This window comes from Camellia sinensis, chromosome 2 (assembly GCF_055761805.1).
Source record: "Camellia sinensis isolate YWXY chromosome 2, ASM5576180v1, whole genome shotgun sequence".
Lineage (NCBI taxonomy): Eukaryota > Viridiplantae > Streptophyta > Magnoliopsida > Ericales > Theaceae > Camellia > Camellia sinensis.
The window spans coordinates 230,607,239-230,679,327 of record NC_138962.1 but is presented as its reverse complement, the minus strand read 5'-3'; the positions used below and the strand labels follow the sequence as shown (position 1 = coordinate 230,679,327).

General features: G+C 39.6%; 3 protein-coding genes across 8 annotated transcripts; 1 reads left to right on the top strand and 2 right to left on the bottom strand.

Moving 5' to 3' along the window:
* Positions 1-43,101: 43,101 nt before the first annotated feature.
* LOC114311917 (cathecol O-methyltransferase 1) lies at positions 43,102-45,444 on the top strand. The gene is given in 6 exon segments (XM_082913477.1): positions 43,102-43,246; positions 43,282-43,377; positions 44,314-44,486; positions 44,488-44,620; positions 44,948-45,011; positions 45,138-45,444. Coding segments are annotated over 6 exon segments (918 nt in total).
* A 721-nt stretch (positions 45,445-46,165) lies between these two features.
* PSI-P (photosystem I P subunit) lies at positions 46,166-50,537 on the bottom strand. The gene is made up of 6 exons (XM_028258077.2): positions 50,117-50,537; positions 49,492-49,598; positions 47,132-47,218; positions 46,807-46,869; positions 46,623-46,660; positions 46,166-46,487 (listed from the first exon to the last, which is right to left on the bottom strand). Exons 1-6 carry the CDS (start codon positions 50,295-50,297, stop codon positions 46,430-46,432), a joined length of 534 nt encoding a protein of 177 aa, XP_028113878.1. The 5' UTR covers positions 50,298-50,537; the 3' UTR covers positions 46,166-46,429.
* Positions 50,538-51,857: 1,320 nt separating this feature from the next.
* Positions 51,858-57,064, bottom strand: LOC114311915 (metal tolerance protein A1). Of its 6 annotated transcripts, none has more exons than XM_028258081.2 (3): positions 56,647-57,064; positions 53,942-54,057; positions 51,858-53,269 (listed from the first exon to the last, which is right to left on the bottom strand). In XM_028258081.2, exons 2-3 carry the CDS (start codon positions 53,960-53,962, stop codon positions 52,052-52,054), a joined length of 1,239 nt encoding a protein of 412 aa, XP_028113882.2. In that variant the 5' UTR covers positions 53,963-54,057; positions 56,647-57,064; the 3' UTR covers positions 51,858-52,051. The 6 variants fall into 6 exon arrangements, with proteins under 6 accessions (XP_028113882.2, XP_028113881.2, XP_028113880.2 ...); XM_028258080.2 differs by having other exon boundaries at positions 56,599-56,903; XM_028258079.2 differs by having other exon boundaries at positions 53,942-54,082; positions 56,599-56,880.
* Between the last annotated feature and the right edge of the window lie 15,025 nt (positions 57,065-72,089).

Below are 72,089 nucleotides of genomic sequence, written 5' to 3'. Positions count from 1 at the left end.
ATTGTTTTGGGAGAATTCCTGTTTTGTCTTCGATGACTTACATAAGGAATATCCTAAAACGATTCTAGATGCAAAATTGCAAACCCATTGACTTACCTATTGGTAAAAGCCAGAGCCTTAGCTATTGAGTGAATCCTCAGATTGTTTTTGAAAGAAACAGATGACCTATATTCCTTGATCTTTTCTTTGTTGTGGGAGCCTAAAGGACGCTATGTGAGCATATTCGGCATGATAAGTGTTATCTTTGGTAAATGGTCAACTGAGTTGTTTAAACATTGACCATGCTCATTAGATTGTGGATAATATGTTTTACTAGTAGCATATTAATTTGCTCCTTGTAAGATTCAATGCGCTAGTTGGGCGCATCTGCGCTAGTTGGGCGCATTAAGAATGAACGCAAATTGGTCACCAAAAATATCTTTAGAGAGGTTATTGCACAAGAGGTAGTGATCTTAAATCACTTCATGTGAGGCGCACATGGTGGATTCCGTTGTATATACTTATCGCAAGAGGTGCTGATAAGGCTTATGTTTGGGATCTAGAATAGTGATCTTAAATCACTTCATGTGAGGCGCACATGGTGGATTCCGTTGTATATACTTATCGCAAGAGGTGCTGATAAGGCTTATGTTTGGAATCTAGAATAGTGATCCTGAATCACTTCATGTGAGGTACACATGGTGGATTCCGTTGTATATACTTATTGCAAGAGGTGCTGATAACGCTTAGGTTTGGAATCTATAATTGCGCAAGCTGTGGTCATTTTTTTTAAATCGATCACTTATTTTGAGATGATGGGATGTTGACACTATTATGGTTTGTGTCATAATGATTAGCAGATGATGATGTCAGCAGGCAAGATTGGCTCACTCACACGAGCAATCGCCCTTGGCGCTTAGGAGCAAGCAAGGTTGAGACTAGTGGTTTATTTTTATTTGGAGCCAAGAGAGGCTTAAATAATCCACTATACATGTTGCCTTGGTTACAACCAAGATGAGGTCGTGTTAAGGACCATACATGGATGTTAGTACCCACTTTCGATGTTGTGCCTGTTATGATTAGCCAGATGCGAGATCTCATTTGGTGCCTGGAAGGCGAGCAAATAGAGAATTCGGGTTAGGCGCTAGAAAGCAACTAGACTAATATCTGTATGGTGTATCGAGTATGACGTCACTCTTTATGGAAGAGTTACACCACCGTAACATGTATTCATGCTACATGTGCTTGGCGATCGAGTAATGAGGTGAGAGAATGGATCCCTGTTTCCTCACCGTGTGAGTCTTACATGTCATTATTGATATGACTTTCATTTATGTACCCTTTTGTGACTTTTGACTATGTCATAAGGTAAGGGGTTGATGTTCTGCTACTTTGGTATGTTGCCTGCGGTCATGTATGATTCGACCTTAAGGGACATCACTGGGAAAGCGGTCAATCCTAAACTAAATGGCATGAGGGCAAAGGGAAGATCATCTAGTATTACACCACCGTTGTATATTCACTGCCGGCAACTCACATCGCTCTGTATGAAAAGCGAATTGAGTGTGAATATATTGCAAGAATTGAGAGGGTCAAACATGCTCGTTTTGAGGGATTAGAGATGTTTTTTGGACCGGTGTAATTAGATGAGTCTGGGGCATATGAGACACAATCTCTGTTCTTTTTGGGTTCATGTCTCTATACTGACTCATATTGAGTTTCTAGTATAGAGCTCCCACATGCAGGTGTTCTCAGCGGTTGCACGGTGCATTGGCTAGTATGAGATTGTTCATTTTGGGGGAGATTGAGATAGAGATGTGGCAGTGTCATGCCAACTCATGTGCGAGTGGGAGATGTTAGTAATGGGCGCCCATGTGGCATGACCATTTGAATTTGAATTTGAACCTTATCCAAATAGGTTTTGAAATTGAATTCAAACCTATTTAGGATAACCACTCAGGATACAGATATTATCTCCATTAACTGATATGGATAGATAATAATAACACATTATATATCTGGTATATGGGTTATGGGTGATTAAGAGAGAAACAACGTATGATCTGAGTTTTACCCATATACTGACTCTCTCCCAAAAACAACGATCAAGTCATTTGCACTATGATTTGTGTGGGTGATATTCATTCTGTAATATCACTTCACTGCTGGGTTGGTTTATCAGATTCTGGAAGCACGTGATTTACCCATGAGGTTCTATCATCTAAAGGTATGATCTAAATATTTTATCCGCTGCATTTTTTATACTTTGATTTACATCAAGGATATCATTAACTCTGTCTTCTTCAGAAATACCTTTCCGAATGACAAGACGTCAATTTCCAGTTCGATTGGCATACGCCTTGACCATTGATAAATCTCAAGGACAATCTGTGAAATTTGTTGGGATTGATTTGCGCACACCTGTTTTTAATCATAGGCAACTATACATGGCATTATCTAGATGCGCATCTTTCGATCGTATAAGTATCCTCCTCCTTAAGGATGATCTAGATTCCACTACAAATATTGTTTATCCTAAAGTTTTGTTATAGTGATCTGTTTGGATCAAATCACTTTTTACCTAAGGGTACAATTTAATAAATATTTTATTTATATTGATTTTTTTTATTATTATTTAACTGGCTATATGGACTTTATAAGATTGGGCTATAAAATCTCTGGAGCTGAAAAGGATAAGTATAGTTAGATTGCTTTGATGGCAATGTGCCGAGGTAATTTATGTCTCAAAGTTTTTTGATATGTATATTTCATACTATTATACTAATTTTTTCATTTTCATAAATTACTAGATTGTCGTGCTTCAACCTTATTGGGGATATACATACAAGTTAATATGAAGACTTTTTGGAAATTGATGAGGCGTTCATAAGAATTGTGGGAAAGAACAAATTTGAAGACAATTTTAAACACATATTTTTGTAAAGTATACACATTTTGTAAAGCAGACGATAGCTACGGCCCATTTTTTGTAAAGTTTTCCACCAATGTGGACTTTATTGCATTTCCAAAATTTTTGTAAAGCCTTTTATTCTTGAGAACTATATAGCTAAGTTTGGTTTAATGCATTTGATGTAATGTTTGTTTGGTTTATAGTGACAAATCTTATTTTATTTTTTTACCTCCAATTAATTTAATGGTTTTATTTTTGTCTAAAGATGCACGTGTCAATTTGGGACATCTCTGTATGAGTGTTTTTAGGTGTGTTTGTATTTTGTTTAGTTAAGGTCTCCTTTGTACCAAAATAAATTATTCGAAATGTTGTTTGTTTTCATGCATAATTGTTGATTTCTCATCTAGAACATGTTTATTTGCTAGAACAGGTTTCATGCTCCTTTGTACCAATGAAATGTATCTAAGTTCAGTTGCTTCTTATGTTCCTTTTGAAAATTTAGTATTGTTTGATATTATTCTGCTTTTGAAACTCCAAACCTTTTGTTTTCCTTTTATACTTATAAATGCACAATCTATAGATTGTGCTACGGCGGATTTGAGCAATACATTTTTGGTACCTATTAATAGTTGGAGCTATTTGATGTTTCTTTAAACTATTTTTTGTTTTTGTTGCAATATCTATTTGTAGCATTTCATTACACCATATTAACCCATTAAATGTGTAACGCCCTCAAAAATAAACCCATCATAGCATACATTCACGATAAATGAAAGAGTTTTCATATTACAATCATCAGAGTATTCTTACAAAAGGTATTACATGTTGACAATAAAAGTAAACGCCCTATAGGTTTACAACTTTCCAAGTCAACACTTGGTTACAAAAAGGAGAGTACTAACTCTACAAAAATAAGTCCTTGGCTTGATATACATGTAATACAACAAAAACAACAAAAAGGAGCCTACAGCCTCAAGCCTCCCAAGCTACGTCCTTGGAGGTGGCATAACACCTATACTTGAAAAATGATGTCCCATATAGGGTGAGCCAACGCCCAGTAGAGATATGCTAAACATAATATGAGCAATAGCTAAAACATTAGCACTTGATAAATGTTTAACTCATATAAACCAACATACAGTACAATCCAGTTCCATAATCCTTAACTTAACAAAACTCAACTTATAAACGTGGCTCAGAACCTAACCAAACAACTTAAGTGAGACTACATCTCATGCCAACAATACTACAAACTGCCATTTTATGGAAATTGCGTCCGCGGGATTCGGTACCCATGTATTTTTATTCTCTTATGGCCATTTTACGGATATTTCATCCGCGGGACTCGGCACCCATGTATAGATATTTTCGGATTGCAATTTTACGAAAATTGCGTCCGCGGGATTCGGCACCCATGTGTAATTATTTTCAAATGGAAATTTTACGAAAATTTCATCCGCGGGATTTGGCACCCATGTATTCAAATACACAACTTGATTAGTTTCAATTCACCTAATCATCATGCAATGTCTACAACAATCAAGACTATCCTCCACCGATAGCCCAAAACAGTTATTTCTAAACAGATAATAAATGCCTCAACAGATATATAATTGACATTTTCAAAAGTGAGCGATTTATAAATCCAACTCCACCATCCTATCTCATAATGAGCTAATTTCATTATTCCCAACTCAATTTCATAATTCCATAACAAATGTCATTAATTACACTAATGACCCAAATATACCCAAATATGGCATTTTCCCCCTTAAGCTCAATATTGACCCAAAGGCCCAAATATTATCAACAACACCAATATTCTCATCTCTAGGCTCAAATACACATGTATAGGCTCAAAATACAAAAACCCTCTTTTATACATTTTGAAACCCTAACACCCAAAATCACCCAAACTCAACATTACATCAAAGTGACCAATAGTTTATGTCAAAGACCATAGAAATGAGTAGTTATCCCTACCTCAAATTCGGAGCTCAAAGGAAGAAGATGTAGAAATCTTGAAGTGCTCCAAATCAAGAACTTTTCGGATCAAAAGATAGCCCACAACAAACTCCACACTTTTTACAAAGGGACTAAGATAGGAGATCACTCTAACTAGATCAATACCTAGAGAGAAGTTGGGTTTCTAGTAAGAGGAGCTTTCCAATGGAGTTTTTCGAAAAGTAAGAGAGAGAAAAGATGTTGAAAAGTGATTCAAAATGACACAGTTGTGATCTGATATACGTATGACTGGCTCGAGCGAAGAATAGGACGCTCGAGCATCAAGCACAAAAACTGGACCAGCTCGAGCATGAAGAGTACCCGCTCGAGCGCCAAGAAACAACTGCAAAACACACCTGCTCGAGCGTAAAGGGAAAGTCGCTCGAGCGTAGATTTCCCCCTTCCAGTACTTTTACAGACAATGAACTACCCGCTTGAGCGCCAAGATACCCGCTCGAGCGTGACCCACTCGAGCATAAGAAAATCCGCTCGAGTGTGAAAAACACACCTACAGAAGTTTTGCAAAGGCACGAAATGCTGAGAGTGTGTAAACCCCGCTCGAGCGCAAGAAGACCCGCTCAAACGGACAACTAAAAATCAAACTCCGCTCGAGCGCAAAGGGACCTGCTCGAGCGTACCACCAAAATTCTGGGCAACAAGAAATGGGACTAAAGCTCAACCAACCTGTTCGAAACAAGCCCAATACATCCTAAAACTCAAACACACGGAATTAAAGGATAACAACAAGATATACAACCACCAACTCCATGGAACCTAAGTCCGAAATACAACAATCAAAGGAAGAGAAACCGGGATCGCTATAACCTCCCCCCCTTAAAGAATTTCATCCCCGAAATTAAGTACAAGTTTTTCAAAAACATGTTTTCTCATTTACCAGCAATACTACCATACAAAATTCAACAACTTGACCCATTACCGGTCATTCCATCTCTATTCAAGAGGCAAACTTCCATATAATCTCCAACATGCATTATCAACATGTATCTCAAAATATATTCAATGCCAAAATTATATTTGCATTTCTAAAACAGAGTTAACATATGCAATGTTAAAATAAACTTCCATTACAAGGCAAGTTCCACAATATTTTCATAAACCAAAACATTCACAATGTTTTACAACTTAAGACACAATTGATGCTCTTAAAGTTTATCAATATTACAAAATTCCCAATACATGATTATGTATTGACAAACAAGTCCAGATATTTCTCACGGACCTCCAACTCACGTTCCCAAGTGGCTTCCTCCACTCCGTGATGTTTCCACAAAACCTTTACCAAGGGAATAGTCTTGCCTCGCAAGACTTGCTCCTACCTATCCAAGACCCGAACCGGTCTCTTCTCATACGAGGCATCCTCATCCACCTCTAAGTTGGTCCAATCTAACACGTGCGATGGATCCAGCTTGTACTTCCGAAGCATACTAACATGAAACACGTCATGTACTCTGGATAACTGCAGCAGCAAGGCCAAACGATAAGCAACCTCCCCAATCCTCTCAAGGATCTCAAAGGGACCGATAAACCGAGGGGATAACTTTCCACTCTTCCAAAACCTCATCAAACCCCGTCTAGGTGATATTTTCAAAAAAACATGATCACTCATCTCAAATGCCAAAGGCCTCCTCCTACGGTCGGCATAACTCTTTTGGCGACTCTGGGCTGTAACAAGCCTCCTACGGATAAGTTCAACTTTCTCTGTCGTTTCCCTCACCAACTCCGGGCCTAACAAAGGTGCATCACCCACCTTGGCCCAACAAACTGGAGACCTACACGGTCGGCCGTACAAAGCCTCAAACGGTGCCATACTGATACTTGACTGAAAACTGTTGTTGTAGGCAAACTCCACCAAGGGCAAGTGCCTCTCCCACGTCCCACTAAAGTCAAGGACACAACCTCGAAGCATATCCTCAAGGATCTAAATAGTATGCTCGTACTGCCCGTCAGTCTGAGGATGATAAGTCGCGCTAAAGGTCAATCTAGTACCTAAGGCACTCTGCAAACTCTGCCACAACCTAGCAGTAAAACGAGGATCTCTATTAGAGATGATCAACACTGGGACCCTGTGCAACCTCACTATGTCCCGAATATACAAGTCGGCAAGATGATCTATCGAATCTCTCACGCGCATAGGAATAAAGTACGCTGACTTAGTCAACCGGTCTACAACCACCCAAATTGCATCACTACCCCGCTGAGTCCTCGGAAGACCTACCACGAAGTCCATAGTGACATGCTCCCACTTCCACTAGACAATAGGCAGGGGTTGCAACAAACCTGCTGGCCTCTGATGTTCGGCCTTCACTTGCTGACAAGTAAGGCACTTAGACACAAAAACTGCCATATCCTTCTTCATACCCCGCCACCAAAACTGACAACCCAAATCACGATACATCTTGGTGCCTCCCGGATGTACCGCAAGGCATGAATGGTGAAACTCTCGGAGTACCTCCTCTCAGCAAGACTCCAGCACAAGCAGACGGTCTCGGTATCTCACCCTCAGGTCGGGATACACAGTCAAACCCTTCTCAGCCTTCCCACTGGAGATCTTCTCTCAGGGGGATTTTACCTCAAGGTCACCTCCATGTGCCTCTAACACTCGAGTCACAAGTGTAGGCTGTGCAACAACCGAAAACAAGGTCATAGCCTCAACGGATTCGTCCAAAAGCAAATCGAACTTGCCAAGTGCACCTAACATCTCCCACTCCCGGATGGCTATACAAGCAACATCACTAATGGATTTCCTACTAAGGGCATTGGCCACAACATTGGCCTTTCTCGGGTGATAGTGCAACTTGAATTAATAGTCCTCAATGAACTCCATCCACCTCCTCTGCCTCAAATTCAAGTCCCTCTGTGTAAACAGGTACTTCAAACTCTTATGATCTGAGAACACCTCGAATTTCTCACCATAAAGGTAGTGCCTCCAAATCTTCAAGGCAAAAATTACTGCTGCTAGTTCTAGGTCGTGAGTAGGATAATTCCTCTCGCGAATCTTCAACTGACGTGAGCCATAGGCTACCACTTTCCCTTCTTGCATCAAGACACAACTCAAACCCTCTCGTGAGGCATCACAATAAACAGCATAACCCAAACCTCTCTCCGGAATAATCAAGACCGGAGTAGTGGTCAATCTAACCTTCAGCTCTTGGAACGACTTTTCACAAGTCTCACTCCATACGAACTTGACCCCTTTCCGCATCAATCTAGTCAACGGTGAAGCTAGCCTGGAGAAATCCTTCACAAACCGGCGATAATACCCAGCTAATCCCAATAAACAGTGGATCTCAAAAACACTCTTAGGTTGTGCCCAATCTTGCACTGCATCAATCTTGGATGTATCAACAGACACCCCTTCCCTGGAAACCACATGGCCTAGGAACTTGACCTCTCCTAGCCAGAACTCACACTTCCCAAATTTGGCATACAGCCTATGGGCTCTAAGCAACTCGAGCACCACTCTCAAGTGTTCCTCATGCTCCTCCTCCGAAGGCGAATAAATCAGAATGTCGTCCACGAAAATGACTACAAAACGATCTAAGAATTCCCAGAATATCCGGTTCATCAAATCCATAAACACTGTCGGTGCATTGGTGAGCCCAAAAGGCATCACCAGAAACTCATAGTGGCCATACCATGTACGGAATGCAGTTTTTGGAATATTCTCCTCCCTGACCCTCAACTGATGGTAACCCGATCTCAAGTCTATCTTGGAGAAACAACGGGACCTTTTTAACTGGTCAAACAAGTCATCTATACGGGGCATAGGGTACTTATTCTTAACCGTAGCTCGATTCAACTTCCGGTAGTCGATACAAAGTCTCAAGGCACCATCTTTCTTTTTAGCAAAGAGGGCTACTGCTTCCCACGGTGAAACACTAGGGTGAACAAAACCCTTATCTAGCAACTCCTAGAGTTGAATCTTCAACTCACTCAACTCGGCTAGGGCAAAACGGTAAGGTGCCATAGAAATCGGCATTGTGCCCGACACTAAATCAATAGAGAACTCTATCTCTTAATGTGGTGGCAAACTAACAAGATCCTCGGGAAAAACATTTGAATACTTGCAAACCACTCTCGGCAACCCAACCCCGGTCTCATCACACTCACCACTCAAAAGGCTAGCGAGAAAACCATTAAGCTCATTCCGCCCTCGCAGATCATACACCGGTGGCAACACACTACCAACCCGATCCCCCAAGAAATGGAAACACTCCCCGCTCACGGTACAAACTGTGACCCTCTGGCGGTATCAATCAATAACTGCCCGGTATGATGATAACTAGTCCATACCCAAAATAACATCAAAGCCCGACATGGGCATAACTACAAAAGGAAATGGAAGTCGGCGGTCGGCGACCTCTATGTCACAACCTCTACATCCGTGTTTCAAAATCAATTCGCCTCTAACAGGCGATATAACACAAGCAGGAGATGCTAGTTGTGCCAACTCCAATCCCAAAACAGATGCGAATGCAGCAGTTATAAAGGAATGAGATGCACCCGTATCGATCAACACATTGGCAACCAAGTTGCAAAACAAAAAGGTACCTCTCACAACAGATGGAGCCGATACAAGATCCTGCGCGGTAACAGCATACACACGCCTTGTAGGCCCCTGATCTACCTGCTCGCCCCTTAGTGCAAAAGATTGGTGCACAGACTGAGACAATGAAGCCCCCTGATTGGCCCTTGAGGCCTGAACAGACTGTGCTGGCTGCGAACTCTGCGTCTGTCTCAAACCAGACGCACCGGGTGTACCACCCAACTGTGGACAGAACCTCTTTAGATGTCCTGCCTGACCACATTGGTAACAAGAGGACGACCGGCCTCTGCTCTGAGTCTGGCTCTGAGGTCGAGCTGAAGATGAAGCTGCTCCCTGACCTCCTTTCCTCTGTGGGCAAGCTGGAGACTTGTGGCCCAGCTGACCACACTTGAAATAGGTAAAGTCTCCCTAGCTGCCTCTCCCAGAACCCAAACCCGGTACTAGAAAGGTAGATCTCGCTAAAGCACTTTGGGACTGCTGAGGGTTAGAACCCCTCTGCCTCCTACCATCCCTCTAGCCATCCTGACTCCTCTTGGAGCCCCCCATCCTCTCCTCCTCCTCCATCATAGACTCCATATGGGTCGCGGCATCCACAAGACACCCATATTCCCGGATCATGGATCTCCCAACCCTCATCTTGAGGCCATGCCTCAACTTCCTCTCGAACTTAATACAACGGCGTTCCTTAGACGTCACGAGCTCAGGTGCGAACCTGGACAAACTGGTAAAGGCGGCCTCAAACTCGGCCACTGACAAACCTAGCTGCTTGAGTTGGCAGAACTGATCCCTCAGTTTCTCCTTGACAGTTGGGGCTAAGTACTTCTCCTGGAAAGCATCTACAAAAGCCTCCCAAGTGCCACCAATATGATCCCTCGTGAACTTCCACCATTGACCCACATCCCCCTTAAGCTAGAAAGATGCCAAGGTCACCTTTAATACCCCGTCTTCGATGCCAATCATCTCAAATGTCTTGGTCATCTGCTCCAACCACTCGTCCGCCTTAAGTGGCTCCTTTGGATCCCCGACAAACTTATCCAGATTAGACTGGAAGAACTCCCTCTTCAAAAAGGAAGGCCCTGCATCAACAACCTGGGCCTGAACTAGATTCTCAACTCTGAGAATGCCCATGGATTCCCTCAAAGCATCAGCTATCCCACGGGCTAAGGCGCCTATAGCCTGCTGACCTGCTGGCTCGGCCACATTGGCCTGACCAACACCCTCCTGTTGCATCGGAATATCATCCGTTAAAGGCATCTCCTACCTACCACGCCTACCACGTCTACCTCCACGTCCTCGTCCTCGTCCTCGTCCTGACATCCTAATAAAGGTAACGAAGAACATTAGCACATTCACAAATGTGCCGAAGCTATAACACTCGCGTCCTATTGTAATGGACAACTGTAATTCACTCCACGTAAGCACATAATCACATAAGCACCTACGAATTTCATTTCTAGATAATGATAGTCCCGAGGCATTACTAGAGTTCCGGTTAGAAACAGCATTGATCAAGTACTTTTCCAACAAGACTCACAGAAACCCAAGGATCCAATCAACATCCTAGAAACAAAATCTCATACCCAAATAGTCACATAAACATGTTATCACATAAGCATATAACACAACCTCTAAGTCTCTAACAAGCGAGATGAACCCATTGTGGTACTAACCACTTCCCGCGTACCCAAAGTATTCGAACACGGTACGCTCTGATACCAAGTTGTAACGCCCTCAAAAATAAACCCATCATAGCATACATTCACGATAAATGAAAGAGTTTTCATATTACAATCATCAGAGTATTCTTACAAAAGGTATTACATGTTGACAATAAAAGTAAACGCCCTATAGGCTTACAACTTTCCAAGTCAGCACTTGGTTACAAAAAAGGAGAGTACTAACTCTACACAAATAAGCCCTTGGCTTGATATACATGTAATACAACAAAAACAACAAAAAGGAGTCTACAGCCTCAAGCCTCCCAAGCTACGTCCTTGGAGGTGGCATAACACCTGTACTTGAAAAATGATGTCCCATATAGGGTGAGCCAACGCCCAGTAGAGATATGCTAAACATAATATGAGCAATAACTAAAACATTAGCACTTGATAAATGTTTAACTCATATAAACCAACATACAGTACAATCCAGTTCCATAATCCTTAACTTAACAAAACTCAACTTATAAACATGGCTCAGAACCTAGCCAAACAACTTAAGTGAGACTACATCTCATGCCAACAATACTACAAACTACCATTTTACAGAAATTGTGTCCGCGAGATTCGGCACCCATGTATTTTTATTCTCTTATGACCATGTTACGGATATTTCATCCACGGGACTTGGCACCCATGTATAGATATTTTCGGATTGCCATTTTACGAAAATTGCGTCTGCGGGATTCGGCACCCATGTGTAATTATTTTCAAATGGCCATTTTACAAAAATTTCATCCTCGGGATTCGGAACCCATGTATTCAAATACACAACTTGATTAGTTTTAATTCACCTAATCATCATGTAATGCCCACAACAATCAAGACTATTCCCCACCGATAGCCCAAAACAGTTATTTCTAAACAGATAATAAATGCCTCAACAGATATATAATTGACATTTTCAAAAGTGAGCGATTTATAAATCCAACTCCACCATTCTATCTCATAATGAGCCAATTTCATTATTCCCAACTCAATTTCATAATTCCATAACAAATGTCATTAATTACACTAATGACCCAAATATACCCAAATATGGCATTTTTCCACTTAAGCTCAATATTGACCCAAAGGCCCAAATATTATCAACAACACCAATATTCTCATCTCTAGGCTCAAATACACATGTATAGGCTCAAAATCCAAAACCTCTCTTTTATACATTTTGAAACCCTAATACCCAAACTCAACATTACATCAAAGTGACCAATAGTTTATGTCAAAGACCATAGAAATGAGTAGTTATCCCTACCTCAAATTTGGAGCTCGAAGGAAGAAGATGTAGAAATCTCGAAGTGCTCCAAATCAAGAAATTTTCAATCAAAAGATAGCCCACAACAAACTCCACACTTTTTATAAAGGGACTAAGGTGGGAGATCACTCTAACTAGATCAATACCTAGAGAGAAGTTGGGTTTCTAGTGAGAGGAGCTCTCCAATAGAGTTTTTCGAAAAGTAAAAGAGAGAAAGGATGTTGAAAAGTGATTCAAAATGACACAGTTGTGATCTGATATACGTATGACCCGCTCGAGCGGAGAATAGGACGCTCGAGCGTCAAGCACAAAAACTGGACCCGCTTGAGCGTGAAGAGTACCCGCTCGAGCGCCAAGAAACAACTGCAAAACACACCCGCTCGAGCGCAAAGGGAAAGCCGTTCGAGCGTAGATTTCCCCCTTCTAGTACTTTTACAGACAATGAACTACCAGCTCGAGCACCAAGATACCCGCTCGAGCGTTAAAAAATCCGCTCAAGCATGAAAAACACACTTGCAGAAGTTTTGCATAGGCACAAAATGCTGAGAGTGTGTAAACCCCGCTCGAGCGCAAGAAGACCCGCTCGAGCAGGCAACCAAAAATCAAACTCTGCTCGAGCGCAAAGGGACCCGCTCATGCGTACCACCAAAATTATGGGCAACAAGGAATGGGACTAGAGCTCAACCAACCTATTCAAAACACGCCCAATACATCCTAAAACTCAAACACACGGAATTAAAGGATAACAACAAGATATACAACCACCAACTCCACGGAACCTAAGTCTAAAATACAACAATCAAAGGAAGATAAACTAGGATCGCTATAAAATGTATCCTAATTCTTTAATAGGATATTTGGCTTCCTTTGGGAATGAAATTGTTCAATTTTTTAAGATTTAATATTTCCATTTATAAATTACTGAAAATGATACGATGAAAACAAATCCATTTATTTCCTATTGCATAACATTTGTTTAGGGTGCACTGTAATATGTCATATGTTTGCTTGCTCTATTTATTACTTCCATTTTTTATTTTGATTTTTATTTATTTATTATTTTTTTAGTTTAATAAGGGAGCTCTGTTTTTAGTTAGTTTTCTTTTTTTGTTTCTATTTTTGTGTTTTTTTGTTTTTGAGAGGCGGAGGGGGCGGGGGCAAATTTGCTTGGGTTTACTCACAATGTTTATAAAAGAGATCATGCTTTAATTACACCTGAAAGTCTTGTGTTCAGCCCTTTACTTGATTGGTATATTCAATTACGACTCTATGTTTTGACATGTGTCTTGGATATTGTTGACTTGCTTAAATGGATTTGATATAACATGATGACTTGGTTAAATGGATTGATATAAATGGATTAAATGGAATGATTATTTTATCAGGATGTCTTTCTTTTATTTTATCAAGCAAAAGTTAACACAACATAATCATAGTATATTGTCTTTGTTGCTCGATTGTTTTTTCTTCTTGGGATTGATTATTTTAAAAATATGGTTTAATTGGCAAGGGAAAACATATGTGCTCATTTTTTGTCAAGCGCTTAGAAGAAGGTACTAAAACTAGAGGAGAAAAACATGTTAATATCAGGAGAGCTGGACTATGTTAAGATTGTAGGAGGTAAACATGTTAAGATCAGGTGAGTTGGACTATGTTAAAACTAGAGGAGGAAAACATGTTAACATCATTTTTATTTTAGGTATTGATACTAGCAACAGTTGATGGCTACTGGATGACTTTAAAATCTTTTTACTTTGGCTATTTTTTAAAGCCACAATTTATATTCTAAAGTTATCTATAGTTGATGTAATTGATGATTTTCACATTAATTTGACAAACTAGATAAGTTGCACGAATTATTTTTTTTACAAAATTAATTTCATTGTTTGAGCGATTTTTCATAAGCGGTTTTACGGAAAATGTATTGCTACATTGTTGGGATGCTATGGCATAGAGTTGATTTCTTCTTGATGATATGATGCATTAATTTTTCAATTTACAGTTGACTGCAAAATTCACTATTTTAGGATGCGATTTGTGTGTTTTCTTATATAAATTATCATTTTTTGTTACAAAAAATTCAATGTTGGGGCTCCCTCCACGATGTAGAGAGGTGAAAATGCTTTCTTCAGATTGATTGAAAAATTATTCTTCGAGATTTGATTTCTATATCGTAATATGTGAACAATTTCTAAAGACTACTATTTGTCAGAATGTACTTTGCATTTGGGCTAATCTATGTTGTCTATTTTATGTTATTTCAATCAAATATTTGTGGTTCGAGGTACTATGACACTCATCAATGTATCATGTGTTAGCCACAAAATAATAGTAAGAGTGCTGACTTTTTTTTTTATCAGGTGTTAGCAAAATTGTTGAAAGTTCTTTAAGAAGAACCAAAACATGCTACAGACTCTACAAATTTTAACATGATACGTATTTATTACAATTACATTTTGATCCCAATATTATTTACACAGTGCCTTTAGGCACGGCTATACACTAGTGTATATATAAATATATATAACGTGGTGTGCGTAGTGGGTGAAATCACCACAGCATCGAAAGGTTTTTATTATAATATAATATTAAAATGTATTATTTATAATAATTTATGTACAAACATTTAAAATGTATAGAAATATATATTTTATATAAAATTATAAAATAATACAAATAAATAAACTAATAAAATGTATGTTAGTGGGCCAAATGTGTAATATTTAGGCCCTAATCATGGAGTTACTGACAAGAAAAAGTGCAATTCTATTTACAAAACAAAACCAAGGGAACTTCTATTTTCACACATCAAATCTTCTCTGTGCACATCATTTCTCAAAGCACACATTTAATGAATTTGAAATCTCAATTTTTACTGAATACACAACTTATTATGCCAAAAATGCTCTCATCTCCTTTCTTTTTCACACCACTATTACCACCAGTCTCTGTTATCTCTAGTTATCCCCAACCACCACCTCTGGTTGCCATTTCTCTTTACCATCACAGTCCGATCTCTACCAACAACTGATAACAATGCCGACTGCCATTACTAACAGAGAGGGAGATCTAGAAAATCTAAATGTAGGGTTTGAAGAGAAGAAGAAGAAGAAGAAGAAGAAGAAAAAAAAAAAAAAAAAGAAGAATAGATGATAGAATAGGTTAGTTATGACAATTACAGTGACTGCGAATGTTGAGATGGGATAAGGAAGATGATACGAGGGGTACTGAAATGTAAGGGAAAGCACGATCGTAATCACAATAGAAGGCCGCAAGATCAGGATGGCAACTGAGAATGGCACAATCCCAACGGTGATAAGCAGTGGAAGTTGGGAAAAAAGAGCTATAGAAAGTCGCCAGAAAATAAGGAAGACCAGGGAGGAGAAATGGCAGTTTGATGGCGTCATTGACAGCAGTGGTGTTGGGGATAGGATGGCAGGGTTGTTGCTTGCAGTGGATGTGGTGGTTGATAGAGGTGGCAAGAGATAATGAAAGCTATGGAGAGGTGACTACCAGAAGCGAGGGGCTAGGGAGGGGGCAGCAACGATGATGACTTAGGGTTTCGGTTGGAAAGATAAGGGTATTTTGGTATTTTTACTTTAGAACAAAAATGTAATATAAAAAGATTTATTAAGTGTGTGTAATGAGAAAATGTAGTTTGTGGAAATAAAATTTCCCCAAAACCAACACATTATATCCTTAAATTTTTACTCTTTTTTTTTATTACATTTTAATCCTTAATTAAAATTACCAAAATGCACCCAAATCTAAAAAACTGAAACCCTTAGTTTTCTCTTTTCACTCAACCATTCTGTTTCCACTAGAGTACTGTCCACATTTGTCCGCCGCCATCAATCTTTCCCTTCTCATCAGCTCTTCACTAACACCTCCAACCTCTTATTCCCTTCCATCAACTCTTCCCTCAACTTCTTCTTCTTTTTCTTCCTCAAAACCCCCAATCTGAAGGTGGAAATTGTAAAAAATGAAGAGGTCACAATGGTAGTAGGTTGGGACGGTAGTAACAGCAATGACAAGGTAGGTGGATTGCGATCACGATGGTGGCTCATAGAGGTAAGAGTTGTGATGGTAATGGGTTGGTTGTCATGGGGGGCTGCGATGACAGCACCGAGAGAGGGATTGCGACAACGTGGTAGAAAGAAAAAGAAGAAGAGAAGATATCATGTCAGAAATAGTGATGATTGCGGTGGTTAAAAGTTGCAGAGTGGTCAGAGGTAGAAAAAAAGTAAGGTTTTGGCTACCAAAGGTGGTGAAAATGGCAACCAATGACAACAATGGTAGAAAAAAGAACAGAAAAATGGAGGAGGAAAAGAGAGAGAGAGAGAGAGAGAGAGAGAGAGAGAGAGAGAGATAAAAATGGGTGTATAAGGAGAGAAGATAGGGTTAAAGATGGGATAAATTTGGTATATTGAAAAGTGTAAAGAGAAAAAGTAAAATTTGATTGATTGAGAAAATGAGTGTAAGAATATCAAATTATGGTGTAAGTAGAATTACCCCAAGAGAAAACAATGATGTTTTGAAGATAAGGAGTAATGTCAATATAATTTCATAAAGAATATTGCTATTTAAACTCAAAAGTTCAACCCACTTTTAAAATCCAATGATGTGGAAATTAATTAGAATATTTAAGACAATTTTCTCTCATATATCATCTACTTATTAGCTAATCATCTCTTTTACACATCATTAGATCTAAAAAAATGGATATAAAGTGGACTTATATATTATTTTCATTTCAAAATATAAAAAAAAAATGACAGCATAATTTTTGCTACATAGCCTTCGTTTGGCATGGGGCTACCAGGCTAAAATAGTCACAAAAAGACAACATAGACTAAAAAGTTAATAAGACAAAATGTCATATCCAAACCATATTTCATTTTTTCTCTCACAAAAGCCAAAAAGCCTAACCCAAACGAAGCTTTTTAACCCCAGGCTAAAATAGCCAAAAAGCCAACCAACTTTCCAAATATGTTATTTTATTTTAGATTAAAACTACACAAAAATACCAATGTCCCATCATTATCTTTCGATCACGATATAGCACAGTATAGTAGATGAATGAAGATGTACAAATTCGGTCCAGTTCCTCCCTTCCCCAAATCTGTTAGAGAGATAGAGGAAGGGAGAGAGACAGGATATTAGCAGCTAGCTAGCAGGTATAGCTAGGAAGTAGTGAGTAATGGAATATAATAATGATGAAGAAGAGCAACAATGCTTGTATGCAATGCAACTAGCAAATTGAGCCTCATTGAGTTGTAATCTGGGATTTATACCATGTTAGTACAAGTGTATTTGAAGTTTGAGCTATTGCATGCAAGAAATGTTGGATGGAATGTCAAGTTGAAGCTCAAGAACATAGTTGGAAAACCCAGAAAATTTGATGTCCGCTCAAGCGGGGAAACCGCCGCTCGAGCTTGAATTTCGTGCTCCCAGTATTTTTGCAGACTTGGATGTCCGCTCGAGCGGGGAAGTTCACGCTCAAGCAGAGAGCCATGTAGAGAGGCCTTCCGCTCAAGCGCCAGAATGCACACTCGAGCGTAAATTTGACATAGCCAGTACTTTTGCAGGCCTCTTAGGTCCGCTCGAGCGGGGAAGTCCACGCTCGAGTGGGGACCCTATTTTTTGATATTTTGTTTATGCGTTCTGTGTTTCGTTTTCCGTCCTCTTTCACTTGTAAGCACTCTTAGGCATGCATTAAGCATTGTAAATGAGTTAAAGAGATAAGAATGAAGCCTACAGAGGAATATGTGAATTAAGGAACGGATTGAATCGTTTGTGACCCGTATGTGCTATGTGTAGACACCCCATTTTTGACCGTCCTTAAGACTTGGACGGCACCGTTTGAACACTCGGTGATCATCTATGTTCGTGTTCGTTTTGAGTTCCCAGAGGCCTCGGCCGCGCGCCGTGTCTCAGGATCTCTTAACTTGCCTGTTCTGTGCTTGGTTTTGCACCAAGGACTTGTGTTTTGTGCTTCTGAGGGTGGGAAGAGGCTTGTTAGCCATCCCTGAAACCCACCGGCCGTGGTATGCTGCCACTGGCCTTGTTTTTCTTCTACCGACCAAATGTTTGGTCAATCGGCATTCTCTTAGGTGTATCAGCCTTTTCTTGTGGTTGGCCGACCATTTATTTGGCCGATTGACTCCTGTTCTGGCGATACCTCCTTTTCGCCTTTTTCAGGCATGGTGCATGCCAGTTGTGCCAACTAGAGTGCACGGACTTGTCCTCCATGGAGGATTTGCCCCTTTTTCACCCTTTTGTTCTAAGCTTCTTGGAGAAGCTTGGACCTTTGAGTTAGCTTCTCTTAGAAGCTTGACCTCCTTGTCCCTTTTGCCTTAGCTTCTTTAAGAAGCTTAGGCCTTTGTCTTCCTCTATAAAAGGAAGCCTTCCTTCTCCTTTGAAGAGGTTCAGCAAATCAGATATATATAGTATATATACACCACTCTCTCTCTATATCTCCCTCTCTCTCTTCATTTGTGTGTGTTAGAGGGCCTAAAAGGCTGTTTTGTTCTTAGTTTTGCACTAAAACACCTACTATTACACCATACTTCGGTTTTGGAGGTGTTGAGAGTTTGTTCTTGGAGTTTTAAGTTGGTTTTGATCAGAAAAAGAGGGCTGGACTTGCTGTTGTTGAAGTGTTCTTCAAGGGTAAACATTATTGCTTTATATTCCCCAATATTGCACTAGCTTTTAACCTACTTTGCATGTTGTTTTGAGCTTTGTGTATAACTGATAAAAACTCTGCTTTTTCATGCTTAAGATGTTTCATTAAGGTCTCATTTGTGTTTGGGGTCGACCTCCCCCTCTTAGGACTTGTTTGTCCCTTTTTGTGCTTTCTTTGGTTGAGCTTTGAATACTTTTGTTCATTGGCCTTCTCACCACTAAAATCCAGAGGATTTTTAGTGGTGAAGAAGAGGTTTTGAGGTCTTGCATAGAGGAGGGACACCCCTCTCCCTTTGTGTCTCATTTGTTCATGTTTTTGGCTCATAAAGGTAGCATGCATGCTTAGTTGTTCTTAGCTTCTTTTCAGAGGTTTTTGGGTGTTATTTATTCATATTATGCCTCTGTTTTTGGTCGGATTCATGGTCCATTACATGTATCACACACTTGCTTAGTAATCCCCTTTATTGTCATAACATATGCCATGCATTTGCCCCTCCATGCTTGCATATTCTAGCTTAACTTCATGAAGCTTTTGGTCATATTTCATCATGCTTGAGGTCTGTTGGGTGCTGATTTGATCATATTTGCCATGTTTGGTATAGCCTCTTTACATTTTGGCTTGTGAACCTTGAGTGTGTGAGTCATTAGCATGCTTTAGTTGGGTTGTTTCAGTGATTTGGAATCACTTCTCATGCTATTTCAGTCCATAATCCATGCTTGTATGCTTGCATTCATCGTCCCTTTCATGCCTTAAAGAGTTGTTCTTTTATGCCTTGAAATGGGTCATAGTGCATGCCTTTTGTTTAAGTCATTTGGGCTACCACATTAGTGGGTTTTGGAGTGTATTTTGATGCATTGAAACTCTGTTTTTGTTTGCATAATCTGTGCCATGTTGGGTTGGGGTAGGTGTACAGTAATGCTCCCTTTTGTGGCCTTAAATCCCCCTTTGTTTTGCACCCATTTCTTAGCATGTTATGACCATGATCTATGCATGCTTTAGTCTTGTTTTGGAGTGCCTTAGGACCGATTTAGGTCATTTTGGTCCTTTGGGGTTTGGTTGACATAGCTATGGTTTGGACCCCTTTGTTGGTTTCAAGTTTTGGTCATTGTTGCATGCCTTGCTTGCATAACATGGTTGATTTGGCATCATCCCCTATGCATTTTCAGAGTTTAACATGTTGGTCTAATGTCCATGTTTGCCATCTTTTGAGTGTTCTCGAAAATTACCTTTTGTGCCTTAGCTTTAGGCCCATTGGTGTGTATGTTTGCATGAGCATTTGTCCATCATTTGCATCATCTTTGGCCACTGTTTTGGGGCACGGCTGAGGCCTCCCATTTCAGTTTAAGTCCACCATTGCATGTTTTGACATGTTGCATTACTTTGGTTTCATGCTTGCATTGTACCATCTTTGCGCGTTTGCATGTTGTTTAGCTAGTTGCATTTCATATCCTAGCTTGCATGATAGGTTGCATTGCATTGTATCTCGCATGTTTGGCACATTGCATTTTGGCATGCCTTCTTAACTTAGCTTCATGTTGCGTATTTGACCCATGTTGCATACTTGAGCCACATTGCATGCATGCATTACATTTTGCTTGGTTTGGGATGTCAAACCAAGCATGAGGGATGAGGGGCGTTCGTACTCAAAGTGACGTAATGCGCCTCAATCCTCGGTCGCCGATGTCCTTGATCTCAACATGATAGGGCATAAAGCATTCATTTGTTTTGTTGCATGCATTTACATTGATTTTCAAACTCGGTGCCTTTGGCCATCATGCATCGAAATGCTTGATTGGTGGCCCGAGTACTGAGGGCCACACTCCCTTGAGTCCGTAGCATGATTGGGAGAGTGGCCATGCACACATTGCTTTGAAAATTACATGCCACGCACTGTCTGTCCTCTGCTACTGTCAAAACAGGGCTCTGCAGGAAGAAATGGCCTGTCGACCACTTTTGGTGCCGACCGACCATCAGTGTCCAGCCAGTGGTTCAATGTTTGGTCGATAATCGTATTCCCATGGCCGGTGGATTTGAATTGTGGCCGGTGGCACTCCACAATACTCAGGAGCAAGCTCAAATCAGTTCTGGAAACCTACATAATTTTCAGAGAAGCAAGGCAGTGCAAACAGAGGCAGCTTTTGACATGGCAGTGAGTTTCCGAACAAGACGAGTCAAGCATGCATCATTCACGTATTTCGAGGCAGAGTTGCGGCGGTCTCCCCAGTTTCATATTTAGACTTTTTTTTGTAATTAATTTTTTTTAATTAATTAGAAGCTTTGTAATATTTAATTAGCTAGAGTAGTTAATTATTTATTTAATTTGTATTATTCTTTTGGTCCCTCCGAGCGAGGGCGAATGTGTAGTAAGTGTGGATGTGTGTGTCCATGTCTTCCAACACCCACTTCTTTCTCCCTTTTACTTACCTACTTTTGATGGTTAGTACTAGGGCATGTATAATTTAGCATACCTTATGTTGTGCATGCATGCATTCATTCATCAGTATTGCATGCACCGGGCTCGGCTCATCATACTAACTGCATTGTATTTCAATTCCAAGTTGAATACGTGTTACTTGTTGCATTTCACATGCCATCCTAGGATTAGCGGAGCCTATTCTAGATTGCATTTTGCCTGTGATGTATTAGCCATTTAACATGGACTTGGATCATATGTTTGATTGCTAACATGTTTTCTGTTTTGGCTTGGAGTACTCGGTAAGCAATTATGTTTTAGCATCCTTGCTTGAGTGTAAGTGTTAACATGACAGCATGCTTACCATGTGGCTATATGCTTATGTGCTATATCTGCCTGAATGCCTGTGGGTGAAGGTTGGATTGTTTGAGTTGGAACAACTCGTCGAAATCCATGTTTTAGCCTGCTTGCGGGTAGCAAACTTCAAACCGATTTCCAAACAAACGGATATACGATACTTTGTTCCAAATTAGGCGATCTAGTCTATACTTTTGTGTTGTGTGCATCACATAGTAAGATTAGCTAATTAATCGGAATAAGAACGCATAATGTTTTCAAAAATAAATATCATGGTTAGTAGAGGCCGATCTTTGATCGGGCGAGAGGGGGTGCTCATAGCTGACCTTCCCCAATCGTACCCAAGTTCCCGAGCCGAGGCAACTTTGGTGATGACGGACACATGGCCCTAGGCAAACGAGTCAGGGTTTCCTAAATTTCCCCATAAAAAATATTTAGGTGGCGACTCTGTATCTGGCAAAGCAGTCCATGTTTGGCACTTCTTTCTAAAAATCTATTTTCTCAAAACGATTTGCCAGATTTGGACTCTTTGGTTCAGATTTAGAACCGTGACAATTTGAGTCCTAAACTGTAGTGAGCTCAAACGAACGAAACGGGATTCCCTCCCGGGGCGTTCGGGGGACGTCTACAGCTTCTGGTGACTCCGCTAGGGAGTTAGAGAACTTGACTCAGACTCGTGATATCTTGTTTTGACTACACTTATGTGTTTCTTTGCATTGCATTTGCATTGGTGCGCCTAGAACACCGTGTTTGCCATCTGCTATTCCTGAGCGGTTAGCCTGAGGCTGCGTGCCATAAGGTTGATTGGTTACGGGCTCTGCCACGATGGGAACACAAACCCCGGTTTCACCGGGGCACCCCTTTTGACCATTCGACCTAGTGCATATTCGGAATCCATAATGACCATTCCAAACTAGGATAGGTTGCTTACCCGATGTTAGGTTGTTTGAAACCACTGCGTGCATAGTGAAACCCTAGCTCCTGACAAAATAGGATAGGGAAACCCTACCCCAACATAGGGGTGTTTTGGCTCTCACTTATCTGCTATATGCTTTAGAGTTGGCCTCTACAAGAATGCATGTATCAGCCTACAAATTTGGGTATCAGGCCTGCGGGCACCAGTTTAGTATTTTGGGAATCAGTTATCTGCAGGTATCAGATTCAGTTTTTGGGGGGGGCAGTGATTTGGGGATAAATAATCAGTGTTGGAGGAACAGTGTATTCAGCTTATCAACCGTGTGTTGTGATGTCCAAACTGTGTGTTGTGTGTTTATTTTAAGCCGTTATGCTGTCCGTTTGTCTGGTTATTTATTTCTTTATTATTGCTTTATTTATCTTTTTGCTAGGGTAGTTTAGCACGATTACTTTTGACCCAGTAGATATTCCCCAAGCACTCTGGACTAAAGGTCGCCGACTCAATCGATCTGAGGATCTGGTCGACGAACAACCATGTTTTATTCCTTACTCTCGATTATCAGACGGAGGTCGAGAAGACGCAGTGTATCGGTACCAAGATTGCCAGATCAGTGGTCTTTGAACAATCGGGTTGAGATTTCCGAATCTACTACAGAGGCAGATACACCGGCAGTTCAGATAAATCAGGACAGTATGTCAAGGATAGAAGACATGGTGCGCCAGCTCCAGGAGAGCATGAAAGCCATGCAGGAGGACGCTGTCCACCAAGCGGAATTTGCCAAATAGCAGGCTGCAATCATGGCCCAATAGGCAGAGCTAATCACCTGGTTGCAACAGCAAACTGGGGCATCGGCCTCACACCAGGCTCCTCTCCCAACAAGAGTCCCAATACCAGAGGAGACGGCGAATGTTCAGAATGCCCAAGAGGATACAGACATCCCAACGGGGCCGGCTCCACCCCCGAATCTACCTCAACTATCCGAGGCACCCACGCCTATCAATCAACCGGACTCCCCCTTTAAGTTCGAGGTGGACCCTACAGCATTGAAGTTGAGCAAGCTTGAAAAGCTGTTCAAGAAATCCCAAGGAGTCAAGACCATCCCTAATATTGAAGATGGGTATACCGACGCAGCCGTGACGCTGCCAGACTGATTCAAGATGCCACACATTGACCATTTTGATGGATCCAGGGATCCCATGGTACATCTACAGTTGTTTTCAGATATCTTAAGGCCGATGGGCCTTACCAGATTACAAAAGATGTCTTTGTTCGGCCTGACCCTATCGGGTGTGGCGGCCATCTGGTACGCAAAATTAGAAGATGATGTCAAGAGAAACTGGGATGAGATGTCCGAGGCGTTCATTGCACAGTACTCTTATAACACACAAATCGAGATTACGACCCGTGATCTTGAGACGACAAGGCAGAAGCCTAATGAGAGCTTTTCAGAGTTCATAACCAGATGGAGGGCCAAGGCCTCCATGATGACCCTAAGGCCCACCGATAAAGATCAAATTCGGATGATTGTGCGCAATCTCCACCCTAAGCTGATGCAGAAAATGATCGTGCTCCCCTTCCCTACCTTTTTAGATCTGCATGAGATGGGAGTACAGATTGAAGATGCCTTGAAGCAAGGCTTAATTGACAATGATAGAGAACAACCCAGGAGAACTTTCAACCGTAACACCAATGCAGACCCGGGTGGCGCTGCAACCATAAGAGCCTCAGAAGTGAGCATGGTCACCACCAACCCCCCTCCGAGAACCATGGTAGCTACGCCATTCTCCGGTGCGTCCGGAAATAACACAAAAACAACCAAATACCAACCCAAAAACCAAAGAACCTTCGCCCCACTATATATGCCCATGTCCAAAGCTCTGGGGGTTTTAATTAGAAAAGGACACTTGAAGCCCCTAGAGCCGCGGCCATTACCGGAAAAGTTTCCCCTTACCCACAACCCAGCCAAATATAGCGCATTTCACCAGCAGTACGGTCATGACACCGACTAATGCTTCCGATTACGCCATGAGATTCACGATCTCATTGATAATGGGGTGATTGTGCCTCCAGAAAAGCCCAACGTCACAACCAACCCTCTCCCACCATACAACCAAGCTCCACCTCCCAAACGCATCAACTTTATCCAAACCGGGGTCACATCATACGACCCCAGCATCTATATCACCCTGTCTCACCTACCCAAGCCGGAGGTGTTCCTTCCAGACTGCACTAACTTATGCATGTTGGACGTCTCCAGAACCTAGCCTGAACCAATGGTGGTGACTGTCGAAGACAAAACAGGGGAGATTTCAGTGGAGAATGGGATTATTGAGTCAGAATCTGAGGAATTTGGGAGTTTTACTGAGGAGGCATACAGTCCGAGTGACTACATTCTGTCCGTAGGCCAGGTTGGGCCAAATGTGAAATTACCAGCAGAGGCAGAGCTTTGTGTGATACAGGGGGATGGATTTGGTCAGAAGATAGATGACTTGACAGTTGTGGAGGGGGACTTTACTAACCTCCAGTTTTTCAATGAACAAGACCTAGAGGGCGTGGTAATCAACTGGTCTGATTTTGAAGAGTCAGCAGAAGTTACCGGCTAGCTTGATTACCTACCAGACATTGTTGAAGAATCTTAGTTGGGACAAGGCCCGGTAGAGGCAAGGATATCAATTGTGGCCGGAAGGGCCGGGGATCAAGATACATCACCGGATAGCACCGGCGCTAAGAATTTCACTCGGGATTTGGGCATTATTGAATAGGCTGCTGTACTGACGCAGTTGGAACAGGAAAGGTTTGAGGATTCTGAGAGAATCAGGAAAGCTAAAGCCCACGAGGGGATTGAAAGTGCCGTGTGCACAAGGATAGAGAATGTTGTGAGCATGTGGATGGAAAGTACTACAAGTACAATTGTACCGGATCCGGACAGGTGTCTGTCGGCCACCGATGGAATGTGGTGGGAGGACGACGATCTATGTCTTGCCCACACGGATGAGGATTGGGGGAGAAACCAGCCAAACGATACCTGGTACATCGGCGAAGTCGATCATATGACCAGAAGCGGGCAGTATTTCAAGCCTCCTCACCTAGATCAGCCAGAGGCGTCTGGGAAAGACAAGGAGGCAGAGAAACAGAAAAAGAAGCAACTCGAAGAAGTGGCTGTACTGAAGCAGCTGAAAAAGATACAAGCAGACATCTCCATTTGAGGACTACTTATGGCTTCATGTGTTCACAGACAGGCTGTCTTATCGACTATGGACAAGGCCAAGCTCGCAATAGACACCACCCCCGAACAGCTGGTGGGCTTAGTTTTTCCGGGAGGAGCTACCCCGATGTTGACTTTCTCCGACAAAGAACTGCCACCTGAGGGTGCGAGCCATAACAAGCCACTCTACGTCTCTGTGGAGTGTAGAAACAAATGGATACCCGTGGTGCTTGTCGACACAGGATCTGCCATCAATGTGTACCCAGCAAGAACTGCATATACAATCGGTTTAAAGACCGCAGACTTTGTGCCGATAGCCCAAGTGATTCAGGCATATGACAACACGAGCAGAGAAGTAATGGGGACGGTAAAAATTTAGACCAAGGTTGGGCCGGGACAACATGAGATAGACTTCCACGTCTTAGAGGTTCCCACAACTTTCAATATGCTTTTGGGGCAGCCGTGGCTGCACTAGGTAAAGGCAGTTTCGTCCACCTTGCATCAGATGGTGAAATACCCCCATGGGAAGGGAGTAGCCATTATCTTTGGAAACGCGTCAATCCATCCACCGCTAGAAGTATCCACGCCAGTTTTAGAAATTGAGCACAGTATGGAGGATGTATTCATGTCGGGTTTTACCTTAGCTGAGGCTCAGGTTATGTAGAACATCATGGCTGTTAATGAGGGGGTGTATGTCAGTGCGCAATCAGTATACCTCATGAACAAGCTCTAACACATCCCCGAGATGGGATTGGGAAAGAGTGGCCGGAAGGGCGTCGCAACATTGCCCGAAGTGCCGCACAACCCACATACCTTTAGCTTGGGTTATCTGCCCACCAAAGACGATTGGGTAAGGAAAGGCAAGGAGATGGCTGGGAGAGCCAAAGCAAAGAAGGCCGGGAAGCCTTATGAGCTAATGCACTGACCCATTCAGGGTACCCTAAACGGACGCTTCATTCGGGAGGGAGAAGATTTTCCGTTCTACGACTTTCGAAAGCTGTGGCTGAACGCGGAGAGGAAGCACGTGCCAGGTTTTGAGATCTTCTTTGACCTACAACTATCCACGGATGATGTTGCCGAAGAGCAGATAGACCCATTGGCTGAGGTTGAGCAGAGCAAGAAAGTAGAGTCTGAGGACGCTGAAATTGAAATGGGGGTAGCGCTGGCTTGTCTACTTTCAGATCCTCCAATCGAACAGAAGTGCTTGGGGGATAACTTCTCGATGTCCATGATCGGGAATGAAACGGCTGCAGGCCTACCGTCAACTATTTTGGATGCACCCATCGCACCCTCCCTCATTTGGCAGTACGAGGAGGGATTTTTGTCAAGTAGCACCGGGTCAGGTAGTGAGCTGGAATCTGATTCCACCGAGTCTTGTGAGTCAGAATCAGGTTCCAACTCGACTGAGTCTAAGTCCGGTATTCCTGGGGGTGATGACCCGGATGCCACAGTCCTGTCGAGGTCGTCTTTTTCTTTCTCTTTTGAGTCTGTTGTAACAAAAGAATCAGTCGGTTTGGATGTGCTTAATGAGAATGATGTGGATGTGGTTTCTGAGTACTTTTGTGTGCCCTTGATTTATTGCTTAAATCAAGACTTTCAAAATTTTGATAAAAACGACGAGGAAGAAATTCCTCCAGTTTTGCAACAATTAATTGATCAAGAGCAGGAGAGATTTGTTAAACCCTTAGTGGATGAAATCACTACTGTGAATATTGGTACTGAGAAGGACCCGCGGCTGGTCCAAATCGGATCCACGTTGTCTTCGGAGGAACGCAAGCGCTTAGTCGCTTTATTAAAAGATTTCAAAGATGTTTTCGCGTGGTCCTACGAAGACATGTCTGGAATCGATCATGAGATTGTACAGCACCGGATCCCTCTTGACCCCGAGGCCCAACCCATCAAGCAAAAACTCAGAAGAATCCACCCCGACTAGGCTCTCAAGATTAAGGAAGAGGTCACCAAGCAAATTGACGCAGGGTTCCTGCTGGTATCTGAATACCCAACTTGGTTGGCCAACATTGTGCCAGTGCCGAAGAAGGATGGTAGGATCCGGGTATGCGTGGATTTCATGGATTTGAACAAAGCTAGTCCGAAGGACGACTTTCCCTTGCCGCATATTGATGAGTTAGTGGACTTCACAGTGGGGCATGCTTTGCTTTCATTCATGGATGGCTTTTCGGGCTACAATCAGATAGTGATGGCACCCGAGGACGGGGAGAAAACTGCTTTCACCACCCCGTGGGGGACATATTGCTACAGAGTGATGCCATTTCGGTTGAAGAACGCTGGAGCTACATACCAACTGGCCGCGACCACGATATTACACGACATGATCCACAAAGAGGTAGAGGTGACGTGGATGACATGATTGTCAAGTCCAAAGAAAGAGAGGGCCACTACACCGCCTTGCAAAAGTTTTTCCAAAGGATCAGAGAGTTTCGATTGCGGCTGAATCCTCAGAACTACACGTTTAGTGTTACAGCAGGGAAAATGCTGGGGTTTCTGATTACACAGAGAGGCATCGAAGTTGACCCTTCCAAAATCAAGGCCATCTTAGAAATGCCACCACCACGGACTGAAAAGGAGGTGTGAGGCTTTCTGGGTAAAGTGCAGTTCATAAGACGGTTTATCTCAAAATTAACCTTGACTTGTGAACCACTTTTCGGCCTCCTAAAGAAAGGAAAGAAATTCCAATGGGACGGCCGATGCCAAGCTACTTTTGAACAGATCAAGAAATACTTACAGAACCCACCCGTGTTGTCACCGCTAGAGCCGGGGAGACCGTTGATTTTGTATCTTTCAGTAACTGAGACTACAATGGGTTGTATGCTTGCGCAAGAATCAGAGGACAAGGTGGAGAAGGTTGTCTACTATCTGAGCAAGAAAATGCTAGAGTATGAGACTCGCTACACACCATTGGAAAAGGCTTGCTTAGCCTTGGTATGGGCTACCAGGAAGCTGCGGCACTACTTGTTAGCTCACTCTATAATGTTGGTTTCAAGATTAGATCCCATCAAATATCTTTTCGAGAAACCGGCACTTACGGGTAGGCTAGCTCGTTGGTTGCTGTTGCTCTCCGAATTCGATCTAAAATATGTGACGCGCAGGTCAGTTAAAGAAAGAGCAGTAGCAGAATTCTTAGCCGATCATCCGGCGGAAGGGGGTGAAGCAGTTGAGTACTTATTCCCAGATGAGGCCATTTTGCATATCGACAATGAAACTTGGACGATGTACTTTGACGAAGCGTCAAACCAGTACGAATATGGGATAGGAGTGTTGCTGATAGCACCCGACAATTCTAGTATCCCTCTAGCATTCAAACTCCGATTCAAAGTCTCAAACAACGAAGCATAATATGAGGCGTGCATTGCCGGTCTAGAAGCAGCCCTGGAACTAGGGGCAAAGCGGTTGGACGTCATCGGAGACTCAAACCTTGTTGTGTCTCAAGCAAAAGGAGATTGGAAAGTCAAAGAAGAAAAGATGATAATGTATCACCAGACCTTGGACTTGTTAATTCCTCGGTTTCAGAAGCTAAACTTCACTCATCTACTTAGAGAAAACAACAGGTTCGCAGATTCACTAGCAACTTTATCTTCCATGATAGACATTCTATTTGGAGTCCGGATACGTCCAGTCATTATCGACCAGAAATTCGTGCCGGCTTACGAATCGATTGCTGCTATAGACGAGGTCCAAGATGAGAACCCCTAGTATTACGATATTTGGAATTTCTTGGAGAAGGAAGCATATCCACTAGGGGTAAATGCCAAGGATAAAAGGGCAATCAGAAGAATGGCTATTCAGTTCATCATCTGCGGAGGTAAATTGTATAAGAGAGGTCATCTAGGAATGCATAAGCTATGCGTTGAAGCTAAAGAATCAAAGCGCCTAATAGAGGCCATCCATGGGGGAGAATACAGAGTGCATATGAATGGGGTAATGTTGGCCCGAAAGATCCTCAGACAGGGTTACCACTGGTCCACCATGGAGTAGGACTGTATCGGCTTTGTTCGGCGATGCTACAAATGTCAGATCCATGCAAACCGCATGAACATCCCGCCGTCGAAGCTGTACAACATGACTTCGCCATGGCCATTTTCAGTGTGGGGAATTGATGTGATCGAAGCTGTTACTCCGAAGAGGTCAAATGGGCATGAGTCCATCCTGGTCGCGATAAACTACTTTACAAAGTGGGTCGAGGCCCAATCTTATGCGGTGTTGAAGGCGTCACACGTTGCAAAGTTTATCAGAAACAACATCATCTGTCGTTATGGGGTCCCAAACGAGATTATTTCAGATAACGGTTCCCACTTCAAGAAGGAAGTGATTGATTTGTTGGAAAAATACAATGTGGCTTTTCATAAGTCATCCACATATCGGCCGCAAACCAATGGAGCAGTTGAGGCCGCCAACAAGAATGTCAAACACATACTGCAAAAGATGGTGGAAACCTACCGGGATTGGCCAGATAAGCTGCCATTCGCTCTGTGGGGTTACCGGACTTCAATCAGAACTTCTACTGGGGCGACTCCATATTCATTGGTTTATGGGATGGAGGCCGTTCTACCTATTGAAATTGAGGTTCCGTCTTTGCGAGTACTGGCTGAGTGTCAGATAGCCGAAGCAGATTGGCAGCAGAGCAGATTTGAGGAACTCATGATCTTTGATGAGCGCAGACTGAAAGCACTATACCATGTTCAAGGATATCAGCGCAGAATTGCCCAGGCTTTCAATAAGAAAGTTAAGTCCCGAAATTTGAAAGAAGGAGATTTGGTGCTCAAGGACAACCGAGCTCCCATTCACGACCCAAGGGGCAAGTTCAGACCCAATTAGACCGGTCCCTACATCATCAAATCTATATGGTCAGGTGGAGCTGTGGTTCTAATGGGCCTAGATGGCCTAGAGTTTTCACAGCCGATCAATATGGATAAGTTGAAGAAATATTACCCCTAAGAGGCTCGCTAGGCCGAAAACCTGAAAGAGCAACCTAGGCAAAAGTTAGAGCATAGAAAATTTGAAATTATAAAAACTGAGCTCGCAAGGTGGAAAACCCGCAAAGGGTGGCCTTGGCAAAAGTTAGAGCGCAAAAGGAGGGTGAAAATACTCGGGTGAAAATACTCGAGTGAAAATACTCGAGTGAACCCAAGCCTGAACTACGTAAGGCTTGATTCCCACCTTTGGGATACGTAGGCAACTTCATCCTGAAGTTCAGCCATAAACTTTTTTCCCGATCAACTTTGTCCATTTGATCACCTCGGTTATCTTTGTCTATTTAGCATTCAAGAGCTTCGGTAGTGATCTCCGGTACAGTGCTATTCAGACTAGGGGCAACTTTCCAGTTGCTGGAATCCGGGGTTGTGCATCTCAGTGACAGATCTTTGTTGTGTCCAATTCTGATCCATATCAAAAATGCTTTTGAAAAGTTTTAATAAAAGTTGACTTTGTTCAAATTAATCTTTTTACAACTTAGACCATTTTTGGACCAAAGCGGAAAATTTTCAATACCCACAACCTTCAATTTCATTGATTTCAATACAGAGTTCTCCTGCTCTTGCATACAAATTGAAGTTGCTTTGTTTATTACATTCATAAAGAAAACTTGAAAGTACTAATAAAGCAATAAATCCGGGGCATAAATAAGTCAGGTGTTCTTGCGCCCCCTCCCAGAGCTGGTCGAAGCCTCTGATGCCAAGCTGGGCCCAATCTGTGCCTCTTCATTGAGCCAATCTATGCACTCATCAGACAAAGTGCAACTGAAAGTAGGAGCGGGGGCCAGGAGTTCTCTAGTCCTCCACGCTGTGGCGTGCCGAGCAAGCTGCGCACCTCAGACTAGGAATGCAGCTGGGTACTCTATTCTTTCTGGCGGGCAAATCTGATCATGGCCAAACTGGCGTTGGAACCGGAACGGGAAATAGAATACACAGTGAATCAAGCCAATCAACTGAATCCCAGTCTACCAGGACATGCTGTAACTCATTGTCGGTAGGTTGAGCTAAGGGCACCGCCAAGCAATGCGGTCCGCAGACAAGCTGCACATCCAAGCGAACCACCATCCCTCATCAAGGGCATCGACTAGGCATTGCCGGAAGAAGTAGCCGCGAGCTGAGTATGCTAGGCAAGAGTCCACAACTTGTAACTTATCCATCAACCACACTTGGGAATGGATGAAAAATGAGAGAATAAAGAATAGAGAGATGTACGATGAGAGAAAAGTGAGAAAAGGGTTTTGTGAGAAAAACCGAGCCTGATGGCTGAGTGATGTGAGTAATACATATGTGAGATTGGGTGGGAAACATTACCTGCAGCAGTAGTGGAATCCCTACAAATCTGGTCGTTTCTCGGCTATGGAAAGCGTCCAAACCCATCAATGTTTCAGCCAATATCATGGCAATACAGCTCTTGCCCTCCTTCAAACCTTGGGCAACCTCGATCAACCGGACACTAGATCCTCCGGAGCCTGAGACAAACAAGAATTGAGATAGCATGCACAAACAAAGGGCATGTCGTCGAAAGCCTTGCCAATGATGGTCACCGCGATCACCGGCATCAGAAAACCGGCAAATCAAACTTGGAACATCCAGCATTCCGTCACAAATCAAGGGGGCGAGCATCGTGCATTGTGAGCCCACACATTCGCCCTAAGGCTTGGGCATGGCCAAAGCGAAGTTGGGGCAAGACTTCTTCATTGCGCTCAGATTCCATCAAAGCTTGGAAATCTTCAAAGGTAGGACACACCTCTTGCCCGCCAAAGCTAAAGACATGTGTTACCGGATTCCAAAACCTTGCCGCGGCATGGAGAAACGGAAAGTGCAGCGGAGTACAACTCAGAGTGAATAATGCATTTATATCAAAGCCTCGAAAATTTAGCTTTTCTGAGCCGTCCAAGTTGACAATCCAAGCTATGAGATTCTGGGCAAGAAACTCTTCCATTTGGAGCAAATCAATGTTAGATTGAGAAAAACTATGAAGTTGAGGCCTTTTGTAGGGGATAAGATGTGAGTAGAGGACAAGTGTCAGCATTCTGGTGGTTCTTGCCATTCATGGCCGGCTGGCCAAAAGTAGTGCCGACCGACCACAATTTTTGGTCGATTTGTCAAAGCTGTTGGCCGATGGCCACTTCTTAAGGCCGATGGCTTTCCCCTGCGATTGGTGGTCTTCTTCTTGTTCCCTAAGCTGTTTGTGTATTGAACATGCTGGGAATTTGGGACTGGCACCACTTCCAATGCCCTCCGATGTTTGATTTTTATGAAGTCGCGCCCATTTGCTTATCTAGTTGTATGTCACATTCTTTAAGTTTTTGCTTTACTTATCGAGTCATACTCGCACTTGGTTAGCTTATCGAGTTTTTGTTTTGCTTATCAAGTTGTACTCACGCTTGGTTAGCTTATCAGGTTTCTTTGTTTTGCTTATCGAGTTGTTAGTCGGTTCACTACTTGATTATTACGAGGCAAACGCTTGGTTTTCAAACAAGATTCAAATCTCATTTACATTGTTATGTAATGCAATGCAATGCGATGCATGGAGAGTACCAATGCAACACCTTTTTGGACAAAATAGCTATTTCATTGCCATCATGTCTTTTGCAAAAAAAAAGTAAGTAAAAGTAGTTTTGAGAAAGTAAAAGCCTACCTGAGGCGGTGCAATGTGCTTAAACTACCAGTAAAAAGATAAGTAAAGCAAAAGGAGAACAGGGCAACAGAGTATCGGGATTGATACCGGTAACCTCCCCTTGCAGACGATGCACATCCCGCACCCTGGTTCGGGTCAATTATGTGGTTTGGCACCTTCATTACTCAAGACAGTGCAAGGAAGTGCACCTTTTGGAACATTCGTAGACCTTCGAGTTGACCTCAAGCCGTGTTTTCTATGAGCGATGCTCAGTGCGTGCGAGGATTATCCCTTCCCGTATCCTTTTTCTATCTTGCGAATCCCACAAATCGCTTCAATTATGTTGTATTACATTGCTTTGTTCTAACTATAATTGTCGCACACGTTACGTGTCCTTTCATACACATTGCATGCGTTATCGCGTTATGCTTTACTTACATGTGTTCAAGTCCCTTTCATACACATTGCATGCATTGTCACGTTATGCTTTACTTACATATGTTCAATTCCCTTTTATACAAATTGCATGCGTTGTCGTGTTATGCTTTACTTACATGTGTTCAAGTCCCTTTTATACACATTGCATGCGTTGTCGCGTTATGCTTTACTTACATGTGTTCAAGTTCCCATTTTATATACATTGCATGCATTGTCGCGTTATGCTTTACTTACATGTGTTCAAGTTCCCATTTTATATACATTGCATGCATTGTCGCGTTATGCTTTACTTACATGTGTTCAAGTTCCTTTTATACACATTGCATGCGTTGTCGCGTTATGCTTTACTTACATGTGTTTAAGTTCCATATTCACGCATTGTGCACGTTGTCACGTGTTCTTTACTTACATGTGTTTGCGCCTTCATAGCATTGTTATGCTTGCCCTGAGTTGCATTGTTATGTTTCTCGCTTGATTTGCGTTGTCACGCACTTTCAATTGCATTGTCATGCATGTTGCAAACGATATCGTACCTGTTAAGTTTTCTTTCTCTTTCAGGCACGATAGTGTATGTACGGTTCATTTGAAGCTGGTGCAACCAGACAAGCCACACAGGTATTGTATTCTCCGTATGAGACGTATCGATAATTGAATAACTCTCTTACATCCTTTCTGCATTGTAATGTAGCTTGGTTCTTGCTTAAAACTGTTGCATGTTATGCTTCGTTACAGCTTTCTTTGCATGATCATGAGTTATGTTCAGCTTCTTGCATTGTCAGTTGCATTTTGCCCCCGCCTTCGGGCGCATATCTTTATTGTCTTGCATGTTTGTCTAAGTCTTTGGCCTTGTCAAAAATGGGTCGTCTCTGGGCTTTGACATTCACTCCCGTCATTGTTATGACTTTCGAGTCTGTCAAAGAGGGGCAACTGTAGACACCCCATTTTTGACCGTCCTCAAGACTTGGACGTCACCGTTTGAACACTCGGTGATCATCCATGTTCGTGTTCGTTTTGAGTTCCCGGAGGCCTCGGCCGCGTGTCGTGTCTCAGGATCTCTTAACTTGCCTGTTCTGTGCTTGGTTTTGCACCAAGGACTTGTGTTTTGTGCTTCTGAGGGTGGGAAGAGGCTTGTTAGCCATCCCTAAAACCCACCGGCCGTGGTATGCTGCCACCGGCCTTATTTTTCTTTTACCGACCAAATGTTTGGTCGGTCGGCATTCTCTTAGGTGTATCGGCCTGTTCTTGTGGTCGGTCGACCATTTATTTGGCCGATTGACTCCTGTTCTGGCCTATACCTCCTTTTTGCCTTTTTCAAGCATGGTGCACGCTAGCTGTGCCAGCTGGAGTGCACGGACTTGTCCTCCATACACGTGTATGGAGGATTTGCCCCTTTTGCACCCTTTTATTCTAAGCTTCTTGGAGAAGCTTGCACCCTTTGCTCAAGCTTCTTGAGGAAGCTTGGACCTTTGTCTTAGCTTCCTCAAGAAGCTTGGACCTTTGAGTTAGCTTCTCTTAGAAGCTTGACCTCCTTGACCCTTTTGCCTTAGCTTCTTTAAGAAGCTTAGGCCTTTGTCTTCCTCTATAAAAGGAAGCCTTCCTTCTCCTTTGAAGAGGTTCAGCAAATCAGATATATATAGCATATATACACCACTCTCTCTCTATATCTCCCTCTCTCTCTTCATTTGTGTGTGTTAGAGGGCCTAAAAGGGTGTTTTGTTCTTAGTTTTGCACTAAAACACCTACTATTACACCATACTTCGGTTTTAGAGGTGTTGAGAGTTTGTTCTTGGAGTTTTAAGTTGGTTTTGATCAGAAAAAAAGGGGCTGGACTTGCTGTTCTTGAAGTGTTCTTTAAGGGTAAACATTATTGCTTTATATTCCCCAATCTTGCACTAGCTTTTAACCTACTTTGCATGCTATTTTGAGCTTTGTGTATAACTGATAAAAACTCTAATTTTTCATGCCTAAGATGTTTCATTAAGGTCTCATTTGTGTTTGGGGTCAACCTCCCCCTCTTAGGCCTTGTTTGGACCCTTTTGTGCTTTCTTTGGTTGAGCTTTGAATACTTTTGTGCATTGACCTTCTCACCACTGAAATCCAGAGGATTTTCAGTGGTGAAGAAGAGGTTTTGAGGTCTTGTATAGGGGAGGGACACCCCTCTCCCTTTGTGTCACATTTGTTCATGTTTTTTGCTCATAAAGGTAGCATGCATGCTTAGTTGTTCTTAGCTTCATTTCAGAGGTTTTTGGGGGTTATTTACTCATATTATGCCTCTGTTTTTGGTCGGATTCATGGTCCATTACATGCATCACACATTTGCTTAGTAATCCCCTTTATTGTCATAACATATGCCATGCATTTGCCCCACCATGCTTGCATGTTCTAGCTTAACTTCATGAAGCTTTTGGTCATATTTCATCATGCTTGAGGTTTGTTAGGTGCTGATTTGATCATATTTTCCATGTTTGGTATAGCCTCTTTGCATTTTGGCTTGTGAGCCTTGAGTGTGTGAGTCATTAGCATGCTTTAGTTGGGTTGTTTCAGTGATTTGGAATCACTTCTCATGCTATTTTAGTCCATAATCCATGCTTGTATGCTTACATTCATCATCCCTTTCATGCCTTAAAGAGTTGTTCTTTTATGCCTTGAAATGGGTCATAGTGCATGCCTTTTATTTAAGTCATTTGGGCTGCCATATTAGTGGGTTTTGGGGTGTATTTTGATGCATTGAAACTCTGTTTTTGTTTGCATAATCCATGCCATGTTGGGTTGGGGTAGGTGTAGAGTAATGCTCCCTTTTATGGCCTTGAATCCCCCTTTGTTTTGCACCTATTTCTTAGCATGTTTTGACCATGATCTATGCATGCTTTAGTCTTGTTTTGGAGTGCCTTAGGACTGATTTAGGTCATTTTAGTCCTTTGGGGTTTGGTTGACATAGCTATGGTTTGGACCCCTTTGTTGGTTTCAAGTTTTGGTCATTGTTGCATGCCTTGCTTGCATAACATGGTTGATTTGGCATCATCCCCTATGCATTTTTAGAGTTTAACATGTTGGTCTAATGTCCATGTTTGCCATCTTTTGAGTGTTCTCAAAAGTTACCTTTTGTGCCTTAGCTTTAGGCCCATTGGTGTGTATGTTTGCATGAGCATTTGTCCATCATTTGCATCATCTTTGGCCACTGTTTTGGGGCACGGCTGAGGCCTCCCATTTCAGTTTAAGTCCACCATTGCATGTTTTGACATGTTGCATTACTTTGGTTTCATGCTTGCATTGTACCATCTTTGCACATTTGCATGTTGTTTAGCTAGTTGCATTTCATATCCTAGCTTGCATGATAGGTTGCATTGCATTGTATCTTGCATGTTTGGCACATTGCATTTTGGCATGCCTTCTTAACTTAGCTTCATGTTGCATATTTGACCCATGTTGCATACTTGAGCCACATTGCATACATGCATTACATTTTGCTTGGTTTGGGGTCTCAAACCAAGCATGAGGGATGAGGGGCGTTCGTACTCAAAGTGACGTAACGTGCCTCAATCCTCGGTCGTCGATGTCCTTGATCTCAACATGATAGGGCATAAGGCATTCATTTGTTTTGTTGCATGCATTTACATTGATTTGCAAACTCGTTGCCTTTGGCCATCACGCATCGAAATGCTTGATTGGTGGTCCGAGTACCGAGGGCCACACTCCCTTGAGTCCGTAGCATGATTGGGAGAGTGGCCATGCACACATTGGTTTGAAAATTACATGCCATGCACTGTCTGTCCTCTGCTGCTGTCAAAATAGGGCTCTGCAGGAAGAAATGGCCGGTCGACCACTTTTGGTGCCGACCGACCATCAGTGTCCAGCCGGTGGTTCAATGTTTGGCGGATAATCCTATTCCCATGACCGGTGGATTTGAATTGTGGCCGGTGGCACTCCACAATACTCAGGAGGAAGCTCAAAGCAGTTCTAGAAACCTGCATAATTTTCAAAGAAGCAAGGCAGTGTAAACAAAGGCAGCTTTTGACATGGCAATGAGTTTCCGAGCAAGACAAGTCAAGCATGCATCATCCACGCATTCTGAGGCAGAGCTGCGGCGGTCTCCCCAGTTTCATATTTAGACTTTTTTTTTTGTAATTAATTTTTTTTAATTAATTAGAAGCTTTGTAATATTTAATTAGCTAGAGTAGTTAATTATTTGTTTAATTTGTATTATTCTTTTGGTCCCTCCGAGCGAGGGCGAATGTGTAATAAGTGTGGGTGTGTATGTGCATGTCTTCCAACCCCCACTTCTTTCTCCCTTTTACTTACCTGCTTTTGATGGTTAGTACTAGGGCATGTTCAATTTAGCATACCTTATGTTGTGCATGCGTGCATTCATTTATCAGTATTGCATGCATCGGGCTCGGCTCATCATACTAACTGCATTGTATTTCAATTCCAAGTTGAATACATGTTACTTGTTGCATTTCACATGCCATCCTAGGATTAGCCGAACCTATTCTAAATTGCATTTTGCCTGTGATGCATTAGCCATTTAACATGGACTTGGATCATACGTTTGATTGCTAACATGTTTTCTGTTTTGGCTTGGAGTACTCGGTAAGCATTTATGTTTTAGCATCCTTGCATGAGTGTAAGTATTAACATGACAGCATGCTTACCATGTGGCTATATGCTTATGTGATATATCTGCCTGAATGCCTGTGGATGAAGGTTGGATTGTTTGAGTTGGAACAACTCGTCGAAATCCATGTTTTAGCCTACTTGCGGGTAGCAAACTTCAAACTGATTTCCAAACAAATGGATATGCGATACTTTGTTCCAAATTAGGCAATCTAGTCTATACTTTTGTGTTGTGCGCATCACATAGTAAGATTATCTAATTAATCGGAATAAGAACGCATAATGTTTTCAAAAATAGAAATCATGGTTAGTAGAGGCCGATCTTTGATCGGGCGAGAGGGGGTGCTCATAGCTGACCTTTCCCAATCGTACCCAAGTTCCCGAGCCGAGGCAACTTTGGTGGTGATGGACACGTGGCCTTAGGCAAACGAGTCAGGGTTTCCTAAATTCTCCCATAAAAAATATTTAGGTGGTGACTCTGTATCTGGCAAAGCAGTCCATGTTTGGCACTTCTTTCTAAAAATCTATTTTCTCAAAACGATTTGCCGGATTTGGACTCTTTGATTCAGATTTAGAACCGTGACAATTTGAGTCCTGAACTGTAGTGAGCCCAAACGAACGAAACGGGATTCCCTCCCGGGGCGTTCGGGGGACGTCTACACTATGTGATGTGTAGGGTCAAGCTCCAGGGCAAACAAACAAACCGATCACTGTGAGTAATATCTTAACAAAGATATCTGAAATATGTTGTTGTCCAAATTTCTTACTTCTATGTAAGTTTTATAAGTTCGTTGATTCGATTGGTGGATAATTTTGCTATACCAAATGAATGGGCTGGAGGCCAGTTTGATCTGAATGATAGAGTAAGTGGGCCAGAGGTCGTTTTGACAAGAATGAATGAATGGGCCAAAGGCCGTTTTGACATGAATGAATGGGCCAGAAGCCGTTTTGACACGAATAAATGAATGGGCTAGAGGCCGTTTTGACACGAATGAATGAATGGGCCAGAGGCCGTTTCAACATGAATAAATGAATGGGCCAAAGGCCAGTTTGATACAAATAAATGAATGGGCCAAAGGCCAATTTGACATAAATGAAAATATGAATTAGGCCCAAGGTCGTTTGAAGTATGTTGTTCTATATATCGTTTGTATAACTTCTTTATTTGATATTATTCACTGGGCTATCGCTCACACTCATTCATGTGTTTGTAGGTGAGCCAAGAGAAGTCCAGACCCAGCCCCAGTGATGTCTGTGTGAAACAACAAAGGTTTTGAAAAGTCAGCCCTTGCGTCTCACGCACGAGACCCGTCTTCGCCCTTTTGTCATTCTGTTTTATTTTGTCATGTGGGCGAAGTCTTTGAATATGTTGTATATAGTTTTCTTGGGTTGAATTAGACGTATATGATCATGTATGTACAGAACCTTGTGTATTACATATTTTGTTGTGAGTTATTAATATGCATATATATGGTTTGTTATGATGTGCCATGTAAGCAAAACTCTATGGACAAAGTTTTAAACTGCTTCCGTTTGACTCCCATTAACTCTGTTAACATACATTTGCTTTGGTTTGAGGTCGTAGGTAATCTCATGATTACTGGCCGGTTATGTCCATAACCCACGGGGGCGGTTCGGGTCATGACATAAGCAGGGTGTGATAACCTTGCTCTGTGTTATGTTAATTAGCCTTAATTATGATTGTGATTATATGCTTAATATGATTTTGGTGATAATTGTGTGATTATTTATGTTTTTTGAAACTATATATGTTCATCGTAGGAAAATCTATCCAACTTACTGCTATAATTTGAAAATTGAAGACCATAGAGGTTACAGAAACTGGAATTGTCTGCACCATTGTGATTAGCGTGATTTTTAGAGCATACGATGAAATTTAATTAAAAATTGATTCGGACTAAATTAATTAGATTAAATTGATTAATTTAAGCTCAATTAATTAGCCTTAATGAAAATTGATTAGGCAAGTATATATAAGTGACCTATTTACACTTATGCTCAACCTTTTGAGCTCATTGCTCTTTACTTGGTTGAACACTCTAGAGAGAGAGAGAGAGGTGGAATTAAGCAAGAAGCTTGAATTTGAGAAGGTTAACTCAAGAACTAGCTAGAATTTGAAAGATTGGAGCTCCTAGGTGAGTAATTGAACTCAAACTCATGGGTTTAAGTTTTATAATTCAGTGAATTCAAACAAGATATGTAATTAAGAACAAGAATTGAGTTGATGATAATGAATTTGAAGTTAATATGTACATGCATGTGAGAATAAGCCATAAATTTGCATATTTGAATGTGAAACATGTTGATCATGTTAAATTGAGGGTTGTTTGACACATGCATGCAAGAATTTTTATGTCTTGAAGCTTAATTTCAAGCCTAGGAGATTGTACATGCAAGATACAAAACATGAATTATGTATATATAAAATTTATGGTTTGAAATTTGTTAAACCTATGGAATTTTGAACTATGGTTGCTAGTTATCTTCAAATATATTTTTTGGGAGTGCACTTGCATGTTTAAGTATTTTATGCATGAATTAGACCTTTGGAATTGTAATTTGAACTTCAAACAGAATTTTGTAAATTCCAGAATTCGACCTGTCCGCTCGAGTGAGGAAAGTGTTGATCGAACGTGAAAATCAAGCTCCCAAAAGTTTTACAAAGAATTATGCCGTAGCTCGAGCAGCAAACATTGCACTCGAGTGGACCTTGTTTTGCAAGACTCCTCACTCGAGTGTTAGAAATCTCGCTTGAGCGTAAAATTTATGCAACTAATACTTTTATAGAGTTTTGTAGGCCGCTCAAGCGGAGAGCCCTGTTTCAGAAATTTTGAACAGTTGTTTTATGTTTCGTTTTCCATTCTCTTTCATTTCTAAGCTCTCTTAGGCATGCATTGAACATTATAAATGAACAAAAGGGATAAGAAAGAGGCCTAAAAGAAATAATAAGTTAAGAACAGATTGAATTGTTTGTGACCCAATGAGTTATGAAATGTGTAGGGTCAAGCACAAGGGCAAATCCATTAACAGAACACTGTGAGTAATATCTTAGTAAAGGTATTTTTAAGTATGCTACTTTCCAAATGCTTACTTCTATATAAGTTTCATGGATTTGTTAATTTGAATTGTGAACGAGTATTCATTATGCCAATGAATAAATTGGGCCCGAGGCCGTCTAACATGAATGAATTGGGCCTAAGGCAATTTGATATAATGGGCCAGAGGCCGTTCGATATATTTGGGGTTGGGGCCATTTGATGTATTGGATAGGAATATGAATGGGCCTAAGGTCGTTTGATATGTTTGTTAAGAATTTCATTCATGTAACCTGTATACCTTGGTATTATTCACTGGACTTTCGCTCACTCTTATCTATATGTATGTAGGTGAGCAAAGAGATGTCCAAACCCAGCTTCAGTGAACCTCAGTGGAGGATGTGAGAGAAATCCAAGTTTTTGAGAAGTTAGTCCGAACGTCTCACGTACGAGACTTGTTTTTGTTCTTTTGTTTACTCTTTTTGCTACCTTGGTGAATATGTCGGATCATCCATGTATATAAAATTTTGTTTGGCTGACTATATGTTTGAAGTTCCTGGACATACAAGATTTTACAAGATGTTAATTATGCCTATATGTGTGAGTTATTATGGAATGCTGTTGGAATAATTTTGCTATGCCATATAAGCACAGCTCATTGGACAAAATTTTCAAGTCTGCTTCTGTTTTGGCCCCTTTATTTCTATTGAAACATGTTTAATTAGGCTTAAGGCCGTAGGTAATCTCATGATTACTGGTTGGTTATGACCTTAATCTATAGGGGCAGGTTTGGGTCATGACACAAGGGATATGGCTAATGTCAACAGCAAGAGCTGATGTTAGCAAGGCGTGGCACACAGTAGCATACAGAGAGTGCGGTGCAAGTAGGCACGACGTACACTAGTAATAGACGAACGCAGTGCATAAGAGACAAGATGACGTTAGGTTAATGGCAATCGACTCAGCTTGGCTTGGAACGAAGCGGCGGCTGACGAAAGTGGCTGACTGAAGGTTGTGACATGGGGTGTTGTAAGCAGCGTATGAGAGGTATGTTGTGGATGATTTTGGTGGCGTTGGAATCGTCTGGAAATTCCGAGCAGGTTGATAATAGTTTCAGAAAAAAATAGTGACCTTGGTACCAGAAAAGATATTTTGTATTCTGGTGATGAGCAAAAGAGAAGAGAAAATTTTATAGCTCTAATGCCATGTTACAATATTTAAGAGAGAGAAAAAGAAAGAGAAATCTGTATATGATTGAATATGTTAACAATGTAAACAAAACTCCTTTATATAGAAAAAGAGAAGCTAACTATGATAATACACAAAATATAATATGTAAATATACTGAGAATATATACTACATGTAACAAATAGGATGACGATCTCCTCCCCACCACTTAACCCCCACGCTTCCACCATGCTGGATCGGATGCTCTGCCTCTTCGTCGCCCACTCTGTTTTCACTTGCTCTGTCGTCCACCCCACCAATCCCACCGCTATCACCACTGCCACCGCACATGAGTCACGACTAGAGTCAAAGTCAGCAATAATTTATGGCTGGCACCAGTGGCCAAATACTTCGTTTGCAACCAAGACGAAGTTTCATTAGGGCCGTTGATGTCCCTCCTTCAGGACAAGGTCTTCATGGATAGCTTGTAGTCATTCCAACTATCACACTCTCACTCCTTTACTCTCTAATTATGTCTCTCTTCCCCTCCCCTTCCCTTCCCTTCCCTTCCCTTCTTTTCTCATGTCTTCTCTTCTCTCCCTCACTCATCTGCTAATTAATTGAAGTCTAATTTTACTAGTAATTAATTGGGAAAATTGTCAATTTTAGCTCTAATTGTATCAATTTTACTCTTGAATCTGTTAACCTAGTCTGATTGATAACCTCTCTTTTCTTTTCTTTTTCTTTTTTTTTTTTTTTTTTTTAAATCACTAAAATCAAAAGGCCAATATTTCATTCACTTCCACCAAGTATTGAAGAGTTGTCATCCAATTTAAAAAATTGTCCAATTTCTTAACACATCAATTGAACTAAAATTGATACAATACAAAAAGTTAACGCAACATGAAAATTAAATAGGAAATTGATACAACTAAAACTACATATTACTCAAATTAACATAAAGATTTAAATATTGCAGGATCACGAATATAATTTCCCCTTCTTAATTCATCCTCTTGGTTGTTGACCAAGAGAAAATCTTTTTATTTATTTAATTGAATTTGTGGCATCTTTAATTTTGTTTTTGGCATGAGGAATAAATTGTGGATCTTCTTTAGTGGTATATGTATATTTCTGTAGGCCTTTGGAGGCAATAACTTAGTATCGTTGTTTATTTATATAGTAATGACATACAATAGAAAGTTTATGTATATATATATATATATAATTTTTTTTTATTTTTTATGGAGAATGAATGAAGTGCTCCTTTGTGTAGTTTTTTATTTCAAATCAAAATATCCGCTTTTTTTTTATATAATTTAAAAAATATTGCTATCACATCATTCTATTGTTTTGATGAGTGTTTTAAATAAATTCCATACATAAATGCTTAACAATAATAATATAAAAAAGCGACAGTCGTGGAAGAAGGGATTCCATTTAACAGGGTCCACGGGACGCATGCATTTGAGTACCCAGGGAAGGACCCCAGGTTCAATGAGGTATTCAACAAGGCAATGATAAACCACACCACCATAGTCATCAACAAAATCCTCCAATGCTCCCCCTACAAGGGTTGGGCAACTCAATCTCAATCATAAAAAGCTTGTTGATGTTGGTGGTGGTCTTGGAGTCACCCTCAGCATCATCACCCCAAATACAACCCATATTAAGGCTATTAATTTTGACCTCCCGCATGTTATCCAACATGCCCCTCCCTATCCCGGTGCAATTTATTTTCATTCATTAATTTAAAGCATCATATACTTGTATCATTATTAACTTTCATTTTATCAACGTACCGAGATAGATCACTGTTGCCATTGGATTATCATTAATCAATTCAATACAAATGTCTCCTCCACTCGACTTTTTAGCTTCTATATTCTATTAATAAAGAGACTCATTTTGTCCATCGAAATGGTTAAAAATTTCTCAAGCCATCAAGAATGTGTTATGCTGTGATGTGATTTCTGTTGCCTTGACTGTAGATAATACTAGGTCGATCCTTTATTCTCTTTAAGATGTCTTTTGGAGTTCCATTTTGATGCAGGTGTTGAACATGTTGCGGCAGATATGTTTGAAAGTGTTCCAAAAGGAGATGCCATATTCATGAAGGTGAGTTTCAATTTTGCAGGCCAAATTCCCTGAGATATATATGTGCCTCTATATATGTGTATTATATACCATATCTATGGTATATGTATGTATGCCTGCCTATGGTACTATGTGATGTGATAACGGTGGATACTTCATGATTGGATTGACAATCACTGTTTGAAGTTGCTAAAGAATTTCGATGCAGCTCATACAGCTCTACCAGACAACGGGAAGGTCATAGTAGTGGAGGGAATGATTCCAGTGATACCTGATACTAGCACTGCTGCAAAAAGCATGTGCCAAATTGATTTGGTAATGATGACTCAAATCCCAGGAGGGAAGGAGCGCACCCAAAACGAGTTTCTGGCCCTCGCAATTGGAGCTGGATTTACTGGCATTTCACTCGAATGTTTTATCTGCAACTTCTGGGTCATGGAATTTTACAAGTAGATATATATATCCATGGCATTGGCCGGGTTAATTAATTAGGACTTTATCTATTACGAATGCTTTTATCTATTACGAATGCTCTTATGGAGTGTATTGTCTAAAGGAGTTTCGCAGACAAAGCATGTGGAACATTGAAAATGGATTGTTGAGAGGAGCAACCCAAGTTAATAATGATGACCCATGTTAAGTGCCCTCCGCATATTTATTTTCCATACTAAACAATTCCTAATTTATCTTCTATAGTTCAATTCCTAGCAGTATTTGACAGGGGCGGTTGGCTTTTATTTCAGTCTCCAACTAAGATCACGTTTGGAAACAACTTACAAAATTTAGGAAAGAGTATTATAGGATGTTGCAATGGGACTACCTTTCTTTTTGGTCATCCTTGAGGAAACAATAATGAAAAACGCATACTATTAACTTGGTATGGAACTCTCTCTCTCTCTCTCTCTCTCTCTCTCTATGCAACTCACTGAAACCTTTTCTCTTGCTTCGCTCTCTCCTCAACTCTCTCCCTCCCCACCTCCCTTATCTGTGAAACCCTCTTTCCCAAACCCCTCTGTGCACGGAAGAGTCTGTAACCCATCCACAATGCAGAGTACTTAAAACCATTTGCAATGGTTAAAGCACTCCCAAGTTCCAAATTTAAAAATTAAATAAATAAATAAATAAACAAATAAAAACCTAGTTAGGTGATTGTGATAATGGACCAAAAGAGAAGGAAGGGAAACATAGCACATAGACAAATAGATTCATGTATCTAGACTTCAAGAATAAGGTACATAACATGAGGTTTAATTTATTTACGTACTATGGTTAGATAGGGAAGCTGATGTGGAAAAAAAATGAAAAAAAGAAGGATTATCATATTTCATGCACGAACAGGACAGGATGCATCTGCAGCATAACTGAGAATTAATTCACCTTGCTAGCTAGCTAGTTAATTCGACCAGTAGCCAGCGCATTAGTTCCAAGCGATTTCCTCTCAGCTGCTCCCAAGTATGTCGTTGTAGATGTCCTTGATTTTTTGTATCAAAGCTTCCCTAAAATTTCATTAAAATGGCTAGCTAATTACAACTTAACAAGACCAACAGATCAGAGAAGAAATTCTCAAAATAAGTTTAGATAATTAATTCGGTTATTATTATTATGAGAAAAAAAAGGATAGAAGTTGTTACCTGTCTGGTTTAAAGATCAGGTTTTGATATGCAAACCACTGCAAAATAAATTAAAGTTCACAAGACTATCAGCAATATTAATTGGTGGGATGAGAGGTTAAAACGGCCTGGTTTGATGTTTGTAAGGTTTGTAATTATATATATGACGACTATGACATTAATCAGAATCCAACTTTGAACTTACCCCAGTGTATCCAATTCCAACAAGTTCAAGAATACCAGGAATTAATGGAAGCCTGTCAATTGCCTGTTACAAGAGACAGAAGAGATACCAATCTCTCAGAATTTAATTTAATTTTTTTATTTTTTATTAATTCAATTTTCAAATAAGGAGTTGATGAAAATTGATTTCAGGTTCACAAATGAAACCGAGTTGATTGTCCATCTCAAGCATTTAATTAATTAGATGACATAATAATAATAATAATAATAATAATAATAATAATAATAATAATAATAATAATAATGTTGTTGTGATCGTGAAGGTGGAGGTGGAGGTTCTCACGTACCGAGATCATTCCAGCGGAGCCCCAAAGTGCAACAACGCCAGCCACACCAAGAGAACTCACTGCATACTTATCTTCAACTTTATTCCACTGTACAACCAAACATTTATGAGTTGTGCAAACTGGCAAATTATTTATACGGCAAATTATAGCCACGGTACTTCAAGTTTGTGTCTTTCGTCAATTTGGGTTATATAGTTTTAATTTATCTATTTTATTTTTAAATTTTTTATATTGAATAAATTTAGTTTAATTGATAATATTTCTTTTAAAATTGTACTAAAATCACATGCAAAACAGTCGATTTACTTTTCTCAAAATAATTGAGAGGTGACACAATATAAAAAATAAATTGCCAAAGTTAATAGAATTTGACTTACAATGACCAAATTGGCACAAAAGATAAATTATAGGGGCGCAAGTATAATTTATTCTAATATATACTAGCAGTGTTGGCACACACTACATATACGTCAGCGGAACAATTAGATTGACACTTACAAATTGAAACCGTTATATAAGGTTAGAAATTACTCCAAGCAGTTTTGCATGAACCGACTTCGTCTACACCACCGTGATTGTTTGCTTCACAATAGTATACACACATATATATATATATATATATATATATATAGAAAATGAACAAGCTCATCTCTAGCTTGTCAAAAGGGTTTGGATTCTCCCAAGTTGGATGTGTGTTTGGCCATCCAACTTGACAAAACAATTTGAGCTTGGTGGGCCCATTTTGGAGTTGACTTTGATAATTGGAATGGTTCACTTTTTAAGACTCATTTAATAAAATATTTATGTAAAAAATTAAAAATAACCGGACATCAATAACTATATGTTTAAATCACATTTGTCTTAAGAAAATGAATGACAAATATAATTTTAAAAATAACCATCCATTTTTTGTAATACAAATATGATTCAAATATATAACTATCAATATCTAATGATCTTTATTTTTTGCATTACTATTCTACTCAACGAATCCTAAAACATAAACCATTTGAATTACCAAAATTAACTCCAAAATGGGCCACCAAGTCTAAGCTATCCAACATGAGAGAATTCAAACCCTAATCAAAAAATGAAAAAATCCAATTTTTCATCCTAGGCTACAATAAGATCCATTTTGATAATAATATCCGCTTATTTTTTAGTTTTTTGTGTTTAGATTATTCATGAAAAATCATATTAATCCAATACTTACAACTACATAGTCTTATCATATTTCTTTTCAAAAAAATGGATAGTAAATCTCAAAATTATGCATGTTATCCCTTTTTTTTTTTTTTGTAAATAAATATGAAATTTATAACAGTTTAATAGCTTTTTCATGAATAATCTACGTATAGGTAGCTAAAAAATAAACAAAATAAATCATTATAGTGGGACATGTGGTGAACCCACAAGTTTGATTGGACGGACTGGATAAGAGGGGATTATAATCTATCGGACTTGAGTCCTGTGACTGTGAGTCTCCCGGATTATTTGGTTAGATTGAATATATATCCTGTGTTTGTTTTTTCATGAGATTACATGTCTGGAAATGACTATTTTTAGTGAATTCAACGTTTGGTTGGACGGACTGGATAGATAAATGAACAAAAGATTATTTTACCCTTTTTCAATTGTTTACTAAGTAATAGCAATATTAAACATATCTTTAATATTTTAATTATTTTTAGTTAGATTAAATAAAAATTTATTTTATTTTACTTTTTACACAATTAAATAAATTTATTTTTTAAATTAAACAAATAAAATATCAATAAAAATATATGTTATTTTTTTAATTAAAATTTTAAATAAATTTTTTTAAATAATGAAATTAAATAAAATATAAACAAAATTTTAAAATAAAACATCAATAAAATATCTATAAAAATTTATTTTTAAAAAAATAAATAAAACATTAATAAAAAGTTATATAAAATTATTTTATTTTTAAATTGGGACATTTAAATTTTATTGAATTTAACTAAATATAATACATAATTAAATAGTAGAGGGTCAAAATGGTCATTTCACCACCTAATCCCAATAGTAAATAGTCCCTCCAAAATTGTCCCACACCCCTCTAGGATGGTATAATCCCCCATAAGGAGTCCGGCGGACTCCATGTCCGGTGGACTAAACAAAAAACAAACGAAAGACTATTCACTCCTTCAGATAAGTAATCCAAACAATGAATAATCCCCCCAATCTCCCAATCAAACACACCCAAAATGTAATTGGATGGTTCAATCAATGTTAATAGACTTGAGACAATCTATATACGTAGAGGGGGGGGGAACCGATCATGTGTATTGGAAAAGTCATTAAAAGTGAAGGTAAGTAAGTCATTAATGAATTACTGCTTCTTGGACTGTCTTGACAATGTCTGATAGCTCAGTTGCTGGAACAACTTCAGCAGGTGCTTCTCCAGTGGCCATGGCAGCTACATCGCGGGCAATTTTTCGACCTGAAAGCAGGGAGGCAACATCAGTAATGCATGCATGAAAAATATCAAAGGCTACAAGAAGACAACATTTCACATTTTAGACAAGTAAGGTTGTCATGTTTTTACTTCAATTGTAATTGGCAAACATTTGAACAGTAAAGGGTTTTACAAGTGAAGGAGGCTGAGGGTAGTATATATAATCTAATCTGTAAAGAAAAATGCTACACATAAAACGGATTTCATATCTGATTAGATACTTTATGTATTTATTAATGTAACGTGAATCCTGCTCCCTTTTTATGTTTAGTGGTAAGAAATCCATTTATATATACTATAAACATTACTAGATCTGTAAGGCTTTGTTTAGTTCATGAATTTTAGAAGGGATTTGAAAAATAAAAGGGAAAAGATGTGTGAAAGTGTGTGAAATGTAATTATATTCCATTCATATATCACCTATCTTTTCCCTTTTTTGTTCCAAATCCCTCATCAAAACTATGAATCAAATACGGCCTATGTGTAGGATGATGATGACTTACAGTAAGCAGTGGTCTTCCAGGGGCGGCTTTGAGAATGCACAGGAGGCGGAGGGAGGGTGGGGAGGGTTACACAATGTGATGATGCTGCAGCTGCTGATTGGCGAGCAGCCTTGCCATCAATGAGGGTGGAAGAGGAGGGTGAGGAGAGAGAAAGAGGGGTGGAGGTGGTGGTTGACGCCATGGCTATATCTTCTAAACCCCCCTGGCCCTGCCCCTGCTACAGGTTAATACAGATGAGTGTAGAGAAATATGTGGAGGGTTTTGATTTGTATTCTAAGCTCCTCGATAATTTTCCTCTGTTTAGTTTTTATTTGTTTACTGGGAAAGTGAGATATTTTTCCTAAATGAGTGAATTTGGAGATCCTCCTTGTCCCAAGTGTGAAGCTGAAGAACCACTCATTCCGACAATCATCTGGATAGTGCTGACATGGCTCTTGGATAGGCATTTTATGGTGTTTGATGGGATAGGATCCTACAGGTTGGTCTTTGTTGGGCCCAAATAAACCTCCTCCTTTTTTCTTTTTCTTTTTTCTTCTTTCCTTTTTATATTTTTATTCTTTGAAACTATGAAGTATGAGTATTTCGAAAAATATGTCGTATCTGTATCGGGTATTTACCGACGTATGGTACTTTTACATACGTATTGAGTACATAAAACACATACCCAAAAATTTTCTTTTTAATTTTTGAAGTACCAGGCATACCTAGTATATGCTCAAACCGTACCATACCTCAGTTGAAACAATATTTTCTTCTACTACAGAGATAAAACTTCTTTCACTAAACTTCTTTTTTATTTTTAGTTTTATACTTAGTATGATTTTAAAATTAAACTATGGTTAGTTATTTAATATATTGGTATTTAATTTTAATTTATACCTTTACTTTTGGCATTAAATATTAATTATAAGTTGGATCTTAACAAATTAAACTATTTAATTAATTTTTGCATTACTTTAAATAAAAAATAAATATTTTTTTACAAACGCACCAAGCCGTACCCGTACTCTACTTTTTTTTTAATTTTACTGTATTAACATATCTGTATCGTACCAGTACTCATACCCGTATCTGTGCTTCATAGCTTTGGAGTTGGTGTTTAATTTCTTTTGTTGTCTTCATCAAGTCTCAATTTGAATCAGACCAAAAAAATAAGAAAAATTATTACTTATCACCTTTTGAGAAATGCTAAAAAATATGTACTTAAAATTTTAATGTATAATGTAAATTTAAACTAAATATATCGTGGACTACTCTCATGATGAATCTGATCATACGTTTCAGATTCTAAAAACTTTTATTGATAAGATTCTAAATAACGTTACATTACTGATTATCTTCAATTCGTATGATGAGCCTGCCGGGGTATTGTTTATTTTGGTTGATGAGATTGGCTGTAAAACCTGGCATTGGCAATAGGAAACTAAGAGAAGGTCTATCTATTATTACCCTTCTCTCGAAACACCATGGAGGACCAAGTTTGTTCATACAATAAGAGGGCAACAGGTGTGCACATCTTTTGGCTAATGAAGGACACGGGAAAAACTCTAGTTATGAAGTCATTCTCAGCGCCCCCTCTCTCTCTCTCTCTCTCTCCCTAATGGGTTGCCTATTTTGAGGGATTTTCTTGTTTGGTGTAGCCTTCCAAAGCTAGGCCGCACAGCCTCCAAAGCACCCCAAAAACAAAACAAAAAAACAGCAGCAACCAAGTGTAGATTGATTGCGAAATCGGGCTATGAACTGCTTCTCAAATCAACTTTGATGCTCAAAATCTAAAATATCCATCCAATGCTAAAAATTGTACATGACAAGCCAGCCCCAATAATCTAAAATATCCATCTTAAAGAGAATTTTTTTAAAAAATGGACAAAATAAAGTCAAACAAACAAGCTGCCCAGATGCTCATACAAGTCATCTCTTTCACTACTAAGAGTACTAATGCTCTATCTGTATGGTTACATGACTGATATTATGCTCCCTCCTGATATAGTCAATCACTTTCTTTAGCACCAAGTCTGCGTCAGCTTCAGGCCTTATTTTGACATGGCAAGCTAACAGAACCTTGCCTACTGTAATGGCCCAGATATGCAGCTCATGGATGGCCATAACTTCATCTATCTCACATAGCCCCTTCCCAAGCTTTGTCGCATCAACCTCTCTAGGTGTGCTTTCCATCAAGACTTCAAGTATGTTGCGTAGCATTTTGATAGTCGTCCCCAAAACAATCACAGAAAATATAAGGGTGCAAATCAGATCAATTATCTTCCACTCCGGTTTATACCATATGACTGCCCCTCCAATCATCACTCCAACGCTCTGGATGGAATCCCCGAGTACGTGGAGATAAGCTCCCTGCACATTAATGTTCCGTCGCTTCTTTTGTTCATGTTCACTTTTTGGTTTGCTTTTGTCTTGGGAAGATTTCTTGAGAAGTGGTTCAACAATAGCTTCCTCACCAGTATGGCTGTACTCTTCGTGCTCCTCATGACTATGGTGATGCTCCTCACGACTACAGTGATGCGTAATCTTCAATCCATGGCTGCGATCATGAACATGATCATTATGGCTGTGGCTGTGACCATGATCATGGCCACCATGACTATGGTCATGACCCAACATGACAGCCATGATAATATTTACCACCAGACCAAAAGCAGCAACAATAAACATGAGGAAGCCATTGACAGTACCTGTCTCATGAATAAGTCTTGTAATGGCTTCATAAACTAAAATCCCCGCAAGAAGCCATATGAGCTGGATGGAAACCAGAGTGCCCAGAATCTCTACCCTAAAGAATCCATAAGACTGACGGGGAGTGGCTTCCCAACCTGCTGCCCACAAAGAAAACAGTGAAATAGCAAAAGCTGCAACATCTGAGAGTAGATGTGCTGCATCAGTTAAAATTGCCAGACTATTGGCTTTGATGCCACCAACTATTTCGATGCTCATGAAGACAACACAAAGTGCAACTGCTATAAAAAGCTTCCGCATTGAAGCTGATCGCTCTTTGGCATCCTTGGAGATGGTTACAGCATCTGAGAATCCACAAGCCGCTTCCCCACATATCTTGCTCCCTCCGAGGCTTGTCTCTCCAACAGGAACTTCACCACTTATCTCAATAATCTGGCCGTGTTGATGAGTCTGATCTTCCATCTAATTGTAGAAGAAAAACACTCTCAGAAACTTTCAATTTTCAATTGCACATGCACTACTAGTAGGACTGAAACAAAGTTTCCCATCATAGATCCAACAAAAAGATGCAATATGTTTAGAAAGTACACATAATAGCATTCTAGTTGTCAAATATAACTAAAACATTCATTATATAATAAGCAGGATGGGACCCAGTGAACCAGCAAAAGAATGCCTGCAATGGAGTAGAGGTTTGTGCAGAGCCCAAAGAAAAATAAATAAATAAATGTACAAAAACAGTGGGTTCTTAATCAATGGATGATGGTTGAATGTGAACAAACTTCTTTACCATTTCTTATAGTTATGCATAAAGGCTAAGTAAATTACATGGACTCGGATATGGGTGCCAGAAACGGATACGTGTCTAGGTGTCAGATTCACTAGTTTCCTTAGCTATAGGATATGGCGACTCGACAAAAAAAATGGATATGAGCACAGAGACATGGCACAGGTAGAAATGAAACATGGCTAGGATCAAGTATTTGTTATCAAGGAGATTTACATATAAAGGCTTCACTTTCTATTCATGTAATTAAGATACAGGCATTGAAATTAACAAACAAATGACTAGTTACACTTCTATATACTGTAGCAAAGAATTTGAAAACCAAGTAATAAACCTTAAATTCCTACCTTTTCTTCTCTATACTTCATACAACCCTTCTCTTTTGGCAAGAGAAGCAAACATATCAATGCTTCTCCAGAATCTAAGACACAAGCATCAAAACTTTTGCGGGATGTATAGTCATCTGTTTTGTATAGCAACATGAAAGTCTGAGAATAAGAGAAAGAAAGTGACACATTCATGGCACTTAGAGTAGAACACCAGCACTATAGGAGTGAACTCGGAGAGCAACAACGGGAAACATTCAAGCCAGGTAACAGCAAATAAAAGTGATGTGGCTTCAGTTTTTTAAGAGATTACTGCTGCCCAATAAATGAATATAGGCACACAATATAAAACAAAATAAATTGACCTGAGAATGAACCATTTTGAGATGCAAAAGTACTGTATGAAACAATAAGGTACCATAAGCCCTCATTTGGCATAAGCCAAACGGAGGCTTTTTGGCTAAAATAATTACAAAAAGACAGAATAAGGTTTTTAACCCAATAAGAATGTCACATCTAAACCATAGTCATTTCATTTTTTTCTCTCACAAAAGTCAAAAAAGTCAAAAAGCCTATTCCAAACGAGGCCTTTTAGCCAAAAAGCCAAAAAGCTAACCCACATCCCAAACAAACCCTTGGCTAAATATGTTATATTGTTCATTTGTTTGGGAATAATATTAATTGACTACTGTACGTCAGCAATTCAATAGCAATATCTTAAATTTTCTTCCACACAATCTAAAGATCCTTTGCGGGAAGTGCAAACACTTGATCAGAAATGATAAAGGAGACGGAAAAACATGAGATAAGAACTAATCCAACTGCAAAATGCGATAGAGTGCTCTCCAAAAGCAAGCCTTCCATGGTTTATAAATTGGTCTTTCCAAAATTTCACCCTTTTAAATGTAGATCATAACTGCAGCATTGAGATAAGGAAGTCACAGACTGACATTGATAGTGGCATCCGTCTCTCACATGAATAAACCTACTGTTTCCTGTGGCAAATAATCTATGCCCACTGGAATGGATTGTTGTTTTCCTTTAGAGACGGTACAATTTGTGTGCAGCTGTGTTTATAACTTTTAAGGGGATTACTAGAGAAAGCACATGGATTAATTTAAATTGCTCATAGTTATAAGGAAGAAGATGTAGCAGAGGCAGTTCTAGCATCTATCTTACAAGTTACAACGTAGGGTATTAAGTTCAACTACAAAAGGAAACACAAACAAAAGCATAGGAAGCTACTTTCATACAAATCACTAATTAATTAAGTGCATGAAAAAAAAAAGAATTCAAAGTTAAGAATCGGAGAAAAGATTGACAGTGAAGGTAGCTTCCTCAAAGATTATTGGTACTAGTGCAAGAAGAAATAATTTGAAGGTATAAAGCACGAGGCAAGAGAAAAACACAAAGGTTATCATTTAAGACAAAGGAAAGCACCGAGATGAGCTCAAGGTTACATTTAAATGGAGTTGATTTGTAACAGCCGCAAGTCAATGGTTCTCAGGCAATGAAAAACAGAAGTGAAATTGGACAACAAAACTAATAGCCAATTAATCTGTTTTGGACAAGGAAAGATCAACATAACAACAATAGGAGGATTCAAAGCCGAGAAGAAAAAGAATCCGGCAACGCAGCCAACTCAACAAAACAAAGGCTGGAAGTCAAGAGATGTTAATTTTGGTGAAAGAAGAAACGCACATATGCCGTCTTCTGTCCAATTAGAGAGGACTCTTAATTCCAAGTGAGACGATCCTTCAAACATCTTAAAATCTTAAAAATAATAAACAAACACAAGCTGTGTATTATTCATACATGAAATTACTTTGCCGGACAGAGACGCTTACAACTTGTAGTACAAAAACACATCAGCAGCTGAACAAGCATTAGAATTTAGATGTAAAATAAACTACATAGAGACAAAGGCCCTGATTGGTAAGGTTTATTTTCAACTTATTTCAGCTTTTAGCTTAATTTAAGCTATTTTAATGTGTTTGGTTCAGCTTAATAATACAGCTTATACCTTTTTGTATACCAAAAATTAACTTGGGGGTAGAGAAGTTTAATTTATAAGTCAAAAATCAATTTACGTTCACAGTTATAAGTTATAAACTGTTAGGGCATGTTTGATGGGAAGGATTAGAGTATGGGATTGGGATTATTAATCCATGGGCACAATTATCCCATGTTTGTTTTGATATTTTGTTTTAAGATTATTAATCCAATAGATAATTAATCCAATAAATTTGTAGGATTATTAGTAATGGGCTGGGGTGGGATTGTGAATACCACACTAATTTAATTTGATAGGATTATTAATACCTCAATCAAACATGGCCTTGGTTATTTCCCACGACTCTACCAAAACGGCCCAAAACCCTAACACGTTTGTTTGAGCTTTAACACCCCCAAATTGACAATACTTCAATATGAATCATTGCAAGTTTACAAATCACAATCACAGAGGGAGAAAAAAAAATTAAAAATATGTGTGTGTGTCAGCAGGCAGCAATCAAAATCCATTTGTGGATTATAACCGACGAACAAAAGAGAGTACAAGAAAAGATTAAAAAACGATTTCATGATCAAAAGACACCATGCCGTATGGAGTTAGATTAGAGTAGAAAAAGAAGAATAGCAATGATTGAAGATTATTGAATACAGAGTACAGTACAGACCTGCCGAGCCATAAAGAGAGAGAGAGATGGAGTACGAGTTCCACCTACCTTCTAGTGATTGGGGGGGGGGGGGGGGTTGGTGGTGTTTGGTATATGCGGGAATCGCTAACTTCGAAGGTGGAGGCCTCTCTCTCTCTCCTCTCTTTTTTTTGTTTGGTTTTGTTTTGTTTGCGCTTTCCAGCTTCCTTCGTTTTGCATCTCCCTTTCTTTCAGTCTCGACGACGACCCTTCATATAATAATAAAACGGGTAATTACACTGACACCAGGGCCGGCCCTGGGATGAGCGCCTGAGCGGGTCGCCTCGGCCTCCAATTTTAAACAAAATTTAAGACATTAATTAAAAAAAATATATCATGTCATGCTATTTCATAATTATTTTAATATTAATTTAACTTTTTTTTTTTTTTTCGTCTGGTGTTTGGTATTTGCGGGAATCGCTAACTTCGAAGGTGGAGGCCTCTCTCTATCTCTCCTCTCTTTTTTTTTGTTTGGTTTTGTTTTGTTTTCGCTTTCCAGCTTCCTTCGTTTTGCATCTGCCTTTCTTTCAGTCTCGACGGCGACCCTTCATATAGTAATAAAACGGGTAATTACACTGACACCAGGGCCGGCCCTGGGATGAGGCGCCTGAGCGGGTCGCCTCGGCCTCCAATTTTAAACAAAATTTAGGATCTCAATTAAAAAAGTATCTCATGTCATGTTATTTCATAATTATTTTAATATTAATTTAATTTATTTTTTTTTGTTGTTGTGTGATGTTATTTTAATTTATGTTTGATTGATATTTAATGTGAAAACTTTCACTTTTAATTAAAAATAACTTAGCAAATGTATTGAGAGATTAAAATTCTTTTCATACGTTGAATTTTATAAAATTTATTTCAACTGAAATTATTCATAGAATGTTTAATTTTAATTCAATTATATTTTTCTAATTAAAAAAAATGTACCTTATTACTATATATTTTTTATTAGATTGACTCTAAAATAGGTAACAAAAAAATATATATCTTAAATAAAAAAAAGATATTAGTCTTAATTATTGTTTTACATACTTTTTTATTCAGTTAGATAGAGTTAAATAAAGATTAAAAAAATGTCATGGCATCCCTTAGTGAACATTCAAATATATAACTAATAATCCATGTTATTGAGTTGTGTCATACTTTGATTCATGTTGAAAATAGTCAACCTTAACTTGCTAATTTTATATATTGCTTGAGTTGGGTCGAAAATTCTCATCCTTACCCCCAATTAATTTTTGTTCTTATAGCATTGGTAAGCTAAAAAATAAAGATTCGATTCAACTAATTGAAATTCAACTATTATATATATATATATATATTTGTTATCTAAATTTTGTTAAATTGTAATGCAATAGAAATAAATTTTTATCTTTTTTGTTTTATCCAAACAATTTTTTTTTTTTTTTGGATAATGATATATGAAGACCCAATTTAAAAAATTCGCCTTAAGCCCCTAATAAGTCAGGGCCGGCCCTGACTGACACCCCTCCTATTTCATGATAATTTCATTACAAATTATCCCTCAATTGCTGATACCATATCCTATAATTTTTTAAATAATCATCTTGCCCTTTTTTTACTATTTCTTCTTCCTATCATCATGATTATATTCTATAATTTTTTATCATTAAATTCTATATGAACATCTAAACATATTTTTATTAAGTAATGATATACAAATATAAATTTTATATATAATTTTCAAACACAATGATATTAATAGTGACCTTTTACTTTAACATAAAACACCTATAAACATGATTTTTATTTACAATAATATTATTATGACAATATTTTTTGTATGAATTTTTATATATGAATATAATTTTCCATTTTTATTTCTACCATTATATCTAAATTAGATCAATTTAATCTAGATATAATTAAAAAGTATGAAATTTGTATAAATTTTTTTTTAAAAAAAAAAACCCATTGAATATAAAGATAATATATTGAATTTAGTATTTTTATATTTTTTTGTATTTAGTGAATTTTAAAAAAAAAATCATAAAATATTATATTTCTTAAGTCTACCTAGATTAAGCGTATCTACAAAATAAAATAAAAAAAAAATGGCTTAAATATTTTTAAAAAGAAAATAGTAAAAATAAAAAAATATGAAAAATAAAAAAACTCAAATTTTTTGTGTGAATTAAACCAAAAAAGATTGTTATTTCTCTTGAAATGACATAAATAAAATATTTTTATTATTTTATTATTTTATATGTATCAAGGTTAAGGAACAAATGTGTAACGCCCTCAAAATACAAGATAAATAATCCATACATAAGATTCATCGATTTAATGAAAATAATATACTTTCATTCTTCAGAGTTATATTACACAAAGGTATTACATGCATTATACATTCACAAACATTCATTTTGAATCTACAACATGTAATACAAGTTGATAACAACAAAATAAATGCCCTACAGGCTTACATATTTCCAAAATATCACTGGTTACAACAAAAAGAGTCCTAGGCTCTATACATGTAAAGCCTTTGGCTTGAATAAACATTTAAACATTCAAAACAACAAAATAATGAAAGAGAGCCTCCAGCTCCTAAGTCATCCCAAACTAAGTCCTTGGAGGAAGCATGCCATCAGTACTTGAAAATGGTTTCTCAAGTAGAGTGAGCCAATGCCCAATAGAGATAAACTAACACAGTATATGAAGTTTAACTAAGATATAAACATCAGGCATATATATTCAATATTCATGACAACACACATTCTCCCCATAAGTAAACGATATTGATACCAATATCTCAATCTATTTCCGTCAATTCCTTTCAAGTTGATTCATTTCATTTCAATTCCTAGACTGAGTTTATAGTTCTCCAAATGACCTAACTGAGATTACAACTCAGGGGTTTTCAATCAACAAAACTATCACATGGACACTTTAGTCTTGCCATTTTACGAAAATTTCATCTGCGGGAACCAGCACCCATGTATGCATAAGATTTCGGGACTTTCACTTTGGACACTCTGGCCAACTTAATTCTCAATGGAGTCCATCTCCTATCTCTTCCCAAACAATGGAGTACATTCCCTTTCTTCTCCCAAACAACTTACATATACAATGTATTCAAAAACACCGTCATATTCAATGACATTCAATTACACATATTCAAGGTATTCAACATACCGTCATGTTCACTAGCATAATTAAATGATTAGTTTCAATCCACCTAATCCTTATGCAGTTTCTACAACAACCATAGCTATCCTCCACCGATAACCCAAAATAAATATTTCTAACATATATATATATATATATATTATATAACAAATAATTTATCAAATTCTAGTAGGTGAGTGATTCAATCAATCTAACTACACCATCCATTCATATGACTTCCCAATTTCACATTTCTCATACCAATTTCATTATTTATACAAAATAATTATTTAACACAATTTAGGGCAAACTTTCCCCCTTATCCAAATATCAACCCCAAGGCCAAATTTCACCATTTTAACCCAAGGAACCTCATATTCAATACCCCATACATATATATGGAACCCAATATAGAAAACTCCTCTTTCAAATTTTGAATCCAAACCCTAACTTCACCTAAATCCTCCCAAATTCCACCATTTATACAAAAAGACAAATACCTAGGTTAAAAACCATATTAAGGTGTATAATATCCCTACCTCAAATGTAGAAGCATAAAGGAGAAGAAGGAGATCCTCAAAAGTGCGCAAAACCAAGCTTGGTTCGGATGGAAATGAAGCCCACAAGATGCTTCATCTTTTTCTCAAAGGAAGTAAGGTAGTGGTGCTTGGATCAAAGAGTATTTGTAGAGAGAGTGTGTGTTCTAGAGAAAGAGGGTGCCGAATTAGGGTTTCTTGCAAAAAGGAAATCAAAAAGTGATGTAAAACTCATTTGCTACGAACTGATATACGCGACCTTCGCTCGAGCGAAGGAGTTGTCGCTCGAGCGACCAGACACAACAAGTGACCTTACTTGAGCGCAAGAAGAGTCGCTCGAGCACAGACTGCAAGCTTCAGAAGTTTTACAGATGCACATGCTCGCTCGAGCGAAGAACTTCACCTTTCCAGAAATTCTACGTCTAGGAAAGAAACCTGAAGACTCTCAAATCTCGCTCGAGCGAAGAAGCAAATTTCACAAGGCTCGCTCGAGCGAATGAGCCAAAATCTGAACAACAACAATCTAGACCAACAAACAACCAACCTGCTCCAAACACACCTAACATGTTCCAAAACTCAAATTTGAAGAGTTAAAGGAGGAAAACAAGCCATGGATACAATATTAAACCACGAAACCCGAGTCCAAAATGCAACAAAGGTCGGGTCAAGACTGGGATTGCTATAAAATATGTCATTTTAATCTAACATGAGTAAGTATAATTTTTTAAATAAAATGAAGAATCTATATTAAATAGAAACTTCAGCGGTGTCAGTGTAATTTACCCTAATAAAACTGACTACTTGGACTGTGATTGTCACGACCCCATTCCGCCCCTAGTAGAATGGTGCCGTGATGGCCAGTAATCCGAGATTACCGAAGGCCAAGTTTCAAAATTCGTACACAATCATAGTATAAATATATGGGGCTCACAAGCGCGGAAGCAATAATTTACAATACAAGTGGTCCATAAGAGCTGTGCATAAGTCAAATGGAATGGCATACAACTTTACATAACTTTACGACTTGAATACAAATAAAACGAAGTACAAAAATACATATTACATCTTGATCAAAAGGCTTCTCAAGCCGACATGTGCAAATTACAAGTATTACACGCTGAGAAGCATAATTTTCAAGACTGCCGACGTGAATACAAGTCAAGCCGACATAACAAAAACCCAAAACAAGCTCGCGAATTACACCTAGGCGTCACCGCCTTCCTGCTCATCACCTACATATATATAGAGAGGGTAAGCTTGGACACTCAGTGAATGGTATAAATAATAAAAGGGTTTGCATGACTGCTATTCAAGATCTTTATCAAACGATACATAACATAATTAGTGCAAGTCAAGGGATGAACCAAGTCCATCTAGCAAATCTGTCAAGTTTCAAAGGATGCTTATTAGCATCATTATAATACAAGTGATGACATCTCGGCAAACAAACCCACGCGGTAAACCGTCAGTGGCAAACAAGGCAAGACAAGGCAAGACAAGGGAGATATCTCAGTTCAATGGTGCAGTTGCATTATAGTCCCCTGGCACTAAGGACTTGTGCTACAATTGCTTAGAGTCCCCTAGCACGTACAGACTTCCAAACTTTGTGCTGCAAATGCTTAGAGTCCTTCAGCACGTAAGGACTTTCAAACTTTGTGCTGCAAATGCTTAGAGTCCTCCAGCATGTAAGGACTTTCAAACTTTGTGCTGCAAATGCTTAGAGTCCTCCAGCATGTAAGGACTTTCCAAGAATGTCATCAAAACAAGATAGTACATATTTTCCAGCTAAAAATAACCATTCATGCTTACAAATACTTTTCAAAACAAAGCAAAACAAGACTTTTATCAAAGCATTATAACATAGTTTTATTAAAAATACCACTCACTTAATTCTTCAAACGTCGGGGTCAAGGCAAGTTCAAGTCCTACAAACACATGACAAAGTCTGTTGAATGCAATTTCAAACAAGTTTCACATGCATGCAGATGATCTCAGCATTCCTCAAAAACTAAGTCAAATCAAAACAAAACACAGTTTCTTATCTCGGGAAAACATGCTGGGCAACTACCAGGTCTAGGCCGAGGTCCCACACCTCCTTGCCGAGGTGTGGCCTTGATGGCCACATTCAAGGAAATGAAGTCGGAAAAATCTGGGTTTTCCTCTCTTGGAGAACATGACGAACATGAAGAACATTGACATGAGGGAGATGAATGCAAGGATCATAATTTGCTATTACAAAATCTGAGATTTCATGCTATGAATTCAAAAACATGGACCTGGGTACCCATATTCAAGGATCTTGTGAGGACAAACTCAAAAACATGAATCTTAATACACAACTTTCGGATCAAACAAGACTTTTTCTTCAAAAACACATGAACACTATTTTCTCTTTCTAAAACCAACTTTAAATCAATACATGACGTGCAGAACAGGTTCGATCGTGCAATACAGCTAGATGATCAATAAGAACAACAAGAGTGAATCAAGAATCTAACCTCAATACACGAATCTAACGGTTTGATCTCTAGGAACAAGCTTGAAAGCCTACTCTCTCACTCTAAAACTCCTTCTTCTACCTAGAGCTTCTCTCTCTCTACAAGGCAAAGATATAACACGAAAATGTATATTTTCTGGGTCTGTCGGCTGACTTAACCCTCTGCAGGGGTACGTGGCAGCGGCTAGTTGGTTCTACTCCAAAAGTGACCGAGTGAAAAGACAAGACTATGACAAAGTGTACTCAACAAGCTAGGCGGCAAGAACACTCTGACAAGTAACAACATCGGCTAACAACAAGACTTCTGCAAGCAAGGGACAAGGACATCGGCTAGAAAGGACAACACTTGGCCTAGCTATGCCACACCTTGGCCTAGATGTGCCACACCTCGGTCTAGGTCGTACCAATCCAGGAGTAAGGTTACTTGGGTTCAAGGGTAACATCTCGGCCTAGATAATACACATCTCGGCCTCGGCGATGAACACCTCGGCCTAGATAGTGACATCTCGGCCAACATGTCAGAGCGCAGGTGGAGTCAACCAAAGTAAATTCCAAAATGGTCTTAGATGTAAGAGGTTCAAAACTGACTTAGGCTTAGGGTGACCTCGGCTAAACCCACACCGAGCAAGGTACAAAGCATGCTGTAACACTTAAGCAAACAAGGACAAGACTTGAAATGCAAGCTTAACAAGACAAAAATCATATGAATGCATATGAGTATGGTTAGGATAGTGTGAGGGTTATTACATCCTACCCCCCTTAAAGAAGTTTGGTCCCCAAACTTGAGTTACCTTGATTCGAGAATAATTCAAGGTATCGGACTTTCATTTCTTCTTCCATTTCCCATGTAGCATCACTGCCGTAATGCTCTTTCTATTCAATTTTCACCATCGGTATTGCCTTGTTTCTCAATTGCCTCACTTATCTATCGATAATACGCATCGGCTTCTCTTTATAGCTTAAGTCTTCATCAACCATAATCCCAAAATGATCAATCATGTGCAGTGGATCCCGTATATACTTCCTCAACATCGAGATATGAAACACATTATGGACTTGACTTAATCTCGGTGGTAAAGCAAGTCTGTAGGCAACCGGGTTAACTTTCTCAAGAATTTCAAACGACCCAATGTAATGGGGTGCCAATTTACTCTTCTTCCCAAATCTTGAAACTCCTTTCATCGGCGAGATCTTCAGAAATACATGATCCCCAACTTTAAACTCTAACTCCTTCCTTCTCTGGTCGGCATAACTCTTTTGTCGACTTTGAGCGGTCCTGATTCTCTGTTGGATAAGCTTGATCTTTTTGGTTGTCCTTTGTACTAGATCGGGGCCGATCAAAGCTTTATCTCCTACCTCGGTCCAACATATCGGCGATCTGCACTTCCTTCCATACAAGGCTTCATACGGCGCCATGTCAATGCTAGCTTAATAATTGTTGTTGTAAGCAAATTCTACTAATGGCAAATGCACTTCCCAACTTCCTTTGAAGTCCAATACACATAGTCTAAGCATATCTTCAAGTGTTTGAATTGTTCTCTCTGTTTGGCCATCGGTCTAGGGATGAAAAGCTATACTAAACCTTAATTCGGTTCCCAAAGCCCTTTGTAAACTCTACCAAAATCTAGAAACAAACTTTGGATCTCGGTCTGACACAATGGACATCGGCACACCATGAAGTCTAACGATCTCATTCATATACAACACAGCAAGTCGATCAGCATTAAACGAAGTCTTAACTGGCAAGAAATGTGCTGACTTAGTTTATCTGTCGATTATAACCCAGATTGAATCCATTCCTTTCTGTGTTTTTGGCAAACCAATCACAAAGTCCATGGAGATGTCTTCTCATTTCCACTCAGGAATCGGCAAAGGTTGGAGAAGTCCTGCTGGCCTCTGATGTTCTGATTTCACTTGTTGACAATACAAACACTGGGACACGAACTCGGCTATCTCTCTTTTCATATTCGGCCACCAAAAAGTCTATTTTACATCTTGATACATCTTGGTGTTCCCTGGATGAACTGCAAATTTGGATCCATGAGAGTCTTGCAAAATCTTTTCTTTCAACTCTGGGACGTCGGCCACACACAATCTTCCTTCAAACTTAAGCACTACATCCTCAAGGGTGTAACCTGACCTCGGCCTGGTGATAATCTTGTCGGTTACCTTCTTCAGGAATTCATCTTCCATTTGCCTTGCCTTTACTTCCCCAATAGTAGTCGGCTCCACTGAAATCATGGCTAGGCATGCCAAACTTCCCACTGACTTTCTACTCAATGCGTCGGCTACCAGGTTTGCTTTACCTGGGTGATACTGAATATGCATGTCGTAATCCTTCAATAATTCAAGCCATCTTCTCTGCCTCAAATTTAGTTCATTTTGAGTGAACAAGTACTTCAAGCTTTTGTGATCTGTAAAAACTTGGCAAGAGGCTCCATACAAATAGTGACACCAAATCTTCAAGGCAAACACCACGGCTGCTACCTCTAGATCATGGGTTGGATAGTTCTTTTCATGAAGTTTCAACTGACGAGATGCATATGCTATGACTTTGCCCCCTTGCATTAATACACAACCCAAACCCTTATGTGAAGCATCACTGAAAATCTGAAATTCCTCATTACCTGATGGGAGTACAAGAACTGGTGCCGTAACTAACCTCGTCTTCAACTCTTGGAAGGCTGATTCTCTATCATCGGTCCATTCATATGCTGTTCCCTTCTTAGTTAGTTGTGTCAATGGTACTGCCCTTGAGAAGTCCTTCACAAACTTTCTGTAATAACCTGCCAAGCCCAAAAAACTACGAACCTCGGACACGTTGGTCGGCGTCGACCAATTCACAATGGATTCAATCTTACTGGGATCAACTGATATACCCTCTTCATTAATCAGATGCCCTAAAAATGAAATGCTGAAAAGCCAAAACTCGCACTTACTCGACTTGGCATACAGCTTCTTGTCTCTCAAGATTTGCAGGGCAAGTCTCAGATGATTCTTGTGCTTAATTGTACTCTTGGAATAGATCAATATGTCATCAATAAAAACAACTACGAACTCATCTAGATACGGCTTAAAGACTCTGTTCATCAAGTCCATGAATGCTGCAGGAGCATTGGTCACTCCGAAAGGCATTACCAAAAATTCGTAGTAGCCATACCTTGTCCGAAAAGCAGTCTTCTCAATGTCCTCAGCTTTAACTTTTAGCTGGTGGTAGCCCGACCTAAGGTCAATCTTGGAAAAGACTCGTGCTCCTTGTAGTTGATCAAGCAAATCATCAATCCTAGGCAATGGATACTTGTTCTTAATGGTTACCTTATTAAGTTCTATGTAATCAATGCAAAGGCGAAGTGTGCTATCCTTTTTCTTAACAAATAGAACGGGTGCTCCCCATGGTGAAGTGCTCGGCCTAATGAATCCCTTATCCAACAATTCTTGTAATTGTAGTTTCAGTTCCCTAAGTTCAGCTGGGGCCATCCTATAGGGTGCTTTGGAGATAGGTTGCGTTCCTGACATGATGTCCACGATAAACTCTATTTCTCTATCGACTAAGTGGCCAGGCAACTCATTTGGAAAGACGTCGGGGAATTCCTTAACAACTGGTATGTCAGCTAACTCAACACTTCTATTCAAATCACTTAGTATACTGCACAAATAACCCTGACACCCTTTTTGGATCAACTTATAGGCTTTCATGGATGAGATTAAGTAAGGTGGGGGTACTACTCCCTTACCCTGGAAAAAGACCTCGGCTTGGTTTGGGGTCTTCAATGTGACGCTCTTAGTAACACAATTAATGGATGCATGATTCGCTACTAACCAATCCATTCCCAATATGACATCGAAGTGAGTCATGCTTAATGGCATCAAATCAACTAATAATTCTACACCCTCAATCACCACAACACACGCCCTATATATGGATGCAACAATTATAGTTCCCCCAGATGGAGTAGATACAGATAGCACATAATCAAGGGGTTCTAGCGGTCTGTTCAACTTCTCGGCAAATTTAACAGATACAAATGAATGTGTAGAGCCCGAATCAATCAAGATATATGCAACTTGAGAGCAAATTGAGAGTGTACCTAACACTACCATTTCAACATTCTGGGTGTCTCCTGGCACTAGAGCAAAAACTTTGCCCTGTCTCATCTGTGTCCTTCCGACGTTGCGTCCGTGTGCAGAGCCCGAGGTGCTCCCATTTTTCTTACCATCATTAGTCCTTGCCTTCGGACAATCTTTCACGCGGTGGCCTATCTCGCCACATTCAAAGCAGGCTCCTGTCGCCCAATGACAAACCCCGAGATGCGGCTTTCCACAACTCACACACGCCGGCTTAGTATTACCATCCCGATCTGAGTTGCTGGAATTGCCCACGTTCGCCTTCTTCTTGGCATTAAACGGCATTCGACGAATTTCATAGTTCTGTCTCTTCCTCTGACTCTCTCCTGAATTTTGATATCGGTTTAAGTTAGCTTCCGCTAAAATGGCCTTGTCTAACACCTTGGCATAAGTCGGCATATTGAGCATGTTGACTCGATCCTGTATCGGTCCACGCAGTCCACTTTCAAACTTCCTGGCTTTTCTATATTCATCATTGACCATATGAGGCGCGTATCTCGCCAATTCGGTGAAAGCACGGTCGTATTCTGCCACTGTCCTGTTGCCTTGTGTCAGAGCCTAGAACTCTGTGGTCTTGCGATCTCGAATGCTAAGGGGAAAATGCTTGTTTTAGAACAGTTCCAAAAATCTGGCCCAAGTTAAACCAGGGTTAGCTTCCCGAATCATCATACACTACCTTCGAGCGTCGTCGTCTAATGTGAATGCTGCCAATGTCACCTTCTGAGTGTCGGTGCTGGGAAAGATCTCAAACAGCTTCTCCATTTTCAAAACCCACGCCTCGGCCTTCATCGGCTCTATACCCCCTGAGAATCTCGGTGGGTTCATTTTCTTGAACTCTTTAATCAAAGTCATCATCCCTTCACCATACAAGGCTGGCTGTGGAGGCACTTGGGGCACCGGGGGAGGTGGAACTGCATGTCGGCCATCCGTCTGTTTGGCCTGGGTAGATGTGGCACTAGCGTTCTGTTGCCTCATTTGCCTCAACTCACGGGCTAAACCTTCAACCAGTCTTTCTAGTCTGTCCAGTCTATCCTCTGATTGATCTCGGCCAACTGGTGGTCTACCTCTCCTCATGATGCTATGAGTATGCAAAATGCAACTTTAAAACAAACTGGACCAAGAATCATGTATGCAAATAACAAATGGTCATGCCGAGATGATGCACACCTTGTCAAATAGCAAGCAATATGATGCGATCCTAACATTTTTCTAAGGGAAATCCTATGCTCTTTAGGACTCAAGTATGTGAATAATGCACTATAAGAAACTTGTGCTCTGATACCAATCTGTCACGACCCCATTCTGCCCCTAGTAGAATGGTGCCGTGATGGCCAGTAATCCGAGATTACCGAAGGCCAACTTTCAAAATTCGCACACAATCAGAGTATAAATATATGGGGCTCACAAGCGCAGAAGCAATAATTTACAATACAAGTGATCCATAAGAGTTGTGCATAAGTCAAATGGAATGGCATACAACTTTACATAACTTTACAACTTGAATACAAATAAAACGAAGTACAAAAATACATATTACATCTTGATCAAAAGGCTTCTCAAGCCGACATGTGCAAATTACAAGTATTACAAGCCGAGAAGCATAATTTTCAAAACTGCCGACGTGAATACAAGTCAAGCCGACATAACAAAAACCCAAAACAAGCTCGCGAATCACACCTAGGCATCACCGCCTTCCTGCTCATCACCTACATATATATAGAGAGGGTGAGCTTGGATACTCAGTGAATGGTATAAATAATAAAGGGGTTTGCATGACTGGTATTCAAGATCTTTATCAAACGATACATAACATAATTAGTGCAAGTCAAGGGATGAACCAAGTCCATCTAGCAAATTTGTCAAGTTTCAAAGGATGCTAATTAGCATCATTATAATACAAGTGATGACATCTCGACAAACAAACCCATGCGGTAAACCGTCAGTGGCAAACAAGGCAAGACAAGGCAAGACAAGGGAGATATCTCAGTTCAATGGTGCAGTTGCATTATAGTCCCCTGGCACTAAGGACTTGTGCTACAATTGCTTAGAGTCCTCTAGCATGTACGGACTTCCAAACTTTGTGCTGCAAATGTTTAGAGTCCTTCAGCACGTAAGGACTTTCAAACTTTGTGCTGCAAATGCTTAGAGTCCTCTAGCACGTAAGGACTTTCAAACTTTGTGCTGCAAATGCTTAGAGTCCTCCAGCACGTAAGGACTTTCCAAGAATGTTATCAAAACAAGATAGTACATATTTTCCAGCTAAAAATAACCATTCATGCTTACAAATACTTTTCAAAACAAAGCAAAACAAGACTTTTATCAAAGCATTATAACATAGCTTTATTAAAAATACCACTCACTTAATTCTTCAAACGTCGGGGTCAAGGCAAGTTCAAGTCCTACAAACACATGACAAAGTTTGTTGAATGCACTTTCAAACAAGTTTCACATGCATGCAGATGATCTCGGCATTCCTCAAAAACTAAGTCAAATCAAAACAAAACACAGTTTCTTATCTCGGGAAAACATGCTGGGCAACTACCAGGTCTAGGCCGAGGTCCCACACCTCCTTGCCGAGGTGTGGCCTCGATGGCCACATTCAAGGAAATGAAGTCGGAAAAATCTGGGTTTCCCTCTCTTGAAGAACATGACGAACATGAAGAACATGGACATGAGGGAGATGAATGCAAGGATCATAATTTGCTATTACAAAATCTGAGATTTCATGCTATGAATTCAAAAACATGGACCTGGGTACCCATATTCAAGGATCTTGTGAGGATAAACACAAAAACATGAATCTTAATACAAAACTTTCGGATCAAACAAGACTTTTTCTTCAAAAACACATGAACACTATTTTCTCTTTCTAAAACCAACTTTAAATCAATGCATGACATGCAGAACAGGTTCGATCGTGCAATGCAGCTAGATGATCAATAAGAACAACAAGAGTGAATCAAGAATCTAACCTTAATACACAAATCTAACGGTTTGATCTCTAGGAATCAAGCTTGAAAGCCTACTCTCTCACTCTAAAACTTCTTCTTCTACCTAGAGCTTCTCTCTCTCTACAAGGCAAAGATATAACACGAAAATGTATATTTTCTGGGTCTGTCGGCTGACTTAACCCTCTACAGGGGTACGTGGCAGCGGCTGGTTGGTTCTAGTCCAAAAGTGACTGAGTGAAAAGACAAGACTATGACAAAGTGTACTCAACAAGCTAAGCGGCAAGAACACTCCGACAAGTAACGACATCGACTAACAACAAGACTTCGGCAAGCAAGGGACAAGGACATCCGCTAGAAAGGACAACACTTGGCCTAGCTGTGCCACACCTTGGTCTAGGTCGTACCAATCCAAGAGTAAGGTTACTTGGGTTCAAGGGTAATATCTCGGCCTAGATAATACACATCTCGGCCTCAGCGATGAACACCTCAGCCTAGATAGTGACATCTCGGCCAACATGTCAGAGCGCAGGTGGAGTCAACCAAAGTAAATTCCAAAATGGTCTTAGATGTAAGAGGTTCAAAACTGACTTAGGCTCAGGGTGATCTCGGCTAAACCCACACCGAGCAAGGTACAAAGCATGCTGTAACACTTAAGCGAACAAGAACAAGACTTGAAATGCAAGCTTAACAAGACAAAAATCATATGAATGCATATGCGTATGGTTAGGATAGTGTGAGGGTTATTACAGTGATGGACTGGGTTGGGCTATAAAACGCCATTCAATTTGGGATTGCTTGGAGTCTTATAGTTTAGGGACACGTACGGGATTTCTATTAATTTGATTTATTTATCTATAAATTTGATTGATAAATTTATTATTATAAATTTATAAAAATGATATACAAATTTACTTTTTAAATTTATTTTTCAGATCCAATGATGTATAAGTGATATGATTAGTTGATGATTAGAGAAAATATCAGAAAGAGTGTTGTCTTTCATATTCTAATTGATTACCACATCACTGGACTTGGGAATTGGGTTTAATTTTCTAATCTTGAATAGCAATGCTCATAAATTTATTTATTGATATTCATCATCCTTACTCATATTCACTTACTCACTTAAAATCCACCATTTTTTCTACACACAAAGAATAAGAAATATTAATAAATTTATCATTGAAAAATAAATATAAATCTGAAACAAAGAAGGCAGTGGTGATAGGGAGGTTGAGTAGATTGGCAATGGTCAGGGACGGATCAAATATTATCATTAAAGGGGTGCGAAAGTATGTTTGAGAGTGCAAATTCTTATAATTGTTAATTATTTTTAATTTTCTAATATAATGTATGATATTTTTTAATTTTTTTAAGGTGCAGTCTCCTTCCTTCGCACCCTCTTAGATCTATCATTGGCGACAATGGAGTGTAGATCTAAAATTGTAAAGTGTAGATTGGTAACGACAAACTATAAGTCTACAATAAAGATTGAGATAGTTGGCGAATGGTGACAACATTCGAATAACAACATGTGGTGGGTGGATGATGATGATGGCAGTGGTGATGAGTAGACGGCGACAGTGGTGGTAGACAATGGTAGTGTAAAACTTTTTAAAAAAATGGTAGAGAGAGAGAGAGAGAAGGGAAGATGAAACAACTTGATAAGTATAAGTATTATAAGACTTATTTGTGCATTCAAAAAGTTAATAAAACTTGATGATATTTAAATATATTTAATTGAACTAATTGATAATTACCATACAGTGTTTAATGTTGTCACCCAAATAATATCTTATGATTTCTTTTGAGATTATTTTTTAAATTTATTTGCATAAGTATTTTTATTTTTATATTTCAAATGTGTCACATCATCAATATTTCTAATTAAGGCTAAAATAAAATACAAGTAATATATATATATATATATATATATATAAAATGGCTCTCTTATAGCGACTAAATGATCATATCAAACATAAATTAATCGGGTCAAATGAATGAAAGTTTTGAACATATTTTTTCATTTTGATCTAATCAGATTTTGAGATGAAAATTAAATCATAGTATAGTATGGTAATGGTGAAAATTAATCAGATTTGGACCACGATGACGGTAGTGGTGATGAGTAGATAGCGATGACAACAGTGGTGGTAGACAATAATAGTGTGAAACTTTTAAAAAAATGGTGGATAGTGAGATAGATAGAGAGAAGAAGATAAGAGAAGA

Bases quoted from the DNA above. Each gene is read 5' to 3' on its own strand.
- PSI-P (XM_028258077.2), bottom strand. From the start codon at position 50,297: ATGGCGTCAACCACCACCTCCACCCCTCTTTCTCTCTCCTCACCCTCC. The intron at 49,599-50,116 runs GTAAGTCATCAT...CCCTGCTTTCAG, and splicing joins CTGGAAGACCACTGCTTACT to GTCGAAAAATTGCCCGCGAT. The intron at 46,870-47,131 runs GTACGTGAGAAC...CTCTTGTAACAG, and splicing joins GCTCCGCTGGAATGATCTCG to GCAATTGACAGGCTTCCATT.
- LOC114311915 (XM_028258078.2), bottom strand. From the start codon at position 54,115: ATGAATGTGTCACTTTCTTTCTCTTATTCTCAGACTTTCATGTTGCTA. The intron at 53,270-53,941 runs GTAGGAATTTAA...TTCTACAATTAG, and splicing joins TGAAGTATAGAGAAGAAAAG to ATGGAAGATCAGACTCATCA.